Here is a 72,089-nt window from a genome sequence, read left to right as displayed (position 1 = left end):
TGTTTGAGGGTCAAGAACACCTGAGCCAATCGCTCCCTCTCCACCGGAGGAACATACTCATCTCGGAACATCGTGGTGAACCTCTCCCAGGTTACTGCAGTCAGCTCTGCAGTAGTGAAGTCTGCCGTCACAAACTTCCACCAGTCCTTCGCTCCCAAGCGAAGCTGGTTCAGCGCAAACCGAACCCTCAGATGCTCTGGACACGAGCAGGTATAGAAACAACCCTCAACATCGGTAATCCATCTCATAGCAGCAATCGGATCCTGCGTCCCATCAAACTCTGGTGGCTTCGTGTTGCTGAACTCTCTGTATAGCAACGAGTCACCCCCCTGCGGCCTGGCAGCAGCAACGGCTGCGGTGGCCGCAGCAACAGCTGCATCAGTAAGAGCGGCGTACCGCTCATCAAAAGCCTCCATCATCGTGGTCTTGATAGACCCGAACATCTCTGGAATCTCAGCACGGATGGCAGCAGCCACCTCATCATGAATCATCTGGCGGAGCTCCTCATCGCTCACAACCCCCTCGCTAGTCCCTGGCCGGTGGCGCGTCCCAACCATGATGTCTCTCTGAAATACAACACAAGATATCAGAGACTCGCTCGAGTATACTCGCACTCGATAACTCAACCCTACTTGCTCCTTAGTACCCAATGGATTCTTACTTAGGGTGTGCGCTGCTCCGGTGTCTTCAGTAGTACGGGCCCTATACTACCATCCACACCGCATCAGCATTCACTCTAAGTCCTCCTCCTTGGATCCCAGATCACAAGTAGACAATATCTCACTGGCATAGGCTACCCTTCGGTAGGCCTCTCAACAGCTCCTCACTGCTACCTATTCGCTCTCAAGCATCACATAGCAGCAAAATCATTTCTAGGCTAAGGCATCACAAATCAGGCCACTCTAGTCCTAATATGATTACCTAGCCTACTCTAGCATGCATAATATCTCATAATATCTCATAACACATAAGGTAAGGGTATTTTGGGAAATCACCGTTCGGGCGCTGGCTGATCGTACACACTGCTCTGCTCTGCTCTTTCAAAACATTCTACTCTTTAATAAAATTTTGTGAATTTTATTTTGAAATTCTCTCAAATCCTCAGTTTGAGTTCAGATACACCCGAAGGTGCACCCGAATCCCTCAAACCAAGGCTCTGATACCAACTTGTAACACCCAATTTTTCAAAACAATTTTTCATTTCAAAACATACTTTCCACCACATAAAAATCACAAAATAATAATAAATCTCTGTATCATCACAAAACATGTCCCAAGATCTCATATAAATAAATCCTCTCTCGTGTGTACGAATCATGCCGGCGCCTTCCCGCGATCCTCACTAGTACCTGAAACACATCACACAACAACTGTAAGCATAAAAGCTTAGTGAGTTCCCCAATATACCACATACAACACATACGCCACTCGAGGCTACAATACGACCCTCCGGTCCGACGTGTCTTAGCGGGACCCTCCAGTCCCGTAGCTCGTTGGACCCTTTGGTCCGGTCATAGCTCGTTGGACCCTTCGGTCCGGTCTGTATCGTTGGACCCTCCGGTCCGGTCTATATCGTTGGACCCTCCGGTCCGGTCTATATCGTTGGACCCTCCGGTCCGTTCTATATCGTTGGACCCTCCGGTCCGGTCTATACAAAACATAGCATACATATAACACAATGCACATACTCTCATACATACACATAGCATAAAAGACCCTCTGGTCTACACATAAATACCACTCCAGGTAATGTATAGTGAGAAGACTCACCTCGGATGTCTCGGATAATATCCCGCCTGTGTATATACTGATCTAGCCTCTGCCTATACACATAACATAACCATCTCAATCAACCACAGCTCTCTTGGCTAGACTAGACTCTCACATGTCCTCTAAGAAGGCTAAAAGGCTATTTTACCCTTCAAACAGTCCATAAGTTCCATTGTTGACCAAACCCTAAAAGTCAACAAAAGTCAACGGTCAACTCTTGACCAGACTCGCCGAGTGCACAAATGTGACTCGGCGAGTTCAGTCGTGAACTCGAGTCCTCTATTCCCCCTCTGACTCACTGAGTCATTCCCCCAACTCGGCAAGTCACTCACTGAGTGATTCACGGGAAACCCTAACCCTACTCGTCGAGTCTGCCCTTGGACTCGGCGAGTTCATGTCATGCACAAACTCAATTGACCTCCTGAGGTCAGATCTGTTCCTTAGAACCATAGATCTGACCTTCCCAAGCCTGATAATCACGTAAAGCTTGGATCTTGACTCTCATGTGACGTCTAGGAGGCTTTACTTGGTGATTTAGCCCCAAACACAACAACCTAAGCTCATTGCCTCCATAGCTCAACATAAAGCAAGCTGGAATAAGCTCTTTAGACCACTATGGGTCCAGATCCGAAGTCTCAAAATGAATAGGGGCCATATTCTCACAACTCCTTCCAATAAAAGACGTAAAAACTCTACATCTATGGATTCCTTCAACAAAACAGATAAAGGGGCGACATAATACCTCAAAGATGAAGTCTTTTGCTCAAAATCCCCAGATGCACAACCTCCTTGGTCCCCTCCAAGCTGGAATCACCTCCTTCTTGTAAGAATCAATCACAAAGATCAAGAAATTGCTCCTTTCCTCTCACAAACGCTCTAGCTCTTTTAGGGTTTCTCTCTGGGGTTTGGTAGCCGCAAGTGACGGCCCTAAGGGCCTTTAAATAGGTCCCAGACCCAAGAAATTAGGGTTTCATTAAACAGCGTGGACTCGCCGAGTCCACGTATGGACTCGCCGAGTCCAGTCATTAATCCAGTCCAACAATGTGCGGCTCTACTCGGCGAGTCTAAGCGCCTACTCGCCGAGTCCCTCTCCAAAACTCAAAAATAATTAGATAAATACAGTACCTAGAAATCCGGATGTTACAATTTTAGTCCATTTACTTTGTTGGGTCAAAAATATGGTTTATACTTTGCTTTTCTAGGAAAATGTATTTTTATGTCTGGGACCGTAAACAGCTCAGTGTTTACGGTCATATATGTGTTTACGGTCACGTTTACGGCCAGGTAGTGTTTACGACCGTAAACCCATTTACGGCCGTAAACCCAGTTTGCGGCCCAGTCGAGTATATATAGGGGTGAGGGTGTAAGGAATAGATTGATGAACAGAATAGAGGAGCTTAAGTGTGTGCATTTGAAGGTGTTCTAGAGAGAGAGAAAATAGAGTGTGTGTTAGTGTGTGTGAATCTTGTATCTGGATCTTCATTCATATCGATACATACAAGATTCATCATCTTCTTCTTCTCCTTCTCTTCTATTTGATCTGACATCATCCGTTTGATTGGGAAAAAACGCTGCTTTTGGTCGTAACCAGCGACGGGGTGGCGGCGTTTACGGTCAGCAGCTAGGGTTTCCGAGGTTTACGGTCCGAGTTTACGGCCGGAAAATGTTTACGGTCTGAGGCCTCGGAGTTTATGGCTCACACGTGTACGGCTCGGGTTTACGGTCAGCAGCAGTTTCCGGTTTGCACCAGGACCTCGCATCGCTTCGCACCTCACCTCGTTCAGGAGCCTCGGTCTCGCGCCTCACACCTCGTCCTCGCAAGCAGCAGCCTCCCCTTCGCATCTAAAAAATAGGAAGCGGACTTGGAGGTGCCGGGGTACGAACTTGGGACCTCTGATTCATCGACCAGCGCCTTAACCAACTCCTGTAGCATCACCTTTGTTCCTTTCCTTCGCATTATTTATTCAAAAACACTCCTTTCCGGTTCCAAATTTTGCAAATTGACACTTTTAGCCCAAAAATTCAATTTCTTTTCATTTTAAATTCCAATTTCAACCAAAAATTTTAGTGTTTAATTTTTGACTTTTATTTTTGACTTTTTATTTAAAATTTTGACTTTGACTTTTAAAACTTGACCTTTGACTTTAAACTTTGACTTTAAACTTTGACTTTTTCGTTTAACTTTTAAATTTTCAAATTTAGCTTTTCGGTTTGACTTTTAAGTTTGACTTTTGAGTTTTTAGTCAAAGGGCATATTTTAAATAAATATATATATATATATATATATATAAAATAAAAAAAATAAAAAAAATGAGTTCTTCAAACGTTCCTGTAAATGAAGTTTCATGTAATCCATCTTGTAAAACTACGATTAAGTTTCTTCGGGAACAAATTGATTTATTAAAAAGAGAAGTTGAGGACCTGAGATATGAAGGTTATCAACTCAGGAAAGGACAGAAACCTCTAAAGGCCCAATTAGAAACAAAAATAAAGGACTTTAAGAGAATTCAGCAGGACTACAGTGAAAAATGTGAAAATTATGATTACATCAAAAGACAGAATGATGAGTTAATTACTGAGCTTGATACATTAAAGAGACAATATGAAACTGCAAATTTTGATTTTAGAAAATTTGATGGATCAAGCGAGGTAGTTGCCAACATGATTGATCATTGCATGCAGTTCAAACGAAACGAGCAGAAGGTTTTAGGATACGATAGTGTACCTCCTCCTTATAATCACACATATCAGTATCAACCATTGTCTAAAGAGGAGATTGCCAACGAACCATTCATGGTTTATGGCAAGCCATCTGGTTTTGTTTCCGGAGGATTTATTAATGTTGAAAGTACTAACGTTTCTACTTCCCCTGCAGAGCAATCCTTAGATCAGTCAAAGCACGAAGTTGAAGGATCTGTTTCTGATAACAAAACTGAGTCTGAACCTGATGTTTCTGTTTCGAATGAAAACTCTATTGTTTCTGATGTTAAAATTCATGATACATCTTGTGATGCTTCTGCATCGGATCATGTTGAGTTAAATTTTTTTGACATATTTGATTATTTGTTTGAAAATACTGATGTTCCTGTTTCTAGCACATCTACTTCATGTGCAGGTAAAGTAGCAGAGGATGAGAACAAGGAGAACACCATTGAACAAACCAACATCTCCTTGAGCTCTTAATCTGTTGCTTCGAACTCAGTTGCTTCTGATCAACCTGTTGTTGAGAAGTACAGGCCACCAAATCAAGTTAAACAGAATGCATGTTGCAACTGTGCGTGTGGGAAAAGCAAGAAACAAGGCAAGGATACGCCACCAGGTGCAGGAAGAAACAACTTCACAGTGAAGAAAAAGACATGTTTTCACTGTGGAACACCTGGACACATTGCCAAAAATTGTCCTAATCGCGCATACGTTCCTTACTACGCACAAGGCTGGCAGAACGCGCCAAGAGGGAGATACTCCAAAAGAAACCCCTCAAGGTCACGTTCAGACCATGATGACTGGAACGCGCAGAAGGCTAAGAATCAAACCCACAAGGCCAAGAATCCGAATCACAAGAACAAGAAGGGAATGTCGGCCAAGAAGCCCAATCCAAGAGATGCTCCAGTGAAACAAAGACCGGTTAGGTCAAAGTCATCTCAACGGCCGACATCAAGATCAAAAGCAAGTACTGAGCCACCCATAGGATCGAAAAAGAAATGGGCCAAACCCAACTACAAATGGGTTCCGAAAGCTCAATCTCCCAAATCAACTAATGACTCTAATATTTCTACATCTTCTGTTTGTGATAAACAGGACATGTCATTGGAGAATGTATCTTGCGTAGATGACAAAGGTCGACCCAGTTTCAAAATGGACTGGGTTCCAAAGACCAACTGATCCCGCTCTGTGTTGGAGCAGCTATGGAGGCATATCATCAGACTTCGGTTTGTTGGTAGTGGCTGTTCCTAGCACATGATAGGAGGCATCTCTCAACTGTACAACTCTCATAACATTATTTGAGAGTATGTGTCCTTTGCGGGAAGGGAAGAAAGGAAGGGATCACTCATGGGGTTAGTGCTTAACGATGTGAAGAATTTTTGGATCTGTTCTGAGATTACGCGTGCTGTTCTCAGACCTTCTGGATGCAAATTCAATCGGTGACTTACGGTTTGAATTTTCTTCTCTATACTCCTGTTTTTTTTAAGCTGATTCGCTTTAAAGACTAATTTTTGTTTTAGGATAGTTTAAATTTGCGCATTTACTTTCGTTTCTCTCCTATGCACAAATTTAGGGGGAGAAATAAAAACAAAACAAAAATTAGAAAATTTTAAAAAATACAAAAACATTAGAAAATCAGAAAATCCAAAAATATGTTGCTGATAGTTTTTGTCTGTAGATGATGTTTTAGGAAGTGATATAATCATGTGATAACAGGCAATCTGAATCTGTGTAAGGGACTGAATCTGAATTGTCTAGGCTCTGTGTTCGATGCGCTGGTAGGCACGAGAGATTAAAATGGACTTGACTAGGCATTAATGAACTTAAGGAATCTAGAGACTTGAAAAATCTTGACCTAGATAAATCCATTTAGCCTGACAATACGACGCTTAGATAGGTTGAGCAGGGAGATATACATGATAATCCACCGGTCACATTAAAGTAATCCGTATCTAGAACTGTGGTTTAACTCTTCCTCGATGTACGAACTTTGTCCTTAATTCCGGTATTGATGGGGCGACTGGGGAATTCTGATAAAGTAGGTATGTAGGAAATTATTTTGTTGCTTTCTTTCTGTTAGTCATATGTTGCCTCCTCTGCGTGATTGAAATACATCCGACCTAGACTGCAACATATGTAATTCTATTTCTCTGCATCTTCTATCTATGCAATTCTTCCTGTCTGTTAGTCATATGTTGTCTCCTTTGCGTGATTAACCATCCGACCTGGTACACAGCATATGCACCATTCTACTTCTCAATCCCTCTAAATCTGGTTAGTCATATGTTTCACCCTCTGCGAGATTGGAAGAGATCCGACCTGGGTGTATAGCATATGCACTCTAAATCCGACTTCTCTCATAATAATTGTCTGCTCACCTAAAGTAAGGAGTATTTTGGAAGTTCCTAATTATTGGGGTATGTCAGGAAGCGGGAAACATGTTCTAGTACATTTAAAATTGAACAATCACTAGGTTGTCTGTAGATCTCGCTGCTCAATTTAGGTGGACAACAATATCTTTGGTCGTCGTCAGCTGAATGGTCCTTTAGGAATATTATCTAGGAACATAGGATCACATTGTCTTGTCACTTGTAGTATGTCCTAATCTTGTCACAATCTCTCGTGTTTAAGTGGACCACAATACCGGCGATTGACCAGATCTGTTCATGAAGGGAGAGGTACTGATAAACGGATAAAGGCTGTCTAAAAACTTTGATCCCAAATCACTCTTAAAGTTAGATATCATTTTATTTTTGTTAAATTTGTTCATAGTTTCTTCTAATTTAAATATTAGGGGAGAATTAAAATTTTAAAAAACCAAACAAAAATCAGAAAATTAAAAATACAAAAATAGTGTTATTTCAGTTTTATTTCTTTTTCAGAAAATATGAAAAATCCAAAAATATTGTGTGCTAAAATTTTCTTTTAGTTTTGTTTTGTCTTGAAAAGTGAATTCAGGTGAAGATGAAACTCATAGAGTTTGTGTCGAAGATTTCTGAGCCAAGGCTTCATGCGTGATCATCGAAGAATTCTCATTCGAAGGAGCAAGAAATGAAGATTATTCTTTCGACATTCAATCTTTCAACCCCAGAAGCAAGGTGAAGCTGAAATTGAAGATTATGTGACAGATTGCATTAATACTCCTCAATCAGTCTGCTGCTATCTTGAACCTGCTGAAGTGATCCAAAAGATTAGTTCTCTCTGATATTCTCTCTGAAGATTCTCAAGCTGAAAGCGCTATCTTTCAAGAATCAGTACAAGAAGCCTCCTCACCCAATGTGCGTTCAGTGTCAAATCTTGAAGAAAAGCCCAACTGCTCAAGATGAAGTCATTCATTGAAGATTCATATGTTCATCTTGAAGTCATGAAGATATCGAAGATTAAAGCTGAAGCCAAAGCTCCCAATGAAGATTAACAAGAAGAGCCAGCTACTTTTTAGGGGGAGCTTGTTAGGTCAATTAAGAAAAGAAAGCTATAAACCAAGGGGGAGATTGTTGGGTCAAAAATATGGTTTATACTTTGCTTTTCTAGGAAAATGTATTTTTATGTCTAGGACCGTAAACAGCTCAGTGTTTACGGTCATATATGTGTTTACGGTCAGGTTTACGGCCAGGTAGTGTTTACGGCCGTAAACAGGCTTACGACCGTAAACCCTGTTTACGGCCCAATGGGTGTTTACGACCTTAAACCCAATTTGCGGCCCAGTCGAGTATATATAGGGGTGAGGGGTGTGAGGAATAGATTGATGAACAGAATAGAGGAGCTTAAGTGTGTGCATTTGAAGGTGTTCTAGAGAGAGAGAAAAGAGAGTGTGTGTTAGTGTGTGTGAATCTTGTATCCGGATCTTCATTCATATCAATACATACAAGATTCATCATCTTCTTCTTCTCCTTCTCTTCTATTTGATCTTACATCATCCGTTTGATTGGGATTCCGCACCATCAAACGGATCTGATTGATACACAAGCAGATTAGGGACTTACATACTTATTCTTGGAAAGTCCATAATAGTCCAATCACCAAAGCCCAATAGAAAGGCCCAAATCAAGGCCCAAGTGAAATTAGGGTTTTCACATGAAATGACGATTAGGGTTAAGTGTTTCTTACTTAACCCATTAAGGACTTAATTCATTAAGTCCAATATTGCCTTAGGTTAAATTGCCAATGATTATTAATTATTATTTTCGGTTTATTAAATAATTCCCGTGTGTGTCCCGATCAATTCCCAAAATTTAGGGTTTCATGACATTAGGGTTTTCCAAACCCTAATTAGGATTTCCAACCCAATATGTCACACCCCGACCGTCGGCGGAAACACCGGGTGGTGTAACGTCATTTCTCGTATCATAGTTATCAACTTCCTGAAAACACATGCATTTTAAAATACGTCAACATAAAGTTGGTGAGTTCATAGGTTTTGACTCCATATAAAATAACACTTTTTCTCAATTCAAAAGTTTAGTTTTGAAAGTATCATTTTGACTCTCAAACATTTAGTATATATATCCTAGGTATAATGGTTTACTTACCAAATAAGTATATACCTATAAGTCTTATATGTTATAAATATAAATATTTGTAAGTCCATACAAACTAAGTTGCTACGTATAAATCTTATTTCAATTCTATACGAGTAAAACCGCTACGTATAAATCTATTTCAATTCTATACGAGTAAGTAGAATAGGTATAGTGGTCTACTTAATATACAAGTAATATACCTACCCGACTTTTATACTTAGAGTATAAGTCCTTAGGAAACTTATACATAACATTTATACTTGTATATCGACAAAGTATAATGCTTCTAAAATTTGCTACCATGAGCCTGTAACCGCTGCTTTGACATAATACCTCTGATAAAACCCACTCATGATTTCCATGAGGACAACCCACTCATGATTTCCATGAGGAACACCGCATGCTTCATCGACGCCGGAACAAATAACAATTAAAAGGATAGTTCGTCGCTTGCTTAAATTTGATTGTAGCTAGCAATCACAAGTGGGGTGGTCAACCCGTATACTAATTATACACGACTTCCTCGCTCACACGGGATTAACGGTTACAGTTCATAGGATTTCCGCTAAGATCCCCAATCTTAGTTGATGAATACAATTACTCATGTAGACTTCGACGGCTTCCTATAGCTCTAACAACAAAAGCATTTTCATGTCTAAAACCCTAAGTTACTAGACTATGCTTTTAAACATTACTCCTAACTTCATGACATTTAGGCAGTATAACAGCTATAACTTGAAGTAAAACTTGGTTTTATCTTGACATAAAACCAATAACAACAACAACATATAACATACCAAGTTTTATCTTGTCATAAAACTAACAATAACAAAATACTTTATAAATTAACATATAGAACTTCCGAATATAACTTCGGAACTATATCGCACACAACATATATATAGAATCCTAAGTATAACTCAAGATCTACATTAGTACAAGAACATGCTAACAAGTTGATAATAGTTGTATATATTCAAAATATTATATTTAGAACAACTATATCCTGTTTATTATAACTATCTACGTTGATACTGATATATTATCATATAGACATAATAATAACGTATATACAATATTTAGCATGTGTTTTCCCCCGAAATATTAGAAAGTGGGGCCGTGAAACTCACCTTAATATCGTGCTTCGATAGAATCTAACTGAAAACAGTCAGCGGTTCGCGATCATCGGGCTCGGGAAGCGAAACGGCTTCAGCAAACGAGAGAGAGAGAGAAAAGAAATGGTGTATGGAATGAAAGGGTTGAACTTGCTATTTATAGGGTGATTTTTGGCCCCTAACGCCGTGAGAATTCATTGCTCACGTCGTGAGCCATGCCTGATCACCTCGTAGCTTCGCCACCTGCGTTCTAGGCTTGCATAGTGTCCGTTTGACTCCTCACGTCGTGAGAATTGATGCTCACATCGTGATCCCGTTCCGTAGACTTGCCATCTGCATTCTAGCCTTGAAAAGTGGCGTTTTGACTCCTCACGTCGTGAGAACTAGTGCTCACGTCGTGAGTTCAGTCAAATTAGGGTTTCTGACAGCGAATTTTCGGAAGGCCGTAACTTTCACGTACGAACTCCGTTTTTGACGTTCTTTATATGCACGCGTAGGTATTTACGAGTACTACAACTCTATTTTAGACTCCAATAGCTAATTCTAAGTCTATTTGAAATTCCTCTTATTATAGAGATTTATAGTGTTCGTTTTATCATAACTTCTTCGTGCGAAGTCAGATTCAGACGTTCTCTATATTTTTGGAATCGTATTGACGTATACTTTGAGTTGAATCATAAAGAAAGTTCATATTTATATTAGAATTTATCATGAACTACATAGCACTTGTATTACATTACTAGTTTAACAAAATCACAATACATGATTGACATAATCACATGTGATTGTCTATTGACCTATTTTGACTGGTGTTACATGATGGGTTTTGAGCATTCTAACACTTCCTAAGTGTACATGCAACCCTAATAACCTTGGATCTATGTTTGTCTAATAATCATGCAAAGTTGAATTCCAAGGTTATATTCCTATCTAGCATACATGGGGAACATTTTTAACTTGAATGAAAGATAGAATAACTTACCTTGTTGTTGATTATGATCCTTGAAACCTTATGAGCCTAGCACCCCAAGTGTGATGCCTCAAATGCTTCACACAACACCAAATGCAAAGGAGTAAACTTTGAGAGAATCTTACACTTGCAAAATCGGCTCTAGCCCTCTTGTTTCTTATGTATTGCCGATTTGGTGGAGAATGGGTTTCTTATATAGTGTTGATACATCTAGGGTTACACCATGTAAACCCTAATGTGTCATGACTCTTCATTTCCATGACCCATGGGTTTGTAACTCCCATGGAGCATCCATGGAGCATCCTATGGGTGGAACCCAACTTGATAATCCATGGAGCCTCTTAGCCCACTATATAAGATATGGAAGATTTACATAATCTACCCATATATTTAATTAGTTATCTTTTGATCACTTAATTAATTCTAAATTAATTCTTGATCAAACTAATTAAATAATATTATTAATATATTAGAACTTATAATATATTAATAAACCATAAGTGTTATTTCTCTCATTTTAGTTTATCCAATTGCATGGTGCCATGCAACCCAAATGGACCATGCCGGGTCGGGTCAAGTACATACCAGAAATAGTTATGGACTTAGACACCTTATCTAACAGTCTCCCACTTGGATAAGTCTAATAACTATAACTGCAATACTTCAGGAACCGATCGGCAATCGTAGCTCTTTCAAGGTCTCTCGGAACTGAGAAGATGATGATACGCCATTTAAGATAAGTGATCATATAATCCTCTGTTCTAGATATCAGCCGGACAAATACATGGAACAATGTCTTACTTATTGTCCATCAGTTTGTTTCCCGATTTCCGATTTGTTTGACAAAGAACTTAATTGAACACATCAACTTAGTTCTGACCGGGCCCGGTACATAGGTCAAAACAAAATCATCGAGGGGCCCAGATATCAGCTTCTAATCCAAGAAGGAACAGATAAACTTCGACTCATATGTTTGTTCTACCACTCATTGAATTATACACAAAAGCACGTTTTATAACATCGAGTTACCAATGCGTTAACGTACAATCAATGCATAACCAACTCATAAGTAACAAATCATATCTCTAGGTTTAAAGACTTATATGATATTACTGTCTCACGATCACTCGAGATAAATTCCATGAAGTGATTCCAGTGAGCGTGGGTTGAGTCCAATGCTCAGAACTTATGAGCACTCATGAGTGTTGTAGCCATGTCCAACAACTTAGACCTCTGCAACCAATCATGACAGTCTTGATTCATACCTACTTCCGACATATGACCGACTGTGGAGGTTCAAATAATATGATATACCAAACATAATTATTCTGGAAGTCAAAACATGCAAAAGAAATATAGTAAACGATCGACAAGAGATAGAAACACTTTACTCATAAATAAAACACCTTTTATTCATCATCTAATGTCAATTACACTTTACAAATTTCAAGGTTATCTAACTACTAAATCTAATATCATCCTTCAGCCCTATGCTCCGAGCATGCTGGAGATGCTTAACCCGAGTCAGTCCCTTCGTGAGGGGATCTGCTGGATTCTCATCCGATGATACCCTCTTTGCCACGAGGAGTCCTTCTTCTATTCGATGTCTGATGAAATGGTATTTTCTGTCGATGTATCTGGATCTCCCGTGATCCCTTGGTTCCTTGGCTAAGGCAACTATACTTTCACTATCACAGAAAATTTCCATTGGCTCTTTAATAGCTGGTACAACTCCAAGGTCTCCAATGAAGTTCTTCAGCCATATCGCCTCCTTTGCTGCCTCGCTAGCTGCTATATACTCTGATTCGCAAGTTGAATCAGCCACTGTCTCTTGCTTGGAACTCTTCCAAGAAATTGCTCCTCCATTTAAGGTAAATACCCAGCCTGACTGAGAGCGGAAATTATTCCTATCATTCTGAAAGCTAGCATCACTATACCCTACAACTCTCAAGTCTTCACTCCCACCGAGGGTAAGGACCCAGTCCTTAGTCCTCCGTAGGTACTTGAGGATATTCTTTACCGCAGTCCAGTGTGCCTTGCCAGGGTTCCCTTGATACCTGCTAACCATGCTCAAAGCAAAGGCTACATCAGGTCGAGTACACGTCATAGCATACATGATCGATCCTACAGCCGAAGCATAAGGTCTTCGACTCATTTCTGCTATCTCAGCCTCAGTACTAGGGCTTTGTATCTTACTCAATCTGGCATTACTCTGGATGGGTAACTCTCCTTTCTTGGAGTCCTGCATGACGAATCTCTTCAACACCTTATCCAAGTAAGTACACTGACTAAGTCCAATTAGTCTTTTACTCCGGTCTCTCAAGATCCTTATCCCTAGAATATAGGCAGCTTCTCCTAGGTCCTTCATAGAGAAACACTTCCCAAGCCAGGACTTAACTTCCTGCAGAGTTGGGATGTCATTTCCTATGAGTAGTATGTCATCCACATACAATACCAAAAAGCTAACTATACTCCCACTAGCCTTGACATATACACAAGATTCATCTTCACTCCTAGAAAAGCCAAATTCCTTGACTTTCTCATCAAAGCAAAGATTCCATCTGCGAGGTGCTTGCTTTAACCCATAAATGGATTTCTCAAGCTTACACACTCTATTAGGGTACTCTGTGTTGACAAAACCCTCTGGCTGACTCATGTAAACATCCTCAGCCAACTTTCCATTAAGGAAAGCGGTTTTGACATCCATTTGCCATATTTCATAGTCATGAAATGCGGCTATGGCTAACAGAACCCTAATAGACTTAATCTTGGCCAATGGAGAAAAGGTCTCATCATAATCAACTCCCGGAGTTTGTGAGAAACCCTTTGCATCCAGTCGTGCCTTATAAGTGTGTACATTACCATCCATGTCGGTCTTCTTCTTGAAGATCCATTTGCACCCTACAGTCTTACGACCTGGTACATTCTCAACCAAGTTCCAAACTTGATTGTCATACATGGACTGTATCTCGCTGTCCATTGCCTCTTTCCACTTGGCTGACTCAGGGCCTGCCATGGCTTCCGCGTAACTGTTAGGTTCATCCAGACCTATCAGTGTCTCATCACTGATAAGTGTATCACCTTCCGCAGTAATATGGAATCCATAGTAATGCTCAGGTGCATTCCTAACCCATTGTGGAACGCCTCAGAGGTACAGACTTGTCAATTGGCTCAACAGAAGTTTCCTCCTCAAGTTGAGTGCTAGGGTTTGAAGTTCCTTCACCACTTGACTCTTGAATTTCTTCAAGGTCAACTTGCCTCCCACTGTCTCCTTGGCTTATGAACTCTCTCTCTCTCTCGAAAGAAAGCCCTCCTAGCTACAAAGACCACATTCTCACTAGGTCTGTAGAAGAGGTAACCAAAGGATTTCTGTGGGTAGCCGATGAAAATACACCTCTCACTTCGAGGTTCGAGCTTATCATGAGTCTCGCGTCTCACGAAAGCCTCGCAACCCCAAATCTTAATGTGGTCTAGTTTGGGTACTTTACCAGTCCACATCTCATGAGGAGTTTTGGCAACTTTCTTTGTGGGAACTAGATTAAGGATATGGGCGGCAGTCTCTAAGGCATACCCCCAAAATGAGATTGGTAGCGAAGCTCGACTCATCATGGAACGAACCATATCCAATAAGGTTCGATTACGCCTCTCAGCTACACCATTCAACTGCGGTGTCCTGGGAGGTGTCAATTGTGAGACAATCCCACATTCCCTAAGATAGTCGAGGAACTCTGAACTAAGATACTCACCACCTCGATCGGATCGAAGCATATTAATGTTCCTGCCCAATTGATTCTCGACTTCCTGTTTAAACTCTTTAAACCTCTCAAAAGTCTCTGACTTATGCTTGATTAAGTAGACATATCCATATCTACTGTAATCATCAGTAAAAGTTAAATAATAACGATTAGCATCCCTTGTGGCATGTTTGATGGGCCCACACACATCCGTGTGTATAAGATCCAACAAACCTTCACCCCTCTCACAAGAACCTGTGAAGGGTGACTTTGTCATTTTTCCAAGTAAGCATGATTCGCAACTATCATCTGACTTTAGGTCAAATGACTCCAATACTCCATCCTTTTGGAGTTGGCCTATGCGTTTCTTGCTTATATGTCCAAGACGACAATGCCATAATGATGCTTTATCCAAGTTATTATCATTAACAGAATCAATACACAATACATTATTTCCTAAGTTATCAACCACATATACAGTTTCATACACACCATCACAAGGTAATGCTTTAAAATAAAGAACATTATTAAAGAAAGCTTTAATCTAACCAACTTCATTATCAAATGAAAAAGTGAAACCTTGTTTATACAATGCATGAAAGGAAATAATATTTCTTGCCATTTCTGGCGAATAACAACATTTATTCAAATCTAAACTAAACCCACTACTTAGCGATAAAGTATAAACTCCAATCTTGGTGACAGGTAAAGCTTTCCTATTCCCCATGATTAAGTTTATTCTTCCATGCTCCACATTCTCACTTCTTCTTAGTCCCTGCAAATCAGAACAGATATGAATACCACAACCGGTATCAAGGACCCAAGAGTTAGAATGGGGTGAGTTATTAGATAAGATAGTGTAAATACCTGCATGGTTGGGTTTAACTTTCCCATCCTTCACATCTTGCTGGTACTTTGGGCAGTTCCGCTTCCAATATGACTTTTCATGGCAATAGAAGCATTCAGCCTCTTTAGGGTTAGAAGAAGGAGTGACAAAACCTTTCTTGGTTCCACTTGAAGAAGAGCCATCAAGGGTCCTAGCCTTGGTACCCTTCGAAGAGCTCTTCCTCTTCTTCCCTCTACCTTTCCCGATTGCCAAAACTGGGGCGGAGTTTGGAGTAGGAGTGTTAACAACCGACTTACCCTTAAGACCTGTTTCTGCGGTCTTGAGGAGTCCCTGAAGTTTGCTGAGTGTGACCTCCTCCTTATTCATGTGATATGTCATGCGGAATTGATCATAGCACGATGGTAAGGAGTGCAAAATGATATCTATTGCAAGCTCTTCAGGGAAGTTCACATTAAGCTTCAGCAACCGATCCACATACCTTTGCATTTTCTGCATATGGCTCGTGACGGATTCCCCGTCCTTCGTCATGGTTGTTAAGATAGAGCATATGATTTCATACCTCTCTTGTCGTGCACTTTGATGGTATCTTTCCATCAGATCTTGGTGCATTTCAAAAGGGTAGAAGTCCTCGTAGGACTTTTGGAGTTCCGCTGTCATGGTGGCCAACATGATGCTTGCCACTTTTGTAGCATCCCTTTCATGTGCCCGGAAGTCAGCGATCTCCTGGGGAGTTGCAGTGGTCTCATCAATCTCCTTAAGCTCCTTGTCAAGGACATATTCTTTGTCCTCGTAGCGGGTAATCATCCTGATGTTTCTGATCCATTCATTGAAGTTGGATCCATCAAAAGTGACTTTCCCACACAAGTTCATAAGGGTAAATGAGCCATTAGGATTAGAGCCAGAAGCAGCATTGTTTGAAGACATCTGAAAGAAGAGAACAAGATTAGTTTAGATATTAAGAGAGTCCTTAATAAAACACCCAAATATAATATTAAGGCTAGGATCCAATCACAATATATTATAACTTGGAAGAGGTATGTCGTAATCCAAGCTATAACATATTTGAAAGGTAGGTGAATGACGATTCACCAATTTCCACCATGAAAAACGAAATATAAATATTAGGTTTTTAATTGGTTCTTAGAAATTCCTAGATTCTTTTGAGATTCAATGAACTTTTCAAAGGCATGTTTCAATCTCGAGTGTGCCCTCCAAGTTTTGTGACTGGGATACCGAGGATCACAAAACGAGGTGTGAAGTAACCATGCAAATCACTTGGTACCCTCAAGGTTTATCACTCAATCGATGTGCCGGTAAACCACACACGCTCCACCGATGCTATGGTAAACCTTAAGTCACCCTTTACCTACCTTGTTAAATCCATGTTAGTGTGGCGGTTAACCACACACGCTCCACCAACGACTTAAACAAAGTGTAAAGTGTAATTTCATGGATTAGCACCTCATTCACATTTTCCTAAAGTAACTAAGATTGGGAATTTAATAAAAGCATTTAGTTACTTTATAATATTCATCATAATTTTAATGAGAATTTATAAGTCCTTGTCTTACCCGTTCGGCTAACGACCCTCCACCGATCAAGGAAGCGGTGGGTGAGAGTGGACACCCATTAAGTTGCCATTTTATAGGCAACAACCTTATACCCCCCTTATAGACCGGCTTCGTGAATGAGGCGTACTAGCGGTAAGACGACTTGTTGTTATACATATATATATTAGTAACTTATAATATTATAAAGTATAAGGGTTGAATTTTAACTTTTAAAATTCTAAGGGTTGGAACTAAAGTTTTAATCAAGACTTTACATGTTCCAAAACTTGAGGGCAAGTTTTGTAAACTTCCAAAACTTTTCATTTCTTATAACTTATGAATTAATTGAGTAATAAAAATGAAGACTCTTCATTTTTATAACTCTTGTGTTCTTTTAATGGCTTTAATAAAAGTGAGACTTTTGGTTTTCCATAACTTGAGGACAAGTTATGGACTCCATTAAAACACATTATGATCATGAATTAAACTACCATGAAGGTTACAAACAATTCGTATGATCATCTAATCTTCATAAGTTCAAGAACATGAATATGAACACTTTCAAGAATCAAAAATTACACTTAAAAAAAACTTGTAATTTAACGATTTTTTTTCAAGCTGTTTACACACAAAAAAAAAACAACAAACAAACCTAGGCTCTGATACCACTGATGGGTTTTGAGCATTCTAACACTTCCTAAGTGTACATGCAACCCTAATAACCTTGGATCTATGTTTGTCTAATAATCATGCAAAGTTGAATTTCAAGGTTATATTCCTATCTAGCATACATGGGGAACATTTTTAACTTGAATGAAAGATAGAATAACTTACCTTGTTGTTGATTATGATCCTTGAAACCTTGTGAGCCTAGCACCCCAAGTGTGATGCCTCAAATGCTTCACACAACACCAAATGCTTTTGGAATGACTTTAGAGAGAATACCCACTTCTAAAATCGGCCTAGCCCTCTTGTTTCTTATGTGTAGCCAATTTTGGTGGAGAATGGGTTTCTTATATAGTGTTGACACATCTAGGGTTACACCATGTAAACCCTAATGTGTCATGACTCTTCATTTCCATGACCCATGGGTTTGTAACTCCCATGGAGCATCCATGGAGCATTCTATGGGTGGAACCCAACTTGATAATCCATGGAGCCTCTTAGCCCACTATATAAGATATGGAAGATTTACATAATCTACCCATATATTTAATTAGTTATCTTTTGATCACTTAATTAATTCTAAATTAATTATTGATCAAACTAATTAAATAATATTATTAATATATTAGAACTTATAATATATTAATAAACCATAAGTGTTATTTCTCTCATTTTAGTTTATCCAATTGCATGGTGCCATGCAACCCAAATGGACCATGCCGGGTCGGGTCAAGTACATACCAGAAATAGTTATGGAATTAGACACCTTATCCAACATTACATTCTCCCCCCGCTAGAATAATTTCGTCCCAAAATTTATCTTATGGATGGGGTTTTGTTAAATAGTTGGGGGTATTTTTGTTTCATCTTATATTCACATTCCCAAGTAAATTCAGGTCCTCGTAAAGAGTTCCATCGAACTTTCACTATGGGAATACGACTTTGCTTTAATCGTTTGACTTCTCGATCCATGATCTCAACAGGTTCTTCTACAAAGTTGAGTTTCGTATTCACTTGTATCTCTTTGAGAGGTATAACAAGAGTGTCATCGGATAGACATCTTTTGAGGTTTGATACGTGAAAAACATCGTGCACATTACTTAGTTCTTGAGGCAACTTGAGTTGGTATGCGACAGAACCAATTCTTGCTAGAATTTCAAAAGGTCCTATATATCATGGGTTTAGTTTGCCTCGTTTCCCGAATCAAATTACGCCTTTCCAAGGAGAGACCTTCAACATTACTTTATCTCCAACTTGGAATTCTAAAGGCTTACGTCTTACGTTAGCATAACTCTTTTGACGATTACGTGCAGCCTTTAATCGATCCTTAATTTGCACGATCTTTTCAGTTGTCTCATGAATTATTTCTGGTCCAGTTCGTAAGGTATCACCTGTACGTTCTCTGGCCATCTGCGTATCTCCAAATTCTGCCCAACATACTGGGGAACGACATTTTCGTCCATAAAGAGCCTCAAACGGTGCAACCTTGATGCTGGTGTGATGACTATTGTTGTAGGAAAACTCAATTAACGGTAAATGAGTATCCCATGCATTTCCAAAGTCTATTACACAGGCTCGGAGCATATCTTCTAAAGTCTGAATGGTTCTCTCACTCTGACCATCAGTCTATAGATGGTAAGTTGTACTCATATCTAGACGTGTTCCTAAGGATTTTTGTAGAGATTGCCAAAATCGTGAAGTGAATCTACTATCTCGGTCAGAAAAAATAGAATTTGGAACGCCATGCAATCTGACAATTTCCTTAAGATAAACTCTAGTCAGCTTCTCCATCTTGTCGTTCTCCTTAATTGGTAAGAAATGGGCGGACTTAGTCAATCTATCAACTATTACCCAAATAGTGTCGAACCCACTAGGAGTTTTAGGTAACTTAGTGATGAAGTCCATTGATATCTGCTCCCATTTCCATTCAGGTATTTCCGGTTGTTGAAGTAAACCTGAAGGCTTTTGATGTTCTGCCTTTACTCTAGAACAAGTCAAGCATTTGCTCACATAAGTAACAATTTATGCCTTCATGTTTGGCCACCAATAATGTACTTTTAAATCTAAGTACATTTTTTCAGAGCCTGGATGCACGGAATATCTGGACTTGTGGGCTTCTTCTAAGACCAAGTCCCTGACTCCACCGAACTTAGGCGTCCAAATTCGGTTCATAAAGTGTCGCGTTCCGTCATCTTTTTGTATAAGTTGCTTTTCCATTCCTTGCAAAGCTTCGTTCTTGATGTTTTCTTCTTTTAGAGCCTCAAGTTGAGCTTCTCTAGTTTGTGCGGTAAAGTTAGAATGGATAGTTATAGTTAATGCTCATACCCTACGGGGTTTAATATATTCTTTCCGACTCAAGGCATCTGCTACCACGTTTGCCTTTCCAGGATGATAACGAATCTCACATTCGTAATCATTCAACAATTAGACCCATCTTTGTTGTCTCATATTAAGATCTTTTTGGTTGAAGATGTGCTGGAGACTCTTGTGGTCGGTAAAAATAGTACACTTAGTATCGTATAAGTAATGTCTCCAAATTTTTAGTGCAAAAACTACAGCTCCCAATTCAAGATCATGGGTAGTGTAATTATTCTCATGCACCTTAAGTTGTCGTGATGCATAGGCGATAAATTTTCCTCTTTGCATCAACACACATCCCAATCCTTGATTTGATGCGTCGCAGTATACGATGAAATCTTCTGTCCCATCTGGAATGGATAGGATTGGTGCACTACACAACATTTGCTTCAGTTTCTGAAAAGCAGCTTCTTGTTTGTCTTCCCAGTTGAACTTCGTATCCATATGGGTTAGTGTTGTAAGGGGCTTGGCTATTTTAGAGAAATTCTCTCTGAATCTGCGGTAATAGCTAGCAAGTCCTAGGAATTGATGCACTTCTGTTGGCGTCTTTGGTGCTTCCCAATTCCTGATTGCTTCAACTTTGGATGGGTCAACATGAATTCCTTCGTTGCTAACTACATGACCTAAAAATTGTACTTCTCTAATCCAAAACTCACATTTGGAGAATTTGGCGTACAACTTTTCTTTTCTTAGTAGTTCCAAGATTATTTTCAAGTGTTGACCGTGTTCTTCCTTGGTTTGTGAATATATCAATATATCATCGATAACTACTATCACGAATTTATCCAATTACGGTTTGCAAACACTATTCATGAGGTCCATGAACATTTTTGGAGCATTGGTCAATCCAAAGGCTTAACTAGGAACTCATAGTGACCATACCGAGTCCTAAATGTTGTTTTCGGAACATCGTCTTCTTGTACTCCGAGTTGATGGTATCCTGATCTGAGATCTATCTTGAATCTTCTAGAATCTTCAGGTGTTTTAGTCTATTCAAACACCGTATCCAATTTTAGTCGTGCATTGGTCTAACCATAATTAAACATAGGTGATTAGTCTACGTTTAGCTGTGGTTCGGCCCATGTACAATAAAACTCGACTAAGGAGTTTGACCTAAAACCTTGTGTTGAATTCTTATCGAGGGTTTGGGTTTTCTATATTTTTGGGTTATACATGTGTTCTCATCGCGAGACTGAGTTCATACATAACTCTATATCTTTGTGTTTGTTGTATTCACGGGTATTATTAATTATTGTTTGTTACTTCAGGTCTAGCTGATAAGGCACAGGCCAGTCAGGACAGTCGGTGGGCAGGAGCATTTTAGCATATAGCCGTTTTGAAATCCAGCAACCCAAATCGACATGTCTATCCTTGTCACCGTTCCCGTAAGTAGTCCTTCAGTAGTATAATTTAATAATACTTTTTATTTGTAGGTTAAGGGATATACCTAAACCTAACAGAGTAAGCCCTAAACTATAGTCGTGCTTTTCTAAGAAAGTACTAATTCACTATAGTTAATAGCTCTGATACCAATCTGTCACACCCCGGCCATCGGCGGAAACACCGGGTGGTGTAACGTCATTTCTCGTATCATAGTTATCAACTTCCTGAAAACACATGCATTTTAAAATACGTCAACATAAAGTTGGTGAGTTCACAGGTTTTGACTCCATATAAAATAACACTTTTTCTCAATTCAAAAGTTTAGTTTTGAAAGTATCATTTTGACTCTCAAACATTTAGTATATATATACTAGGTATAATGGTTTACTTACCAAATAAGTATATACCTATAAGTCTTATATGTTATAAATATAAATATTTGTAATTCCATACAAACTAAGTTGCTACGTATAAATCTTATTTCAATTCTATACGAGTAAAACGGCTACGTATAAATCTATTTCAATTCTATACGAGTAAGTAGAATAGGTATAGTGGTCTACTTAATATACAAGTAATATACCTACCCGACTTTTATACTTAGAGTATAAGTCCTTGGGAAACTTATACTTAACATTTATACTTGTATATCGACAAAGTATAATGCTTCTAAAATTTGCTACCATGAGCCTGTAACCGCTGCTTTGACATAATACCTCTGATAAAACCCACTCATGATTTCCATGAGGACAAACCACTCATGATTTCCATGAGGACAACCCACTCATGATTTCCATGAGTAACACCGCACGCTTCATCGACGCCGGAACAAATAACAATTAAAAGGATAGTTCGTCACTCGCTTAAATTTGATTGTAGCTAGCAATCACAAGTGGGGTGGTCAACCCGTATACTAATTATACACGACTTCCTCGCTCACACGGGATTAACGGTTACAGTTCAGAGGATTTCCGCTAAGATCCCCAATCTTAGTTGATTAATACAATTACTCATGTAGACTTTGACGGCTTCCTATAGCTCTAACAACAAAAGCATTTTCATGTCTAAAACCCTAAGTTATTAGACTATGCTTTTAAACATTACTCCTAACTTCATAACATTTAGGCAGTATAACAGCTATAACTTGAAGTAAAACCAGGTTTTATCTTGACATAAAACCAATAACAACAACAACATATAACATACCAAGTTTTATCTTGTCATAAAACTAACAATAACAACATACTTTATAAATTAACATATAGAACTTCCGAATATAACTTCGGAACTATATCGCACACAACATATATATAGAATCCTAAGTATAACTCAAGATCTACATTAGTACAAGAACATGCTAACAAGTTGATAATAGTTGTATATATTCAAAATATTATATTTAGAACAACTATATCCCGTTTATTATAACTATCTACGTTGATACTGATATATTATCATATAGACATAATAATAACGTATATACAATATTTAGCATGTGTTTTCCCCCGAAATATTAGAAAGTGGGGCCGTGAAACTCACCTTAATATCGTGCTTCGATAGAATCTAACTGAAAACAGTCAGCGGTTCGCGATCACTGGGCTCGGGAAGCGAAACGGCTTCAACAAACGAGAGAGAGAGAAAAGAAATGGTCTATGGAATGAAAGGGCTGAACTTGCTATTTATAGGGTGATTTTTGGCCCCTAACGCCGTGAGAATTCATTGCTCACGTCGTGAGCCATGCCTGATCACCTCGTAGCTTCGCCACCTGCGTTCTAGGCTTGCATAGTGTTCGTTTGACTCCTCACGTCGTGAGAATTGATGCTCACGTCGTGATCCCGTTCCGTAGACTTGCCATATGCATTCTAGCCTTGAAAAGTGGCGTTTTGACTCCTCACGTCGTGAGAACTAGTGCTCACGTCGTGAGTTCAGTCAAATTAGGGTTTCTGACAGCAAATTTTCGGAAGGTCGTAACTTTCACATACGAACTCCATTTTTGACGTTCTTTATATGCAAGCGTAGGTATTTACGAGTACTACAACTCTATTTTAGACTCCAATAGCTAATTCTAAGTCTATTTGAAATTCCTCTTATTATAGAGATTTATAGTGTTCGTTTTATCATAACTTCTTCATGCGAAGTCAGATTCAGACGTTCTCTATATTTTTGGAATCGTATTGACGTATACTTTGAGTTGCATCATAAAGAAAGTTCATATTTGTATTAGAATTTATCATGAACTACATAGCACTTTTATCAGATTACTAGTTTAACAAAATCACAATACATGATTGACATAATCACATGTGATTGTCTATTGACCTATTTTGACTGGTGTTACACAATACTAGCCCATTAGCCAATTGGTTGGGCTTTTAGGTTAATTTGGGCTTCATTGGGCCCACTAGGGTTCTATTGGGCCCACTAAGGTTTCATTGGTCCCATTCTTCTCTAAGCATCCCAAACGAGTCCAAAACACAAACAAGGCACACCGCCACCCAACACGGCGACTGGTGGCGGCAGCCACCACCTTACGGTGGTGGTTACAAATTTTTCTTTTGATTATTCCCACATTATTACAACTTTACAATGCAATCTCAAATAACACACGATGGCTGGTGGTGGCAGAAGAGCAGCATACGGCCAACAACCACCATGGTTAGTTGCCATGGTGGTTCCAACCGTTTTCCGGCCAGCCCAAAACCCATACACACGTGCAAAACACCCACCGCAGCTCTTCATCGATCTTAAAGGAGGTCGACGACGGCAGCACTTGCGGCGGCGATGACGTGTACCCAAAATGGCGGACAGCAGTGGCAGCTATCGACGACTGTGGCTTGCGCTCATCAAAAAAGACGCACCTGCTTCGTTCGACCCTGTTACAGCAACCCTCACGCATCCTCTTTGCAATTCCACGAACCCAACGACCAACCTACGGTGGCATGTAGCAGACGGAGGGGGTCAGCCTCCAGACGATAGTGGTGATGCAGCCATCGGGAAGGAAATGGAGATGGAAGAAGGTGGTTCGAACCCACCGAGCACAGTAGCAGCAGCAACGAACATGCGACAACTCTTGTCCTCGTCGACAGCTCCGTCTTCAGCAGCATCGGCGCAGCGGCGGCTGTGGGTAAGAACTCGACAGCGTTGGAGGATTTCCCGCTAGCCCCCAATGGTCTTTCGTTTCTCCGATCATGGAGGAGGTCGACGTTGGTCTTGGTTGATTGGAACAGGCGAAGGGGTTAAAGGTGGTGGCGGCCGGACGATGGAGGAAGGAGGGGTGGTGGATGCAACATAAAGTGGGAGTTAGGTTTAGGGTTGCAAGGCGACGGGGATAGCACAGGTTATATACCCGGTTCTCAAACATAATCCCATAATAGCATAAATAGTCCCTCCTTGTATTATTCCTTTCAAAACAAACCCTTAATTTATAATCTAAACCCTCCATTCTGAAAATCCTTACATATTAAGTCCAAGTAATTACCATATGGCCCCTCCATGACCAATTATTTTCAACTTAGGTACGTAATTTACCCTTTTAGCCCCAGCCATTCAAGATCCTTTCAAATTAAGTCCAATATTATTCTTTAACCCCCCGAACTAACATTTCGATAATTATTAATTGATTTTGGACTATAATAATATAAAATAATAATAAAATTACATTTCGGGGTTCCAGATTTATTATTTAATTATTCTAATTTAAACGGGATGTTACAACTCTCCCCCAATTAGATTTGATTTCGTCCTCTAAATCGTTTCTTATCATCCCTTACACGCCAAACAACTTGAACTACATGGCTACAATCCCGAGCATAAGCCTAACCTTTCCGAGGCAACCGTAGCCAACCCTCTCAAGGTTCTAAAACCTGAAGATAACGAATTCCTTGCAATATAATCACATTCACTCAATCCGAAATCTGAAGTCTCGAGATGGTCTAGCCCCATGACAGACCGCCCACACTGGATCATTATTGTTGAATTCTTTGCACTTATCTACCAACTGGCTACTCAACTGCTAAAACCCTGGGGTTCCCACCGGAAAACAGAATCACAATTCCACACTGCTACCTGTAATTCTCTTCTTGTCAAGAGATTAGGTACTCCTTCAAGAGAAACTCGTTTTGATAACCAATTTCTAGTGATATAATGAACAACGGGATGTAAACTGGGAGATGAACCCTTTTAGGATCAACAACTTGGAAGACATGGTAGGCCCTTGTGCTGCCAAGTGGCAAGAAATTAAGATTGAGTAAGTTCAGTCCATATGAGGTAGATTTTGTCACTAACCTTGTCTTGTGATTATGGTTATGACAAATTCATATGGATAAGAACACATACTCCATAAAATCTAGGTGTCATAAGGTTTCTCTCCAACTCATGAAAATGATTGTGAGGAAACGCTTTCACTAAGAAGATTTTTAAGAGTTAGCAGTTGTGATATTTGCATTCTCAAATTCGATTATGATTACGGCATCCCTCTTCATAGTTCAAATTGTGAGAAATGGCAAATAAAGTTTGGACATTCGGAACTTATTGTTGTGAGTTCTGAAATAGCTTAGACACACATATGAGCTTTCTAATAAAAGGTGTATGAGCTAATATAAAGGCTTATCGAAGCATCTCGTATCAGAAATCTGAACTTTAGTAAGAAAGTCAATAAGTATTGATTTGTAGAAGTCCAGCTGATTTTGGATACATGTCAAGGCTAGTGGGAGCATAAAAGTTATGCTAGTAACAAAAAATAATTGTTATGCTAGTGGGAGCATAATTAATTATGGTAAGTGTTGCAAGTTAGAAATGTTAATTATAGAAAACAAAGGTTTCAATTAGCAAAGTTGCAGGGTTTGAAAAGTTGTTTTGCTATAATTGAGGGAGAGGAACTTATACTTCATTTCAATTCTAAAAATTTAGATTGAGAATTTTAATCAAATTTAGTCAAAGACATATATGAATTTTATGTTGAAAAAATTCGACATAAGGAAATTCTATAGATGGAAATGTTAATTGCGTTCTCAAAATTTGATTATGATTACAACATCCCTCTTCATAGTTCGAATTGTGAGAACATGGCAAATAGAAGTATTATAGCAAAAGACTAGTCAAATATCACGTCTTTATGTAAGATATTATGAATCGTGTCCCATATGCTTCAGATATAGGATCGATTGTATATGCTATAATATTCATGTTTCTAATTTTATAAATGCCTAGGGCATTAAGAGGGAAAAAGGACTAGAACCAGATATGACTAAAGTGGTTGAACAACTGTTAAGGACAATCTAAGGTGCGCTAAGGATTGGTCGCTTAAGGACAGTTGGAAGTATAGTAATGGTTGGACCATGTTGACATTATTATGACTAGACAGGATTTTATTCATAATGAGTTGTCATATGGCAAATATGGAAGTGTTTTCCATAATGGGAGTTGGATATTAAGAATCCATGTGTATGTTAGAAACCTTTATGCAAGAAGGATGTTCAAAGGAATGTACTTTGAATTTGAGACTTCACTTCCTTGGAATTGTCTTGTAACAATTTCCAGTGGAAAGTTTTGTAATATCGTTGGTCAAGTCTCTATGACTTTTTGACCCTATACATTACAAAGGAACCTTTGCATAATAGTTTAGAACTAACACATTCTAATAGTGGCAAGAATTTGGTGTTCTTACAATTAAAGATTTGGATTTGTGAAATATGTTTATTTGGAAATCAAATTGATTTATTTCACAAAGTAAGGACCATAGGTAAACATAGTATGCATGCTTGGAGCATGGGATAAAAATTGTTTTAATTCAAGTATCAAGTTGATCATTCGAAACATTATACAATGAATAATAAGTAATCAATATGGGGGCTAAATAAAAGGTGTTTTATTTACGTTCAAAAGTTTTGGGGCCATATAGGATTAGTATTATTCTTGTGTTTCACTTTGCATGTTTTGATTTCCAGAATAATAAGATTATTCAAACTATCCACAGTCGATCATACTTTGGAAGTAGGTATGAAAGAAGACTGTCATGAGTTGGCTTGTAAGATTGTCTAAGGCGTTAGGCATAACAACAGGTTGTTGGGTTTTGAGCATTCTAACACTCCTAAGGTGTACATGCAACCCTAAATACCTTGGATCTATGTTTTCTCTATTATACATGCAAACTTGAACTTTCCAAGGTATTACCCTAACTAGCATACAAACAATGATACTTGGGTACTAAAACAAGTTAGATAACATACCTTTTTCCTTGTAGTTGGAAACCTTGGGCCTTTAAGAACTTAGTGCCCCAAGTGTTGCACCTCAAATGGAATCACACACCACCACCAACAATTGGAATAACTTGAGAGAAGAAAACTTGCTTCACAAATCGGCTAGCCTTCACTTCTTATCACTTAAAGGTACCATTTCATGAACTATGAGGCTTCTTATATAGTGTGCACATTAGGGTTACACCATGTAACTCATGACTTTCCACATTCCTCATGATCCATGGATTTTAACCTCCATGGAGTATCCATGGGTCACCACATGGGTTTAGCTCAACATGAAGAACTATGGATCATAAGCCCACTTTATAAGAATGAATGATTTACCAAATCAATCCCCATTTATTTAATTAGTCTCTTTTGATCACAAAATTAATTCCAAACTAATTCTGGATTAATACTAATTAAATAATATGATATCATATTAATATATTAGAACTTATAATATATTAATAAATCATAAATATCCTCTTCTCACAAAAGTCTATCCAAATTGTTCTGATGCCATGCAACCCAAATGGACCATGCTACTCTCGGGTTAAGTACATACCAATAATAGTTATGGGCTTAGACACCTAATCCAACACAGGCTTGCTACACCATTCATGAGTACTTCTGAAATAAGATTTGAGTATTGGATCAAACCGCGCTCACTTGAATCACTTCATGGAATTTATCACGAGTGATCGTGAGACGATAATATCATATAAGTCTTCAAACCTAGATATATGAGTTGTTGAATATGAATTAGTTATGCATTGATGATACGAAAATGCATAAGTAACTTGATGTTATAAAACGTATCGTTGTGCATGATTTAATGAGTAGTTAGTACAAGCATATAATGTCGAAGTTTATCTGTTCCCTTTTATCCTAAGAGGATTAAAAGCGATATCTTGGGCCCCTCGATGATTCTGTTTTGACTTATGTGTCGGGCCCGGTCAGAACTAAATTAATGTGTTCAATTATGTTCTATGTCAAACAAATCGGAAATCGGGAAACAAACTATTGGACAATAAGTATGACATTGTTCCATGTATTTGTCCAGATGATATCTTGAGAACATAGGATTATATGATCCCTTATCTAAAGGATGTGTCACTGAGTGGGTCAGAGTTGACATAGGTTTTTGAAAGCTTACGATTGCTAAGTCGGATCGTAGAGGTACATTGGCAGTTATAGTTATTAGACTTATCCAAGTGGGAGACTGTTGGATTTACTGTCTAAGCCCATAACTATAACTGGGATGTACTTGACCCGATTGTAGCATGGTCCCTTTTTGGGTTGCCTTCACAAGTGCAATTTGATAGGATGGACTTTTGAGAATAAGGTTATTTATGATTTATTAATATATTACAAGTATAATATATTAATATCATATTATTTAATTAGTATTGATCAAGAATTAATTTGGAATTAATTTTGTGATCAAAAGAGACTAATTAAATATGTGGGGATTGATTATGTAAATAAATGATTCTTGTAGTGTGGGCTAATGATCCATGATTATGTAGATGGGCTAAACCAATGAAATAATCCATGGATAGTCCATGGAGGTTAAACCCATGGAGAGTAAGAATGTGAACGGTCATTAGGGTTTACAAATATGTAACCCTAGCACTATAAATAGAACCCCTCATGGCCAAAATCGTTTGCCCCCATCATTCCAAGAGAGTGATACACGATTTTGAGCTTGCTAACCTATTCTCTCAAGCTTCCTCTTGCATATGGTGTTTGTGAACCAATAGAGGCATCACACTTGAGGTGCTCAAGATTTCAAAGGTCAAGAACTCTACCCTACATAAGAGGTAAGCATCGAAACTATGTTTCATATTATATAGCTTCAATTGTATGCTAGCTAGGGTGAATGCTGTGGAAAAACAAAATGCATGTATAATTATAGAAAACATAGATCCAAAGCATTTATGGTTGCATGTGCACCATGAGAGTGTTATAGTGCTCAAAACACAACATGTGGACCATTTAGAACTGCCACAAGGGATGCTAATCGCTTCTATGTGACTTTTACTAATGATTATAGTAGATATGGGTATATTTACTTAATCAAGCATAAGTCAGAAACTTTTGAAAAGTTCAAAGAGTTTAAGCAATAAGTGGAGAATCAATTGGGCGGGAAGATAAAGATGTTGCGATCCGATCGTGGAGGAGAGTATCTTATTATCGAGTTCCTTGACTATCTTAAGGAATGTGGAATTGTTTCACAATTGACGCCACCTAGGACACCACAGCTTAATTGTGTGGCTGAGAGTCACAATAGAACCTTGCTAGACATGGTTCGTTCCATGATGAGTCGAGTTTCGTTACCCATCTCATTCTGGGGGTATGCCTTAGAGACTGCCGCCCATATCCTTAATCTAGTCCCTACCAAAAAGGTTCCCAAAACACCTCACGAGATGTGAACAGGGAAAGTTCCCACATTAGACCACATCAAAGTTTAGGGTTGCGAGGCTTTTGTGAGAAAAGAAACTCACGACAAGCTTGAACCTCAGAGTGAGCGATGTACTTTCATCGGCTACCCACAGAAATCCTTTGGATATCTCTTCTACAGACCGAGTAACAATGTTGTTTTTGTTGCTGCGAGGAGAGGAGTCTTTCATGAGAGAGAACTCATAGGCCAAGGAAACAGTGGGAGGCAAATTGACCTTGAAGAGATTCAAGAGTCAAGCGGTGAAGGAACCTCAAACACTCGCAATCAACCTGAGGAGGAAACTCCAGTTGATCCAATTGATGAGTACTTACCTTTGAGGCGTTCCAGTAGAGTTAGAAATACACCTGAGTTTTATGGTTTCCATATCAGTACTAAAGGTGATACATTTATCAGTGATAGCACACTGGTAAATTTGGATGAACCTAACAACTACAAGGAAGTCATGGCAGGCCCCGAGTCTGCAAAATGGAAAGAGGCTATGGACAGCGAGATTCAGTCCATGTATGACAATCAAGTTTGGAACTTGGTTGATAATGTATCGGGTCGTAAGACAGTTGGGTGCAAATGGATCTTCAAGAAGAAGACCGACATGGATGGGAAAGTACACACATATAAGGCACGACTGGTTGCGAAGGGCTTTACTCAAACTCCGGGAGTTGACTATGATGAGACCTTCTCACCAGTAGCGAAGATTAAATCTATAAGGGTTATGCTAGCCATAGCTGCATTTCATGACTATGAAATTGTTGGATTAATGTCTAAGTCCATAACTATAATTGGTAAGACTTGACCCGACCCGGCATGGTCCATTTGGGTTGCATGGCATCATGCATTTGGATAGACTATAATGAGAGAAATAACACTTAAGGTTGGTTAATATATTATAAGTTCTAATATATTAATAAGGTTATTTAATTAGTATTGATCAAGAATTAATTTGGAATTAATTAAGTGATCAAAAGGAGACTAATTAAATATATGGGTTGATTGTGTAAATCATTCATTCTTATATATGTGGGCTTGTGATCCAAGATTCCTTATGTTGGACTAAGTCCATGGGGTGACCCATGGATACTCCATGGAGGTTAAAATCCATGGAGCATAAGGAATGGGTAAAGTTATGAGTTACATGGTGTAACCCTAGTAGCCACCATATAAAAGAATCCCATGGCTCAAGAAATCGTGCACTAATGTGTGAGTGTGAGGGCTAGACGATTTCAAGGAGTGTTCAAGTTTCTCTCAAGTTATTCCAAGTGTATTTGGTGTTGTGTGAACCATTTGAGGTGTCACACTTGGGGCACTAGGCACTCAAGCTTCATGAATACATTCTACATCAAAGAGGTATGTATTCTATCTTGTTATATTTATTATTTTATATGCTAGATTAGGATAATACCTTGGATGTTCATAATTGTATGTATAATAGAGAAAACATAGATCCAAGGTATTTAAGGTTGCATGTACACTTAGGAGTGTTAGAATGCTCATAACCCAACAGTGGTATCAGAGCCTAGGCTTGTTTTCTTGTTATACTTGCAAAATTAGCTGAAAAATCGAGTTGGATGCATATATTCGATTGTTTTGGCTGGAATTGGACTAGGAACATTACCCTAAGATGTTTTTGGACTTATAAACTTGTTTTTGATGTAGTAATGTTCATGCTAATCCAATTTCTAAGATAATTGTCATAATTTCAAGATTTGTATTAGTTTGTATGTTCATGCTAATTTCTTGAAGATTGATGATTTGAATTATCTTGTTCTTATGAGGTTCTTAGATTAATAGAAAAGTTGTGTGAAATAGTTGTTTTCAATCCATTTTAATCTAAGAGTTGATTCCAAAGTGTGTTTTTGTAACTTGTCCTCAAGTTATATGAAAAGTCACATTTAAGAATCATAAAACTCATAAAAGTTGGCAAAGGTTACAAAATGAAGAGTCTAGTTCTAATTAAATGGTTTTATGACTCCATAACTTGTCCTCAAGTTATGGAGGTTCAAGAGTCTCTTCATTAAATTAAAAAAAAGGTGTAACCTTAATTAGTTCCATAAGTTACAATAAAAAAAAGTTATTTTTTTTTATTAATTAGTTTAAAGTCTTCCATAACTTGTCCTCAAGTTATGGAACTTGAAGAGTTTTTTTTTTTAATTAAAACTACTTTAAACTCATAAGTTATGGAATTAATTAGTTTTGAATAGTTTCAAAACTTGCCCTCAAGTTTTGGAATTTGAAAAGTTTTCACTTATGAATACTTTAATTTCAAGTTAGCCCTTAGAATTTTAAAAGTTAAAATTCAACCCTTATACTTTATAATATTATAAGTTAATAATATTTATATATATGTATAAGAGTAAAGTCAGTCTTACCGTTAGTAGGCCTCATTCACGAAGCCGGTCTATAAGGGGGGTATAAGGTTACTGCCTATAAAATGGCAGTTTAATGGGTGTCCACTCTCACCCACCGCTTCCTTGACTGGTGGAGGGTCGTTAGCCGAACGGGTAGGACAAGGACTATAATTCTCCTTTAATTAAAAGTATTAATGATAAATACTAAGTAACTAAACTCTTATTAATACCCAATCTTAGTTACTTAGGAAAATGTGAATTTGGTGCTAACCCATGAAATTACACTTTGCACTTTGCTTAAGTCGTTAGTGGAGCGTGTGTGGTTAACCAGCACACTAACCTGGACTTAACAAGGTAGGCAAAGGGTAACTTAATATTTATCATAGTATCGGTGGAGCGTGTGTGGTTAACCGGCACACTGATTAAGGGGTAAATATTAAGGGTACCAAGTATATTTGCATGGTTATTCACACCTTGTTTTGTGATCCTCGGCATCCCAGTCACAAAACCTGAAGGGCACACTCGAGATTGAAACATGCCTTTGAACAGTTCAATGAATCTCAAAGATCTAGGACTTTCAAATCCAATTAAAACCTAATAAATTATTTCGTTTTTCATGGTGGAAATTGGTGAATCGTCATTCACCTACCTTCAAATATTTTATAGCTTGGATTACGGCATCCCTCTTCTAAGTTATAAAATAGTTTGTTGGGTCCTAGCCTTAATATTTCATATTGGGTGTCATATTAAGGACTTTAAATCAACTATCTTGAATATCTCCCAAAAAGATGTCTGGTCTAGACATTTATGATCTTCCCAAATCTCTTGAAACAAGCTTTCCTAAATGAAGATGATGTCCCATGGATATCATACTTCTTTCACCTCCTCCAATTATTCTCCCTAACCCACAAGTTCCTAAAAAGTTTAAGGTCACTCAAGCCCTATTGGCAAGGCAAGGTTTAGGTGTGATCACATCTTGGAGATGTAGTCACATATTGACAAGCCGGGAGAGTTGGGTGTCAAAGTCTTGAGAAAGTTGGTGGCTCAACTACTTTCTAAGTCACATAGTGAGTTCTTTTGGGAATCCTATGAAACAGACTAAGACAAGCCCTTAATGATCTTATCTATTTGCTAAGATCAACTTCCTAAAACGCTATGGACATTGACAATGATGACATTGGATATCCAGTAAAGCTCTCTCTTCCCAATGGAAAGGGATCGGCTATAGTCAACTCGGTTGACCCAATGGTAAAGAGAGAGGCGAAGTCTGAGATAGTCCCATTATCAAGGGTCCATAGGTAACTATTGCCAAAGGAAGGGGCATTGGTTACGAAGCTGCCAAATTTACCTAAGGATGTTAAAGTCAATAAGTTTGGCTCTACTTCAGGTAAAGTCCATTGTCTAACTCTATTAAGTACATGCTGATTCTGATCGCGAAGATGGATTTCAATCGCATGGTTTGGTGATCAGAATTTTGGGCTATTACTTAAGAGTTATGATATTTATATTGCTTAGGAATAGATAACAACAAGGTTTTCATATGGATTGTAAGGATAAGTTTTTCTGCAAAGTTTTAAAATAAAAGAAAAAGGTTTTGATTTTATTTATTTTAAGTATCCTTACAATGGCATTTGTGAAAAGTTGTTGCTTATAAGATTCCATTGATAGCAATATTGGAAAAATGGATTTGATTCTTTCGGTTGTGGTAGTGTCTAATATTACCAAATAAGGAAAGATTCTCATCACCTAAGGTTCAATTGGACCGAAACTTGGAATCATGCAAGTTGTATAGTATGATGAATGAGAACTTTCAGCTTGGAAAATTAAGACTAATTCCTTATGTGAATAAGGAAAGGACTAAGGGATCGAGTACACATTCTTGTGCACTGGTCAAGTCCACCACAAAAGATCAAGAAGACTATTCGTCATGATTTACTAAAGTTCAGTAAATATGGTTATACTTATAAGTTTAAGTATAAGTCTGTAGCATTGGAGAAGTTTCAATGTGAGACAGAACGAATAAGAAGAATCAAAGTATGGCAGAAAGATAAAAGTTTCTCAAATCTGAAAAGATGGGAGAGTACTTTAGTATCATGTTTATGATCATCTTAATGATTAAGATACCATATCACAATTGGTCCTCTAAAGTCATCTTAGTGCATTCTTATGACTAAGAAGAGGAGTCATGAATTGTTGAAATGGTTAAATCAAAAAGATGAGTCATACTTCGTTCCAAAACAATTCTTAGAGTCATACTCCAAGATTGTAACTTGAGTGACATATCTTAAAGAGGGTTTGTTAACACTAGTCAAATGTAAGAGTAAAAGGTTATCTACTCTTGTACATTTGAAATTGGTAAGTTGTGATGTTTTGGATAAAACAGAGACCAACTTAGGCCAATTGTGTAAAGTGTTAGTCTTGATAAAGAATCCGCACTATCTCTTGAATATTTGACAAGAGAGTCTTATATGTCAAGAGGACAGTGGGAGTCTTAAAGCTCTTGAAAGTTTCAAGACTTAATCAAGAATAAAACCTAAAGTCCTTCACTAGCACACGACTTGAGGTTTATAACCTATCGTGTTGAAATTTTTGTGCCTATTCAAGTTGGCTTTGCATAGGAGTTCTGAGAGTTCTCAATTGGTTGCACAACTACTTGGAAGCAATAGCAGGCACCTGAGCTGCCAAATGGCAAGAATTTAAGATTGCACAAGTTTAATCAATATGAGTTTGGATTTCACATGGATAAGAACACATACACTATTAAATCTAAGTGTCATAAGGTTTCTCTCCGATTCATGAAAATGATGGTGAGGAAACACTTTCACTAAGTAGATTTTAGCTAGATAGCAATTGTGATATTTGCATTCTCAAAGTCGTTAGTGGAGCGTGTGTGGTTTACCGGCACACTAACATGGACTTGTGAGAAGTGGCAAAGGTCTAAACAATTGAGACTATGATTACGGAATCCCTTTTCATAGTTCTAAAATTGTTTAGGCACACATGTGAGCTATCTAAGAGAGGTGTATGATTTTGATAAAGTTTTATCAAAACAATCTAGTATCAGAAATCTGAACTTTGGTAAGAAAGCCAGCTGATTTCTGAGTACATGTCAAAGCTAGTGGGAGCATAAGTTTTATGCTAATAATCATCATGTTAGTGGGAGCATGATAATTATGACAAAGGTTGCAAGTTAGCAATGTTAATTATAGAAAACAAAAGTTTCAATTCGTGAGGTTGCAGGGGTTGAAAAAGTTGTTTTGCTATAATTAAGGGAGAGGAAATTATACTTCATTTCAATTCTAAAAGCTTAGATTGAGATTTTAATCGTAGTTAATCAAGGATATATATATGAATTTCATGTTGGAATGGCTCAACATAAGGAAATTCTATATATGGGTCCATTATTTGCGTTCTAAAATTCGATTATGATTACGGCATCCCTTTTCATAATCTGAATTTTGAGAACTTGGCAAATTGAAATGGAAATATTATAGCAAAAGACTGGTTTAGTCTTTATGTGAGACATCATGAATCGGTCCCATATGCTTCGGATATAGGATCGATTACATGTGCTATATTCATCCTTTCAAAAATTTTCCAAATGCCTGGGGCATTATGAAGGGAAAATGTCTAGAATTGGATATGACTAAAATGATTAAGCAATTGTCGAGGACAATCTAAGGTTTACCAAAGATTGGTTGCTCAAGGACAGTTGGAAGTATAATGTTAATTCTGGAAGGACCATATTGACATAATCTGTAAGGAGGCAACTCTTGTTCAGAAGTGATAGTCAAAATGGAATATGGAAATGTTTCAAAGTTAGAAATTATTCAATCTGTGTAAGATTAGGAAACTTAATGAAAGAAGGATGTTTCCAAGGAGCTGATCTCCTTTGGAATGCTCTGTAATGATTGTTGTCAAGTCTTTCTGATTTCGTGCATAATCATTAAGAGGATCAATGCATATAAGTTTAGAATCTAACAGATTTCAGTAAATGGCATGAATTTGGAATTCTTGCATTTGCAGTAAGGATTTGGGACTGTGAAAAGAGGATCATTGGAGTGATGTTCAATTGATTTATTTTACAAAGTAAAGATCATAGACAAACATAGTATGCATACTTGGTGTATGGCATGACTAGTGTTTAGAAAACATAGTGTACATGCTTGGAGCATGGGACAACTATTGTTTTAAATTCAAGTATAAAGTTGATAAAACCGAAACAATGAATAATGAGTAATCAGTATGGTGATAAATAAAAGTGTTTATTTATATTCATAGGGTTTGATACCATATTTGATTCATTTATTCTTGTGTTTCACTTTGCATGTTTTGACTTCCAGAATAATTAAGTCTCTCTTCCTGAATGATTAAGTTATTCAAACCATCCACAGTCGGTCATATGTTGGAAGTAGATATGAATCAAGACTGTCATGGGTTGGTTTGTAGAGGTCCAAGTTGGTGGACAAAAGTGGTGCTACAACACTCATGAGTGCTCATAAGTTCTGAGTATTGGATTCAACCTGCGCTCATTTGAACCACTTCATGGATTTTATCACGAGTGATCATGAGACGATAATATCTTATATTCTTCAAACCTAGAGATATGAGTTGTTACTATGAGTTGGTTATACATTGATTGCACGAAAACGCATTGGTAACTCGATGTTATAAAACGTGCCTTTGTGTATGATTCAACAAGTAGTAGAACAAGCCATATGAGTCGAAGTTTATCCATTCCTTTTACATTCGGGATAAAAGCGATATCTGTGGGCCCCTCGATGATTTAAAGATGATACATGTGAGTGCTTGGCCAAGCCAGGACTGATTTGATTTGTTCAATCAGTCAGTCATCATGAATCGGAAATCGGGAAACAACAAATGGACAGAGAGAATGATTGATAATCCATGTCTCAGTCCATATGATATCTAGAATGGAGGAATATATGATCCCTTATCTAATGGACAAGTCATTGACAAAGGTTAGAGTTCATCGACAAGGTCAGAGTTCGACAGAAGCTTTTGAGAGCTACGATTGATGATCGGTTCCTGAAGTCATACACAATAATAGTTTTAGACTTATCCAAGTGGGAGACTGTTGGATTAATGTCTAAGTCCATAACTATAATTGGTAAGACTTGACCCGACCCGACATGGTCCATTTGGGTTGCATGGCATCATGCATTTGGATAGACTATAATGAGAGAAATAACACTTAAGGTTGGTTAATATATTATAAGTTCTAATATATTAATAAGGTTGTTTAATTAGTATTGATCAAGAATTAATTTGGAATTAATTAAGTGATCAAAAGGAGACTAATTAAATATATGGGTTGATTGTGTAAATCATTCATTCTTATATATGTGGGCTTGTGATCCAAGATTCCTTATGTTGGACTAAGTCCATGGGGTGACCCATGGATACTCCATGGAGGTTAAAATCCATGGAGCATAAGGAATGGGTAAAGTTATGAGTTACATGGTGTAACCCTAATAGCCACCATATAAAAGAATCCCATGGCTCAAGAAATCGTGCACTAATGTGTGAGTGTGAGGGCTAGACGATTTCAAGGAGTGTTCAAGTTTCTCTCAAGTTATTCCAAGTGTATTTGGTGTTGTGTGAACCATTTGAGGTGTCACACTTGGGGCACTAGGCACTCAAGCTTCATGAAGACAGTCTACATCAAAGAGGTATGTATTCTATCTTGTTATATTTATTATTTTGTATGCTAGATTAGGATAATACCTTGGATGTTCTTAATTGTATGTATAATAGAGAAAACATAGATCCAAGGTATTTAGGGTTGCATGTACACTTAGGAGTGTTAGAATGCTCATAACCCAACAGTGGTATCAGAGCCTAGGCTTGTTTTCTTGTTATACTTGCAAAAGTAGCTGAAAAATCGAGTTGGATGCATATATTCGATTGTTTTGGCTGGAATTGGACTAGGAACATTACCCTAAGATGTTTTTGGACTTATAAACTTGTTTTTGATGTGGTAATGTTCATGCTAATCCAATTTCTAAGATAATTGTCATAATTTCAAGATTTGTATTAGTTTGTATGTTCATGCTAATTTATTGAAGATTGATGATTTGAATTATCTTGTTCTTATGAGGTTCTTAGATTAATAGAAAATTTGTGTGAAATAGTTGTTTTCAATCCATTTTAATCTAAGAGTTGATTCCAAAGTGTGTTTTTGTAACTTGTCCTCAAGTTATATGAAAAGTCACATTTAAGAATCATAAAACTCATAAAAGTTGGCAAAGGTTACAAAATGAAGAGTCTCTTCATTAAATTAAAAAAAAGTGTAACCTTAATTAGTTCCATAAGTTACAATAAAAAAAAGGTTATTTTTTTATTAATTAGTTTAAAGTCTTCCATAACTTGTCCTCAAGTTATGAAACTTGAAGAGTTTTTTTTTTTTTTTTTTTAATTAAAACTACTTTAAACTCATAAGTTATGGAATTAATTAGTTTTGAATAGTTTCAAAACTTGCCCTCAAGTTTTGGAATTTGAAAAGTTTTCACTTATGAATACTTTAATTCCAAGTTAGCCCTTAGAATTTTAAAAGTTAAAATTCAACCCTTATACTTTATAATATTATAAGTTAATAATATTTATATATATGTATAAGAGTAAAGTCAGTCTTACCGTTAGTAGGCCTCATTCACGAAGCCGATCTATAAGGGGGGTATAAGGTTACTGCCTATAAAATGGCAGTTTAATGGGTGTCCACTCTCACCCACCGCTTCCTTGACTGGTGGAGGGTCGTTAGTCGAACGGGTAGGACAAGGACTATAATTCTCCTTTCATTAAAAGTATTAATGATAAATACTAAGTAACTAAACTCTTATTAATACCCAATCTTAGTTACTTAGGAAAATGTGAATTTGGTGCTAACCCATGAAATTACACTTTGCACTTTGCTTAAGTCGTTAGTGGAGCGTGTGTGGTTAACCGGCACACTAACCTGGACTTAACAAGGTAGGCAAAGGGTAACTTAATATTTATCATAGTATCGGTGGAGCGTGTGTGGTTAACCGGCACACTGATTAAGGGGTAAATATTAAGGGTACCAAGTATATTTGCATGGTTATTCACACCTCGAGATTGAAACATGCCTTTGAACAGTTCAATGAATCTCAAAGATCTAGGACTTTCAAATCCAATTAAAACCTAATAAATTATTTCGTTTTTCATGGTGGAAATTGGTGAATCGTCATTCACCTACCTTCAAATATTTTATAGTTTGGATTACGGCATCCCTCTTCTAAGTTATAAAATAGTTTGTTGGGTCCTAGCCTTAATATTTCATATTGGGTGTCATATTAAGGACTTTAAATCAACTATCTTGAATATCTCCCAAAAAGATGTCTGGTCTAGACATTTATGATCTTCCCAAATCTCTTGAAACAAGCTTTCCTAAATGAAGATGATGTCCCATGGATATCATACTTCTTTCACCTCCTCCAATTATTCTCCCTAACCCACAAGTTCCTAAAAAGTTTAAGGTCACTCAAGCCCTATTGGCAAGGCAGGGTCTAGGTGTGATCACATCTTGGAGATGTAGTCACATATTGACAAGCCGGGAGAGTTGGGTGTCAAAGTCTTGAGAAAGTTGGTGGCTCAACTACTTTCTAAGTCACATAGTGAGTTCTTTTGGGAATCCTATGAAACAGACTAAGACAACACCCTTAATGATCTTATCTATTTGCTAAGATCAACTTCCTAAAACGCTATGGACATTGACAATGATGACATTGGATATCCAGTAAAGCTCTCTCTTCCCAATGGAAAGGGATCGGCCATAGTCAACTCGGTTGACCCAATGGTAAAGAGAGAGGCGAAGTCTGAGATAGTCCCATTATCAAGGGTCCATAGGTAACTATTGCCAAAGGAAGGGGCATTGGTTACGAAGCTGCCAAATTTACCTAAGGATGTTAAAGTCAATAAGTTTGGCTCAACTTCAGGTAAAGTCCATTGTCTAACTCTATTAAGTACATGCTGATTCTGATCGCGAAGATGGATTTCAATCGCATGGTTCGGTGATCAGAATTTTGGGCTATTACTTAAGAGTTATGATATTTATATTGCTTAGGAATAGATAACAACAAGGTTTTCATATGGATTGTAAGGATAAGTTTTTCCGCAAAGTTTTAAAATAAAAGAAAAAGGTTTTGATTTTATTTATTTTAAGTATCCTTACAATGGCATTTGTGAAAAGTTGTTGCTTATAAGATTCCATTGATAGCAATATTGGAAAAATGGATTTGATTCTTTCGGTTGTGGTAGTGTCTAATATTACCAAATAAGGAAAGATTCTCATCACCCAAGGTTCAATTGGACCGAAACTTGGAATCATGCAAGTTGTATATTATGATGAATGAGAACTTTCAGCTTGGAAAATTAAGACTAATTCCTTATGTGAATAAGGAAAGGACTAAGGGATCGAGTACACATTCTTGTGCACTGGTCAAGTCCACCACAAAAGATCAAGAAGACTATTCGTCATGATTTACTTAAGTTCAGTAAATATGATTATACTTATAAGTTTAAGTATAAGTCTGTAGCATTGGAGAAGTTTCAATGTGAGACAGAACGAATAAGAAGAATCAAAGTATGGCAGAAAGATAAAAGTTTCTCAAATCTGAAAAGATGGGAGAGTACTTTAGTATCATGTTTATGATCATCTTAATGATTAAGATACCATATCACAATTGGTCCTCTAAGAAGAGGAGTCATGAATTGTTGAAATGGTTAAATCAAAAAGATGAGTCATACTTCGTTCCAAAACAATTCTTAGAGTCATACTCCAAGATTGTAACTTGAGTGACATATCTTAAAGAGGGTTTGTTAACACTAGTCAAATGTAAGAGTAAAAGATTATCTACTATTGTACATTTGAAATTGGTAAGTTGTGATGTTTTGGATAAAACAGAGACCAACTTAGGCCAATTGTGTAAAGTGTTAGTCTTGATAAAGAATCTGCACTATCTCTTGAATATTTGACAAGGGAGTATTATATGTCAAGAGGACAGTGGGAGTCTTAAAGCTCTTGAAAGTTTCAAGACTTAATCAAGAATAAAACCTAAAGTCCTTCACTAGCACACGACTTGAGGTTTATAACCTATCGTGTTGAAATTTTTGTGTCTATTCAAGTTGGCTTTGCATAGGAGTTCTGAGAGTTCTCAATTGGTTGCACAACTACTTAGAAGCAATGGCAGGCACCTGAGCTGCCAAATGGCAAGAATTTAAGATTGCACAAGTTTAATCAATATGAGTTTGGATTTGTCACTAACCTTGTCTTGTGATTATGGTTTTGACAAATTCACATGGATAAGAACACATACACTATTAAATCTAAGTGTCATAAGGTTTCTCTCCGATTCATGAAAATGATGGTGAGGAAACACTTTCACTAAGTAGATTTTAGCTAGATAGCAATTGTGATATTTGCATTCTTAAAGTCGTTAGTGGAGCGTGTGTGGTTTACCGGCACACTAACATGGACTTGTGAGAAGTGGCAAAGGTCTAAACAATTGAAACTATGATTACGGCATCCCTTTTCATAGTTCTAAAATTATTTAGACACACATGTGAGCTATCTAAGAGAGGTGTATGATTTTGATAAAGTTTTATCAAAACAATCTAGTATCAGAAATCTGAACTTTGGTAAGAAAGTCAGCTGATTTCTGAGTACATGTCAAAGCCAGTGGGAGCATAAGTGTTATGCTAATAATCATCATGTTAGTGGGAGCATGATAATTATGACAAAGGTTGCAAGTTAGCAATGTTAATTATAGAAAACAAAAGTTTCAATTCGTGAGGTTGCAGGGGTTGAAAAAGTTGTTTTGCTATAATTAAGGGAGAGGAAATTATACTTCATTTCAATTCTAAAAGCTTAGATTGAGATTTTAATCGTATTTAATCAAGGATATATATATATATGAATTTCATGTTGGAATGGCTCAACATAAGGAAATTCTATATATGGGTCCATTATTTGCGTTCTAAAATTCGATTATGATTACGGCATCCCTTTTCATAATCTGAATTTTGAGAACTTGGCAAATTGAAATGGAAATATTATAGCAAAAGACTGGTTTAGTCTTTATGTGAGACATCATGAATCGTGTCCCATATGCTTCGGATATAGGATCGATTACATGTGTTATATTCATCCTTTCTAAAATTTTCCAAATGCCTGGGGCATTATGAAGGGAAAAGGTCTAGAATTGGATATGACTAAAATGATTAAGCAATTGTCGAGGACAATCTAAGGTTTACCAAAGATTGGTTGCTCAAGGACAGTTGGAAGTATAATGTTAATTCTAGAAGGACCATATTGACATAATCTGTAAGGAGGCAACTCTTGTTCAGAAGTGATAGTCAAAATGGAATATGGAAATGTTTCAAAGTTAGAAATTATTCAATCTGTGTAAGATTAGGAAACTTAATAAAAGAAGGATGTTTCCAAGGAGCTGATCTCCTTTGGAATGCTCTGTAATGATTGTTGTCAAGTCTTTCTGACTTTGTGCATAATCATTAAGAGGATCAATGCATATAAGTTTAGAATCTAACAGATTTCAGTAAATGGCATGAATTTGGAATTCTTGCATTTGCAGTAAGGATTTGGGACTGTGAAAAGAGGATCATTGGAGTGATGTTCAATTGATCTATATTACAAAGTAAAGATCATAGACAAACATAGTATGCATACTTGGTGTATGGCATGACTAGTGTTTAGAAAACATAGTGTACATGCTTGGAGCATGGGACAACTATTGTTTTAAATTCAAGTATAAAGTTGATAAAACCGAAACAATGAATAATGAGTAATCAGTATGGTGATAAATAAAAGTGTTTATTTATATTCATAGGGTTTGATACCATATTTGATTCATTTATTCTTGTGTTTCACTTTGCATGTTTTGACTTCCAGAATAACTAAGTCGCTCTTCCTGAATGATTAAGTTATTCAAACCATCTACAGTCGGTCATATGTTGGAAGTAGATATGAATCAATACTGTCATGGGTTGGTTTGTAGAGGTCCAAGTTGGTGGACAAAGTGGTGCTACAACACTCATGAGTGCTCATAAGTTCTGAGTATTGGATTCAACCCGCGCTCATTTGAATCACTTCATGGATTTTATCACGAGCGATCATGAGACGATAATATCTTATATTCTTCAAACCTAGAGATATGAGTTGTTACTATGAGTTGGTTATACATTGATTGCACGAAAACGCATTGGTAACTCGATGTTATAAAACGTGCCTTTGTGTATGATTCAACAAGTAGTAGAACAAGCCATATGAGTCGAAGTTTATCCATTCCTTTTACCTTCGGGATAAAAGCGATATTTGTGGGCCCCTCGATGATTTAAAGATGATACATGTGAGTGCTTGGCCAAGCCAGGACTGATTTGATTTGTTCAATCAGTCAGTCATCATGAATCGGAAATCGGGAAACAAAAAATGGACAGAGAGAATGATTGATAATCCATGTCTCCGTCCATATGATATCTAGAATGGAGGAATATATGATCCCTTATCTAATGGACAAGTCATTGACAAAGGTCAGAGTTCATCGACAAGGTCAGAGTTCGACAGAAGCTTTTGAGAGCTACGATTGTTGATCGGTTCCTGAAGTCATACGCAATAATAGTTTTAGACTTATCCAAGTGGGAGACTGTTGGATTAATGTCTAAGTCCATAACTATAATTGGTAAGACTTGACCCGACCCGGCATGGTCCATTTGGGTTGCATGGCATCATGCATTTGGATAGACTATAATGAGAGAAATAACACTTAAGGTTGGTTAATATATTATAAGTTCTAATATATTAATAAGGTTATTTAATTAGTATTGATCAAGAATTAATTTGGAATTAATTAAGTGATCAAAAGGAGACTAATTAAATATATGGGTTGATTGTGTAAATCATTCATTCTTATATATGTGGGCTTGTGATCCAAGATTCCTTATGTTGGACTAAGTCCATGGGGTGACCCATGGATACTCCATGGAGGTTAAAATCCATGGAGCATAAGGAATGGGTAAAGTTATGAGTTACATGGTGTAACCCTAATAGCCACCATATAAAAGAATCCCATGGCTCAAGAAATCGTGCACTAATGTGTGAGTGTGAGGGCTAGACGATTTCAAGGAGTGTTCAAGTTTCTCTCAAGTTATTCCAAGTGTATTTGGTGTTGTGTGAACCATTTGAGGTGTCACACTTGGGGCACTAGGCACTCAAGCTTCATGAAGACAGTCTACATCAAAGAGGTATGTATTCTATCTTGTTATATTTATTATTTTGTATGCTAGATTAGGATAATACCTTGGATGTTCTTAATTGTATGTATAATAGAGAAAACATAGATCCAAGGTATTTAGGGTTGCATGTACACTTAGGAGTGTTAGAATGCTCATAACTCAACAGAAATATGGCAAATGGATGTCAAAACCGCTTTCCTTAATGGAAAGTTGGCTGAAGATGTTTACATGAGTTAGCCGGAGGGTTTTGTCGATGCAAAGAACCCTAATAGAGTGTGTAAGCTTGAGAAATCCATTTATGGATTGAAACAAGCATCTTATAGATAGAATCTTTGTCTTGATGAGAAAGTCAAAGAGTTTGGATTTTTGAGAAGCGAGGATGAGTCCTGTGTATATGTCAAAGCTAGTGGGAGTATAGTGAGCTTTCTGGTATTGTATGTAGATGACATACTACTCATAGGAAACGACATCCCAACCTTGCAGGAGGTCAATTCCTGGCTTGGGAAGTGTTTCGCTATGAAGGATCTCGGAGAAGCTGCTTATATCCTAGGGATAAGGATATTGAGAGACAGGAGTAAAAGACTAATAGGTCTTAGTCAAAGTACCTACTTGGACAAGGTTTTGAAACGTTTCAGCATGGAGAACTCCAAGAAAGGTGACTTACCTATCCAAGGCAATGCCAAACTGAGTAAGACTCAGAGTCTGAGTACAGAGGCTGAAATAGCATAAATGAGTCATATACCATATGCTTCCGCAGTTGGTTCGATCATGTATGCTATGACTTGTACTCACCCTGATGTGGCCTTTGCTTTGAGCATGGTTAGTAAATATCAAGGGAATCCTGGTAAAGCTCATTGGACTGCGGTTAAGAACATTCATAAGAACCTACGGAGGACTAAGGACTGGATCCTTACCCTCGGTCGGAGTGATGACTTGAGAGTGACAGGGTATAGTGACGCCAGCTTCCAAACCGACAGAGATAATTTCCGCTCTCAGTCGGGCTGGGTGTTTACCCTGACTGGAGGAGCAGTAACATGGGAAAGTTCCAAGCAGGAGACTGTGGCTGATTCAACGTGCGAATCAGAGTACATAGCAGTAAGCGAAGTATCGAATGAGGTAATATGGTTGAAAAACTTCATCGGAGACCTTGGAGTAATTCCATCCATAAAGGAGCCTATGGAGATTTTCTGCGATAATGAAGGGGCGGTTGCCTTAACCAAGGAACCGAGAGATCATGGTAGATCTAGACATATCAACAGGAAATACCACTTCATAAGACATCAAGTAGAGGAAGGGCACCTCGTGGTAAATGGGATATCGTCAGAGGACAACCCAACAGATCCTCTTACAAAGGGATTGACTAGGGTTAAGCACTTGCAGCATGTGAAGTGCATTGGGCTAAATGACGATATTAGTTTCAGTAATTAGATAAATCGGAACTTGTAATAGCTATATTGTAATTGAAATTTGATGATTGAATAAAAAGAGTTTTATTTATAAGTAAAGTTACTGTCTTGTGTCAATTATTTACTATTGTTTCACTTTGCATGTTTTGACTTCCAGAATAATAAAAATTATAATTATTATTATTATTCAAACCATCCATAGTCGATCATACGTTGGAAGTAAGTATGAAACAAGACTGTCATGAGTTGGCTTGTAGATTGTCTAAGGAGTTAGACATAGCAAAAGTGTGCTACACCATTCATGAGTGCTCCTGAAATAAGATTTGAGTATTGGATTCAACCCGCGCTCACCTGAATTACTTCATGGAATTTATCACGAGTAATTATGAGACGATAATATCATATAATCTTCAAACCAGGATATATGAGTTGTTGACTACGAGTTGGTTGTGCATTGATGGCATGAACACGCATCAGTAACTTGATGTTATAAAACGTGTCGTTGTGCATGATTTGATGAGTAGTTAGTACAAGAATATAATGTCGAAGTTTATCTATTCCTTTTATACTAAGAGGATTAAAAGCGATATCTTGGGCCCCTTGATGATTCTGTTTTGACTTATGTGTCGGGCCCGGTCAGAACTAAATTGATGTGTTCAGTTATGTTCTATGTCAGACGAATAGGAAATCGGGAAACAAATTGCAGGACAATAAGTATGATTGTGTTCCATGTGTTTGTCCGCATAGATATCTTGAGAACAGAGGAGTATATGATCCCTTACCTGAAGGACGCGTCACTGACTAGGTCAGAGTTCGACAACGGCTTTTGAAAGCTTACGATTGCTAAGTCGGATCCTGGAGTACATTAGCAGTTTATTAGACTTATCCAAGTGGGAGACTGTTGGATTTGGTGTCTAAGCCCACAACTATAACTGGTATGTACTTGACACGATTGTAGCATGGTCCTTTTGGGTTGCCTTCACCAGTGCAATTTGATAGGATAGATTTTGAGAATAAGGTTATTTATGGTTTATTAATATATTACAAGTATAATATATTAATACGAAATTATTTAATTAGTACTGATCAAGAATGAATTTATTAATTTTATGATCAAAAGAGACTAATTAAATATATGGGGATTGATTATGTAAATCAATCATTCTTATAGTGTGGGCTAATGATCCATGATTATGGGCTAAACTAATCCATGGATAGTCCATGGAGGTTAAACCCATGGAGCATGAGAATGTGGAAAGTCATGGGTTATTAGGGTTTACCAAGTGTAACCCCAGCATGTGCAACACTATAAATAGAACCCTCCATAGACCAAAATCGGTTGCCTCTTCTTTTTGAGATAAATAGATTATTCTTTTAAATCATCCTCTTGCATATTGGTGTTTGTGAACCATTAGAGGCATCACACTTGAGGTGCTCAAGCTTTCAAAGGTCAAGAACTACAAGTCCTTCTAAAAGGTATTTCATCTAACTAGATGTTATTATTCATTTGGTAATTTGTATGCTAGTTAGGACAATGCTTGAAAAATTAAAAATATGCATGTATAATAGAGAAAACATAGATCCAAAGCATTTAGGTTTGCATGTGCACCATAGGAGTGTTATAGTGCTCAAAACCCAACAAGAAGAGCATCGGAAGTATGAGCGGATCGTAGGTTATGTGGCCTCATTCGATTATGACAGACGCGAGTTGTTGACCTTGCATTGGAGGGTCTGGGTTCCTTACTGGGGCGGTGTACGCCAGGTTCTGATGGGTGAGGCTCACAAGTCGAGGTTCTCCATCCATCCCGGGGCGACGAAGATGTATCAGGATCTTCCCCCTGATTATTGGTGGCCCTGCATGAAGCGCGACATAGCATGGCATGTGGAGCGATGCTTGACTTGCAGGAAAGTCAAGGCCGAAAACCAGTGACCTCACTACAAGATGCAACCGTTAAATATTCCCGTGTGGAAATGGGAAGATATCACTATGGATTTCATCACGAAGCTTCTCAGGGTCGCACGTGGAGTGGATTCGATTTGGGTCATCGTGGATCGGTTGACCAAGAGTGCACACTTCATCCCGCTCCAGGAGAGTATATCGGCTGAGAAGCTAGCCGAGATCTACGTACGTGAGGTGGTGGCACGACATGGAGTGCCGGTGTCGGTTGTTTAAGACCGAGATGTTCTCTTCACTTACAGATTTTGGAAACGGTTTCATGACGAGATTGGTACTTGTATTCACTTCAGTACCGCTTTTCACCCTCAGATGGATGGGCAAAGTGAGAGAAAGATTCAGACTCTAGAGGACATGCTGCGTGCGTGTGTATTAGATTTTGGAGGGAGTTGGGATACGTATCTTCCGTTAGCGGAATTTTCGTATAACAACAGTTACCACGCTAGCATAGATCGACCTCCCTTTGAGATGCTCTACAGGAGGAAATATAGGACCCCAATCTGTTGGGGCAAGGTCGGTCAGAGAGTCATGGGGAGTACCGAGGTGGTACTCAAGACCACTGAGAAGATTCAACTGGTCCGGAGCAGGTTTCAGACTGCTCAGAGTCGGCAGAAAAGCTATGCCGACAAGCGGCGGTCAGACTTAGAGTTTCAGGTGGGCGACATGGTCCTCCTGAAGGTGTCACCTTGGAAAGGTGTCATACGGTTCAGGAAGCGGGGTAAGCTGGGCCCCAGGTACATCGGTCCGTTCAGGGTTTTGGCTCGGGTGAGCCGGGTTGCCTATCATTTGGATCTTCTAGCAGATCTCAGCCAGACCCACAACACTTTTCATGTCTCCAAGCTGCGGAAGTGCTTAGTGGATGACTCCGCAGTTGTGCCTTTTGAGGATATTCAGGTGGATGACAGCCCGAACTACGTCGAGAGACCAGTAGCCATTCTCGACAGGAAGACGAAGGAGATGAGGAACAAGAGGGTAGAGCTGGTAAAGGTGCACTGGCTGCACCGCAAGGGGTCTGAGTGAACTTCGGAGCCCGAAGAGGAGATGAGGGAGCACTATTCGGAGTTGTTCAAGGCAGCGGACTTCGAGGACGATGTCTGATTCAAGTGGGGGAGAATTGCAACACCCGTGACTTGAGGTAATGCTAATTATTTAATATTTGTAATTAATTGTTGGACTATGAGATTAATGTTGGATAATTGAGTTGGGCCTTTAGTGAGTGGGTCGTTATAAGTGGGCTATTTGAAGACGTACGATGGGCGTAAACTTGGCGTACGAGGGGCGTAGTGCAGAATTAGATGCGGGGGATCAATACGCGTACGCGCAGCGTACCAAGGAGTACGCACATCGTACGTGAGCAGACTCAAATACCTAATTTATAGGGTTTAAGCCATATATATACCTCATTATGTCCCAAACCCTAGCCTCCTTACCATCCACCTTGACTCAGAAACCCTAGAAACCTAACCTTCTTCATCTTTGTGTGATTTTGATCTTGAGAAGCTCATTTTGGTGGTTTGAAGCTTGGAAGGAGAAAGAGGAAGTTGGTGAAGAAGAACTTGAGTAGCTTGAGCTCAAGGATTTGGGATATCATCACCATTTAGCACTCATTTGAGGTAAAAATCTCACAACTTGCCTCATGTATGCTTAGATTTATGATAAAGGTGTTTTGGACCTTTTTGGTCCCAAGAATGGATTTTTATGGTCCAAATCCGTTTCTAGGCTTAGGGTTACCACCCTTAGTGCTATATGAGTCCCAAAAACAGAAAAATTCCATCTCGAAGGTCTTCTTGTGTCCATGCATGAGTTTTGGTCATTTCTATGGAAGTTAGTTGCCATATTTCAAGTTTGGGTCCATTTGGTGGGTTGCAAGCGACCAAGTAATCGACTGTATGGATTAAGACACTTTAGTGGACTCAGATTTGCGTTTGGAGCTTAAGGTCTTAAGGGATTAAGCTTTTTTGGAGATTATGGCTTAACAGGTTAGTACGCTGGGCGTACAAGCCCGTACACTGGGTGTACAAGCCATGCAAGATGTACGCTTAGCGTACAGAGGTGTACACCCCACGTACTCACTGAATATGGGTTTTCGTCATTTGGGCCTCGGTTTGGGCTGATCTTTGGACTTCTTAGCTATTGGGCCTTAGTGGGCCATCAAAAGTCAGTTATTGGGCTAAGGACATGTTTGGGCTTAAGGGAAGGCCCATTTGAGGAGTTGGGCGCAATTTAGAAAATTGGGCCATTAGTGGGCTTGGAAAGGCTTTATAGACTTGGACCATCGATGTTATGGATGTGGGCCTAGGTTATGGTCCAAATTAGACCAGGGGGTAAAATGGTCATTTTACCCTAAGAAGGATTATTGGATTTTCACTAAGTGTTATTTTGGTAATGATAGCTCGGGGAGTCGTCTAGGCAACCGTTAGAGATTCCTTACCGTGAGATTCTGCATTCAACTTTGCGAGGCGAGTTTCCTCCTGTAGGAACGGGTCGAAGGCACCAATGCCGACCCGTTTATGTATGTTAGTATGTTTCGGACTAAGGTCCGATGTCGGGTGGTGCCCGATGAATGTTTATATGCTTTCCGGATTTCGGTCCGATGTCAGGCAATGCCCGAGGAATGTTTGTATGCTTGAGGTCTTCATGATTCTTGCATGTGTCTGTATTTGTATGTTTATAGATTTCGGTCTGATGTCGGGCAATTCCCGAGGAGTGTTAGTATGTTTCCGGATTCGGTCCAATGTCGGGCGGGGTCCGAGGAATGTTTATATGTTTATGTTATGTGATTATTTATGTGTATTTGTTGAAATGTTTATATGTATACCGAGATTTGTTGGATGTTGGGCGGGGCCCGATGTCGGACTCTATCTGATGCCGGGCGGGGCCTGATGTCGGACTTTGTCCGATGCCGGGCGGGGCCCATGATATGTTATTATGTGATTATGTGATTATGTGTATGGTATGTGGTAGTTTGGGGAGACTCACTAAGCTCCGTGCTTACAATTTCATTTTTTGGTTTCAGGTACCTCCAATAGCAAAGGGAAGACCTCGAGATGACTGCATTGCACACACCAAGATGTTTAGTCTGGGATGTTTTACTCTGATATACTGACATGTGTTTTTGATATGATGTTTTGAGATACTATGACTTACATTTTGATGAAATGATTTTGATAACTATGGTTTATTTAATAAATTAAAACGAAAATTTTTGGTCATGATTTTTGGGATGTTTTAGGTATGTTGGTTAGAGTACCAATAGACTGGTTATCGTCTAGTGGAGTACCCTATGGGTTGTATGTAGTCATGTAGGATAGCCTGAGAAATCTTGATCTAAGATTTATTGCTTGTTCCTTGTTTGGTTGTGGCTTTAGAGTAGGATCGTCTGTTCAGGTGACTATCTCACCTCTGGTTACATATGGTTACGCATTCCATGGAGGTTAACTGCTAGCTGAGCAGTGTGTTGTGAGGGGTCTAGTAGGAGGTAGTGAGTTGTATGATTGATAATTGCCTATATTATGTGCCTACTTGATCTTTGATTTTTTATATGTCGATATATAGCAACGGATGAGGTTGAGGGGGTCCTGTTGTGTGCTGTTGGCCAAGATACCAGGTGCGGGATGGCTGTAAGCCATAGGCACGGAGGCTTAGGAGGAGCAGTTGGGTTGAGGCGACAAGCCAACAAACCTGGGGCAGTCCAGTCGGGAGGATGTGGGTCGGGGGTATTCCAGTCCGATGACTGAGGACCCGATATGTATGGTTGTATGTTGTTGTCGTTATATACGAACCAACCTGCGTGGCTGCGTATAAAAGGCTGTTTGAAAGATGGGAATTAGAAAGAACTCTAAGGCCTCGATGGTAGCAGGGGGAAAAGCATGACAACCCCAATCATACGTCACCGAGTGCTGGGAAAGGAGAGACTCCTGGGTTATCCCCCATCCAGGCTCATATATGGTCGGTGCCGTCGGGGGGGGGGGGGTAGAAGCAGAACCCCCAACAGTGTCGTCCCCAGTCAAGAACGGGATCTTGGGGGTCTGGAACACCTTCATGGACAGGGCTTGAGTCAACACCAAGAACATCTTCACCAAGAGCAGAAGTTTCCGTCGGCTCTTCCTTTGGTTCACGGGGCAGTTCAGTCGCCCCTTCCTTCATCCCCTTCGACTGTTTCAGAGTGTCATCATCGGGGATGTCAACCACCATTGCGGCCTCCCCCAGAAGGAAGTCGACGTTCCGCCTCTTTAGCAGACGCCGACCTGAGGAGCTGGCATCAACAGACTCCATAAGCGGCGAATCCAACCAGGAAAGATGTCGTTTAGAAGCCGAGGTCTTCCCTTTGCCAAACTACTAGCCTTTGAAATTAAATAAACATATATAGTTATATATAGTTGAGGGTTTAACTTAATTCAAAGAAAAGTGAGAGGGTATAATGAGATTAAAAGACACAATCTTGACCATAGTTCTAACTTCAACAAATATGAATCGTCCTTTTTCCACCCGTTTACTTCTTGGTTTCATTCTTCACCCGTTTTTGAAAAACAGGTCATTGTTATTATCATTTTTTTTACTTCGATGAATACAAAGGAAAAAGGAAAAAAACGTCAAATATGTGACCGTTGCTGCTGCTGCTGTTTTTTTATTCGTCATCTTCGCCCTTCCTCACATCCACTCCACAACTAAGCCATCGATCCATAGGGCGGTGTTCATGCGTCCTTTGGGCTTCCACATCGAAAATCACGCATCTCTTCCACCACCGTTCCGAATAGCCTAATGTAGTTCCATAAAATGAAATTGTCGAATGTTTTGTCATAAATATAAAAAACATTTTTTAGGATCATGTATTTCTAATTATCCTTTTTCTTAATGAAAGCCATAACCTATGATTGGCCTCAATTTTGACTTAACTAAAACCTACCACGTGTCATGAAAGGACTCCATTGTAATTATACAAAAAAGCAACACATACGAGCGCCAACGGTGGTACCATGCCCATATCCAATCAGAAAATGCAGAAATATCAACTACCACCCACGTGTCACCTGGCATACCATCAGATCATAAAAAATATCTCCTATGGCCCCCACACACCCTTTTAAAATATCTAACCCAAATATCAATTTATAATTTTAGGGTTTTCACTTTATTATTTATTTCAACTTTCCCTACAAAGTTCTTTCTCCACTTTGGAAAACATAAAAATAAAATAACAATAAATGAAAAATATCTCTTGAAAATTAATATACCTTCAACTAATTAATGCTGTTAATATATATATATATATATATATATATATATATATATATATATATATATATATATATATATATATATATATGTTATTGTGCTTTTGTTTGAAAATATCTTGAAGATGAATGGTTGAAGTTTGTTTGCCACCTATAAAGAAGTAATATTTTAAAGAAAATCTGGGATCGAAACAAGTGGAGGAGACGTAGGCCGCACCAAGAGAGAGAGAGAAAGATGGGAGGCCAATGGGGTCTTGCTTTTCGACGTGGCAAATTTGAGCCATTCAGCGACATGATAGATATTTTTTTAGATTTTTTGTTCCAGATATTTTGATTCATTCATGTTTACAATAGAGGATAACTTTTCGTTCTTTCAAACGAATCCAGACATTTGGTATTCACCACAAACAAACACCCTCTCTCTCTCTCTCTCTCTCTCTCTATACAGCTTTCTCGATTGTAAGTGAATATGGGGGAAGCGTTACTGAGCAGTGACGGCGGCGGAAGGTTAGCTAACATGCCGGAATTGATGATGAGAAGTGAAGATAAGACGAATGATGGCGGTGGTGATTCACCAACCACCGCCACCACGAACAACGTTGTAAGGTGGGAGAAGTTTTTACCCAAGATGACTCTTAGAGTTATGCTGGTTGAAGCCGATGATTGCACTCGCCAGATTATTACCGCTCTCCTCAGAAAATGCAGTTATAAAGGTACGATCGTTATCACTTATCATCATCTCCCTTCAGTAATCGAAATCAAAAAGGGGCAAAGACGAAATTTGTGGTCAATCGTAGCCAAATCTCTAAAAAAGAACTTCACAAAACACATATCCCCCAAATTCAGAAAGTGAAATCTTCAAGCAGAGATTTAGGAGAATTGAGGTTTATGTTTGTTTATTATGTTGCAAACAGTTGTAGCTGTTTCCGATGGTCTAAAGGCATGGGAGGTGCTCAAAGGAAGATCTCAAAGCATCGACCTCATACTGACGGAAGTGGAGCTCCCATCGATCTCAGGGTTTGCTCTTCTCACCTTGATCATGGAGCACCAAGCCTGCAAAAACATTCCTGTCATAAGTACGATTTCCCTTAATAATACTTTCCTGTTCGAACTTTTATTCATCTAAAAAACACTTGGAATCGAATCTGATTTTAACAATTTATTTCAATCCTGCAGTGATGTCGGCACATGATTCAGTTAGCACCGTTTATAAGTGTATGCTGAGAGGCGCTGCAGATTTTCTAGTAAAGCCTGTTAGAAAGAACGAATTGAAGAACTTATGGCAACATGTTTGGAGGCGACAGGCTGTAAGCATCTTATCTTCTCTGTTCTTCAATCTTCTATAATGAATCTCTACTGATCTAGATTTTTCTTATACTGTTGACTTAGTCAACCGCCGGCGGTAATGGCAACCACGAAGAGAGCGACACCCAGCAGAAAGTCGAAGCCACTGCTGAAAACAACGCAACTAGCAACCGTTCTAGTGGTTACATGGCCTGCATTAAAAGGAATCGAGAATGCATTGAAAAAGGAAGCGATGCACAGGTAGCTATTTTGTTCCATTAAAACTAATTAGAACAGAAATTAGGGTTTTATTGGATATGAAATATGAAACAATGAAATCTCACTTTTACTGTATATTTCCTTCCTTCTCCACAGAGTTCTTGCACAAAACCAGACATGGAAGCTGATGGACCAGCCATTGAAGAACCCAATGACCTCACAAGTACTCAAGAAAAGACCATGGCTATAGATGTCAGATGGGAGAATGTTAACGCAATTGTTGACGCCAATGTTGCCATCAACAGTACTTCTCGGGAAGCCATTGATTTGATTGGATCGTTTGATAGTTACCCTAAACCCAGTTACAAAAGCTCTTTAAATCATGGCACAAACAAGATCGATCATCCTACACCATTGTTGGATCTTTCCCTAAGAAGATGTCATCCAAGTAGCTCAGTGAATCAGCTCAGTGATGACAAACACAGATTAAAGCAATCTGATGTCTCAGCTTTCTCTCGGTGAGTATCCACTATCCACTATCATATTCCAGATCTGAGATCCTTTTCTCTGTTTCTTCACCAATTACAGATCTGAGATGTTATAGCTATTTAATTATGATTCTGATTGATTTAAACATTGCATATGCAGGTACATCAATAGAACACAACCACCACTAACATCAGGATCTGCTAGCATTTCAAATCTACAGAAAGAATATGAAACCAATTCCGATAACATAATCAATCAACAAGCACAAGCGGAAAGCCAAAGCCAATTCCAGTCACCCAAGGAAAGAGTGTTTCCGGTTCCGGTTCCAGTAAAAGGTTTACGGTTTGAGAATCCGAATCCTTGCTTGTTTCAACCAAATCCCTACTACATCTGCAATCCCGAATCTGCAGATTTGGTGATGGTGGAGAGGAAAGGGAGTGATCAGGGACATCATACAACAGAAACAATGGAAGATAGAGGACATCTTTCTTCACCTACAGATCATAGTGGAAGTAGCAGTTTCTGTAACAATGGAACATTAAGCCGTCTCAATAGTATAGGTAGTGGAAGTAATGGGCATGGAAATTTAGGGTTTGATGGGAATAGCAGTCATCGATCTATACAAAGAGAAGCTGCTTTACACAAATTCAGAATGAAGAGGAAAGATAGATGTTTTGATAAAAAGGTATTATCACCATCTCCAATAAACATCTATAAATTGGTACTATAAGTAGTATAAACATAAATGGAAGTTGGAAAATGGAACTGATTAAAATTGTTTTTTTTTTCCACAGGTACGATATGAAAGCAGAAAAAAACTAGCAGAGCAGAGACCTAGGGTGAAAGGACAGTTTGTTCGTCAGGGGCAAATTAGTAATTCTTCACCCATGGAAGCTGATACAGAATTAGCTACCACAAAAGTATAGGTATTGATAGTTGCTGGATATGATTGGTGATGGCAGAGTTCAGATCTCATATCTAGGGTTTTTAAAGAGTGAGAGGATGAAGAAGGCTGAGGAATCTAAACTAACACAAGGACTTTTCACCTAATACTATTAGTTTTGGATTGTAAATATTTGTAATATAGAAGTCGTAATATTGTTGTATTATTCTTTGATCTTAATTACAAACGTAAGAGTTCTGTGAGAGAAAGGTTGGTTTGTAACATTTTCTTTTGTTGTGACTGAAAGGAAAAGATTGATTTATAGCTCAATGACCTTTTGTCAATTGTCCCTTCATCTTTGTGTTTGAGCATCAGAAGCGTGTTTGGTTCACGGATTTCAAAGGAATTTTGGAGAATTGGAATGTAAATTTGACCGAAAATCGCATTTGGTTGAAGTATTACAGAGTTTGTAAATTGCGAAACTCACTGGTTTTGTCATATTTTTTAAGTATTGAACAACATTAATTATACTTGAGAGTGACAACATATTCGTAATTATTGCTTCTTATAAAAAAAAATTCAAGTATAAAATAAAATTACACTTAAGCATCAAACAAAGATTTGTTTAACTATTTAGAAAATTCCATAACCCAGGTATTAAGAGCACAAGCAGCCTTGCGAAACCCTTTGAAACCCGCCCCTTTAGCTAAAGCCTCAAAATCTTTCTCAGTCCTCTCTTTGCCTCCAGGGTTGTGAGCCAACATAATGACATCGATGTGCACCACATTTTGGGTCGCTGCAGTCGAGTCAGGAGCTTCTGGAAGCATACATTCAGCCACAATAACTTTCCCATTATCCGGAAGTGCTTCATAGCAATTCTTCAAAATTTTCAAGCAGTGTGCATCACTCCAATCATGAAGTATCCACTGTTTAAATCAAATTAACACCAACATTCAGAAACAAAGCAAAAACAAAGGGGAGTGTTTATGGTAAAAATTTAAGAAACTCAACTCACCTTCATAAAAATGGCATCTCCTTTTGGCACACTTTGAAACATATCGCCTCCAACATGCTCAATACCTGGATAAGTTGTAGCGTCTTCAATAACATGAGGCAAGTCAAAATTGATACCCTTGAGCGAAGTGTGTTTGGAGATGATCTTGTTAAGACTCGCACCAATGCCACCACCAACATCAACTAGGGTTTTCAGACCACTGAAACCATCGTACAAATCTACAATCTTTTCCATGGTCATGGTGGAATGATTAAACATTCCACTGTTGAAAACCTTATTGAATCTCTGATCTTTACCATGGTACTCAAAAGCCGACATACCATACGCTTTATTGAACGGAATTCCACCATCCAACACCGCATCTTTCAAATGGTACCAGCTCTCCATCAGAATCTTATCCTGGTTCATCAGCAAGAGGGGCGCCAAAGAAACACCACCTTCGTTCTTGATCAAGAATTTGCACACGGGGGCTAAACCGTAGAACCGCTCAACACCACCATCGCGGGAATCCTTGAGGGTACAAGTGAGCACGGAATGGCTAGCGAGGAGACTGCAGATCCTGTCAAGCATCGCCGGAGCTTCTGGGTTGTTCACGTTGGGAAGCTGAGAAGCTATGTCGGAAGACGAGAGTGAAGCTCCGGGGCCAGCTTTAGCAATGGTCTCGAGTAAATCAAGCTCGATGGCGGTTTTCACGACCATTGGTAAGACGGATGCAGTTGCTAATTGCATGGCGAATAGGAAAGATTCGTCGTCGTGGGGGACATTCACAGATGCATCACTGGTTGAACCCATCTTGATCTTGTTGGAAAATGAATTGGTATGTGTTTTGTGGGTTTGTGTTGGTATGAAAAGTAGTATCACCGAAGCATTGTATATATACACTCTAGATTCACCTACTACTTTATATGTTACTTGTTTGCATCCCCATCCTCATATTGAGAAGAATGAACTTTGTTTGACCAATGTCGAAAGTCGAAGCTAACAGATTTATTGTTTTGACTTTAATTTGTGCAAATGGTGGGACCAAGATTCCACCTACCGCGATGAAATGAAGACAAAAGAGAGAGGGTTTCGCAGCAATCCGTGACTCAAAGTTATGACTTCATCTCTCTACCACCAACTCTTCGGCCATCCAATTGAGAACACACATTGACACACACGTTTTTACTTATTTTGAGTATAATTAAAACAAGTTGATCACAAAATAAGCAAAATGGATTTATATCTTTTTTTCATAAAAAACAAAATAATCATTAAAATTTATAAAATGCATGTTACAAAATTTATTTAATTTGAAAAATTATTTTGCTAAATGATCTGTACTACCTAGTCTTTTCAATGTTGTTTTGTGTCATGGTTTCGTTAAAATTCACGAAATTCTCTCGACTGCAAAACTTCTTCGCATGTGGTCGGGTAGCAAAATGATATTTAATAGCCTTTAAATACTTGTAATTAGCAAAATATATCAAAACTATAAATTGCACCTCCCCGCTTTGCGGGGGACGCAGACAAGATTTTGTTTAAATACGAAAGTAAATTTGTGTGTACGGTTTTCGTGGGGGACAAAACTTGCCGATATACAAAAGTCTAAAGATCAAACTTGCAAACATGACAATATACAAAAGTTGAAGGGGTGAAAATTGTTGTTGTTCGAATTTGAGGGGGTAAAAGTGATATTTTACAAAGTAAAATGGCGAAAAGTATCATTCTACAAGGTAAGGGAGACGAAAAGTGACATTCTACAAAGTAAAGGTGAAAATTGACAATGTACGAAAGTGTAAGGATGACATCTGCCAACATAAGAAAATTTTGTGGCCAAAATATAAAATAAGAAAGTAAATTTGTAGCTAAAGTGTAAAATAAGAAACTTTTATGGTCAAATTATGAAGACACAAAACTATACTATTAATAAGGGAGTTGGTTTTTATTATATACAATAATTTTGTGACCAAACTATAAAATAATACAGTAAATTTGTGGTCAAGGTATAAAATAATAAATTTTTATGGCTAGATTATGAAACATAAAACTATATTATTTATAAGGGAGTTGGTTTTTATTATATATAATACTCCCTCCGTCACAAAATTATTGTCCATAGACAATGTAGCGTCCGAATCGTCAAGTAAACCTCTCTTGCAATTATTCCATTTAATCTTGGATTAAGCAAGAATACGTTGGGCGTACACAAGGTACGCACGGCGTACTCCCTTTGCATGCGCGAATCGGGATAACCCCTACGTACGTTGGGCGTACCCATGCGTACGCAGGGCATACTCAATCCAGAGGCAAACCCTAATTTTTAGGGTTTGCACCCTATTTAAGCTCATTAAATCCTTCAAGTTCATCACCTTATCAGTCTCCTTTGCCTCTTAAGCCATATCTCGAAACCCTAATCCATTTTCCCTAAAGTTTGAGCTTGTGTAGGTGTTTTGTGTATGTGTTGCTTAGAGAAGAAGAAGAAGATTTGTGAAGAAGCATTGGACCAGAAAGAGCTTGTGGGTCCAGAGGTTTCTCATCATTTCTAGTTTATTGGAGGTAAAAAGCTTCTACCTTGATAACTCTATATGTTAGTTTGTAGTTTAGGGATTATTTCATCATAAAATGGTCCTTAAGGTATTTCTTGAGAGTATGAGCTATTCCAGAAGGTTATAATGTTAGATCCTAGTATTTCTAACGTCCCTTGAGCATAAAAATGGAGTCTTGATGGATTAAGTTCAACCATGCAAGGGTTAAAGTTGGGTTCATGAAGTTAGTTCAAGATTTGACCCATTTAAGACATGCAAAAGCATAACGTTTGCAACTTTATGGCTTAAGACACTCTAATAAGCTTAGATCTAAAATTGGACGTTAGGTCTTAATTGATTAAGACCTTGAAGGTGGACTTTGGCCAGCTGCAGCATACGTCGGGCGTACCTAGACGTACGTCGTGCGTACGCTCAAGAAGTCTCGTGGATGCGAGTACTGAAAGTATGCTGATCGTACTCACCAGATGGGGGCTTGGGCTTTATTTAGGGTCGTTTTGGGGTTAAGGACTTTTGGCCCTTGTTGTGTCACACCCCCAAACCAGAACGGCGGAAACGTTCGGGGGCGGAGGACGTCATGTTTAGTATCACAAGACATGCATCATAGTAATCAAAGTAATAAACAACCATTTCATTAGAAGAAAGTGTTTACAAAGTATGTCTTTCACAAAAGATAGATTACACAAGTAAATGACAAAATAAGACATGAAGCTACTATGCTCCATCTTCTGAATCCAACACATGTACCTGTCTACTAGTTACCTGAGAATACAAGTTATTTTGAAAGAGTAAATCAGCATTTAAGCTGGTGAGTTCATAAGTATTTAAGTGATGTATTAATAAGTTGAAAGCTCTTTTAGAAAAGTTTGCCTGTTCCTCAGAAGATCCTATATCTTCTGATATGATGAAAGATAAGTATAAATGACTCTACAATCCTTTCTATGAGTACTAAATGAATATAAATTATATAAAATACAAATCAAACAAACAATCGATTGTGTGAATCTGCCCTAAGCCCACAACCAAACAAGGAACAGGAAATGAGGCGGAAATCATACATCCCATTGTTTGTTAGATCTTCATTGTTTATAACTCTGGTGCATTCATTTGGTACTCACGGAGTTAACTGTAATAGTTCCTTTAGTAAAATAAGCAACCACAATAGTTCCTTCTATGATCACTTAGTTTACACTAGTTATATATGAGCTAATATCGAACGGATAGTTAATTGTATGAATCTGTCTTAAGCCCACAACCAAACAAGGAACAGGAAGTAAGGCAAAAAGCACACATTTAACTATCTGTCGGATATTACATATATATAACCCTGATGTATAAACTAAGGTATTCTAGAATTAACCACTTAAGGTCCTTTAAGTTGTACTGGTTTAATAAAATGGATTAAACCTTTCACTGTTAAGTTTCTAGTTTAGTTTACTCAGTGTTCTATCTAAAAGTATGTTTTTCTACTAGAAAACGATGTATTGAATTTGTATACTATGACCTGACCTAAACTTGGTACTCCTTATGATTACTTGGTGCATACGAAATATATATTTAGTCAAGATTGAATAGATAGTAGATTGAGTGTATCTGCTCTAAACCCACAACCAAACAAGGAACAGGGAATGAAGCGGAAAGCACACATTCTACTATCTGTTAGACTAAATTTATATATATCCCTAATGTATCTACCAAGAAATAATAAAGTTAGCATTATAAGACACCTTCTAACTGAATGTTTATGTTACACATTTTACTTATATTTAATGTTTTTCTTGTATCATACTTCGTGTTTGCTAACCCTGGTACGTTGTATTTGTACCTTTGTTATTGAAACACGGTATGATGTAAGTGTCATTCTTCAAGTTTGCTAACCCTGGTACATTGTATTTGTACCTTTGTTATTGAAACCCGGTATGATGTTGTACCTCGTGTTTGCTAACCCTGGTACGTTGTATTTGTATCGTTGTTTGTGCAAACCCGGAATAATATGTTATTACTTCATGTTTGTTAACCTGAGTTTTACATATGTTTATGTGTTTCTTGTATCATACTATGTGTTTGCTAACCCTGGTACGTGGTATTCGTACCTTTGTTATTGAAACGCGGTATGATGTATGTGTCATTCTTCAAGTTTGCTAATCCCGGTACGTTGTATTTGTACCTTTGTTATTGAAACCCGGTATGACGTTGTACCTCGTGTTATAGTTATAGTATGTTCCTTCTGTTATAGTTGTAGTATGTTCCTTCTGTTATAGTATGTTCCTTCTGTTATAGTTGTAGTATGTTCCTTCTGTTATAGTATGTTCCTTCTGTTATAGTTATTGTATGTTCCTTCTGTTATAGTATGTTCCTTCTGTTATAGTATGTTCCTTCATTATAGTTGTAGTATGAACTGAATTCCTAAACTATACCTATTATAGTTTACTAGTATGTTTGTTTGAATTGTTACTACCTTGAAATAATAACTCATTTACCTAGTAAGTTATGATTTCACTTTAAAAACGGAGTTTTATAAACCATAAAGTAACATAACTTTTTAAAAGAGTTTTTGCAATGAATTGATCACTTAATAACACATAAGCAATCCTTATAGTGATGTTTATCACAAAACATGTACACAATTAACACTGTGTTCACCTTGTATTCCCCCCCTTAAAAGCATTTAAAACATTTAAAGATTGATTATAGGGGTATGAACTCACCTTATGTGGGTGATTCAAACGAATATGCGCGTAAGGATGAGAAGTTCCACGAATGAAGTCCCGAGACTTAACGAGTCCTAAATGACATATAATGGCATATATTGACATAAATATAGTGTTTAGAAGCAACCAAATGCAAGGAAACACCTTATGGGACTAAGAAACACTTTGACTAAGTGTTGGAATCACATGTGATTCATCTAAGGGGAGTGTATGGCCACTTTGAGGAGTGTGCGGCCATGGGTGTGCGGCCAGGGAGTGTGTGGCCGCACACTCATGGTAAAGAGTGCACAAAAACGTTTTCCAAGGGTAGGGAGGCTTGTAGGACTAATGCTCATCAAGTGTTGAAGCTAGAATGACACTTTGGAGGCCCTTAAGCACTAAACAAAGGGGTGTACGGCCACATGGAGTGTGTGCGGCCGCACACTCCTAGATGAACATGGTTTCGACGTTTTCTAAGGCTCATATCTAGTAAGTAACAAGCTTAGGGGATGGTACTTACAATATGGAAGCCTTTAGGGGTGTTTTGAGGGTGTTTTGAGGGTTTTTGAGGGGTGTACGGCCACACTCGTGTGTGCGGCCGCACACACCTTGTGTTCTTGAGTTCTGGGCATTTTCAAGGACTTCAAATAGTGTTCTAAACAAGATTCAAGCATTGGGAAAGAGTACTTACGATCTGGAGGCTCGAGAAGGCTCAAAATCGCCAAGAACAAGTGTGTGTTCTTGGTGTTCTTGGTGAAATGGATGAAGATTTGAAGATCTAGCCAAAACATGATTTCAAATGGATGAAATCAAAGGATGTTACTAGTTTATGAAGATTAACAACAAATCTAAGGAAGAACACTTACAAATTCGAAGATCTAGGCTGCAAAACGGATGATAGTTGAGAGAGAAATCGTGTTCTAGGCTTGGGAGGGTGAAAAGGGATGAAAGGAGGCTAAGTTCTAAACTTATACACGTGAGTGTGCTGCCAGGAGAGGGGTGTGCGGCCGCACACCCAAGTGTACGGCCGTACACTCCTTTAGTTGGAGTGTAAGGCTCGATTTTGGTGCTAGAAGTGTACGCGATCTAATCCTATACTCAATGCTTGAATGTACTGAGCTTTGAACCTTTAAACAGACTCTAAACAAGGCTAAATGATAGCAGAAACGAGTCTGACACTCAGTTGAGTTGACTGGCTGGACTTTACAAGGCAAAAATTTTCGGGTTGTCACATGTTGGGTCGTGAGTTTTTCTGTGATGGGTTTTAGACTTGGGCCCATTTTGACATGGCATATCTTTTGGGCCTTGGGACTATTTGTATGCGGGCCTTGGTGGGTTAGTCCTAATAAGACAAGGATTAAATAACTTTTTCCCTTAAAGATAGGATTTAGGGTTTGGACCCTCATGGTGGGCTATTGACATAATTTCTAATTAGGGTTTATTTTACTTGTTATTTAGAGTTAGAGGATTTTGCGAGTCAGCAACTCGAGTGCGATTTGATACCTTCAGACTGAGGTGAGTTTCCTTCACTATATTCGTGGGTCGAAGACACCAATGTCGGCCCACTCGTTATTGCTCGTAGTATGATGATTGTCATTGTGACAATTGTCCGTTATGCTTGTATTTGCTTGATGTCTCTGTGATTCTTTTGTTATGATATTATGTGGTAGTGGTAGGGGTGAAATAAACCCGATGTCGGTTGAAAGAGACTGAAGGGTTGAAATATACCCAATACTGGTTGAAAGAGACTGAAGGGGTTCAAATATACTCAGTACCGGTTGAAAGAGACCGAAGGGGTTGAAATACACTCAGTACCGATTGAAAGAGACTGAAGGGGTTGCAAGCACCCTTATATCCTTGTCTATTATGTATGTATGGTATGAGGTATTTTGAGGGAACTCACTAAGCTTTGTGCTTATGGTTTTCAGTTTATGTTTTAGGTACTTCCAGCTTGAAAGAGAAGGGCCCGACCTGATCGCACTGCATCTACCTATGATTTTTCCGCATCATGTGATTTTGGGATTTTGTACTCTGATAATATGTTGTTATGATATACTCTTGACTGTTTTAGTATGATTATCATATGATTGAAATGAACTTAAAAATAAAAAATTTATCTGAATTTTTGGGACGTTACAGACAAAAAACATACAGATTAAGAAAACATTAATTACCACGAACTTTATTAAATAAAATTACAATTGTACCCTTTTGTTGCATTTAAGTCCATCCTTTTGGTGCATTTAATTACATGATACGTTAACTAATAATGAAGAGTATATTGGTAAAAAATTATATTTATTTTTAGAAGTAACTATTATTTTGAGACAAACCAAAAAGGGAACATAGACTATTAATATAGGACAGAGAGAATAATTATTATAATATTGTCTTTCTAGGGTTAAAATGAAAATTGATAAGTTAAAAACGTTAGTTGGATGTTAAATTGGAACTAAGTGTAAAATAAACAAATTTAGGGGCTAATTATACCAATAAGTGAAAGATTAGAACATTGAGGTGTAATATATTGTTGTACTTTAGACATTAAAGATCCATTATCTTTTAAGGAAAATTCACAAAACTTATTTGTTACTAGATAACAATATTATAAGTTCTGTCAAGTGGATATATATATATATATATATATATATATATATATATATATATATATATATATATATATATACTAGCAGTTTACCCGCGCAAAGCGGCGGGCGTATAAGTTCTTTCGGTGATATGTTTCCTTTAAAAAATATTATATTCCAAAAGAAAGTACATGTCGAAGAAAATATAATCAAACTATGTGTTATTTGTTACATGAGTTATCAATTCATCACGTGGAGGTAATATTACGTCGGACTGACTTTGAATACCAACGTATAAACAAAAATATCTCATTAAGAGTGTAAATTATGACATGTCTCAAATAAAAGATTATGGTTAAATGTAATGTTGTACAATTTAGATTTTCATTTGATAACTCTGGATATATAGTTGGGTTGTTATTTTATACCTGGTTTCGTTATGTTTCGTTCCGTCTGGCATTGATAAGGGTTGCTATTATAAATCAACTTTCTTTGACCAAAATCCAATACACATGTAGGAGATGCATTGGTAATATCCATCAAATTTGGTTGTGGTTTATCTACCGGTGTGGTCTCAATGTTGAGGAGTCGGGCAGTAGGATGGAGATGCTCAAAATTTTGGAAGTCTCGGCTCATGGAATGAGTAAGAACAACCTCAAATTAGCTCTTGCTTTTTCGTTGCTTTGGTCGGTTTTTGAAGGACCAAAACTCACTTGTGTTCGACTCCAAAAGATGCTCTCCTTTTAAAACGACGGATGAGATTCAATTGATCTCTTTTAATTTGATCAAGCCTAGATAGGTTTTTCATTGTATTAATTGGTTGGATTGATCTATATCTCTCTTTTTGACAACTATTCTCGACTATAACATTTTAAATAATTCATAATTTTTTATATATTAAAAGTCGAACACATCATCATAATGATATTATTTTTAATTTTAAATTTTTAGTTTTAAATCCTCAAGTCTAAATTAAGCGTCTAAATTTTAAACTTTGAGTTCCACATGTAAGGTTATGTTTAAATATTAATAATTAAATTTTGTTATAAATTGTTTTTCAGACTTTGTTATTAGAAATTGTTTCTCGTATTTTAACAATATAATAACAATATCTTTTCAATTTTTTGCATATAATATTTAAAAAATCAAATAACATTCACAATAACTGCTTGAAATTTTTTTGAACGCCAAAACATATCAATAAAAGAAAAAGACCGGCTAGGAAAACGGCCAAACAAAGTTTTACATCTAGAAAGACAAAGTAATGAAAAAACACCAAAAGAATACACCATAGATTCTCCATAACAGACATTGGACCATTGAGGGCAAGCATGACAATGCCATGTACTATAAAATCAAACCATCACATGTATAAGAATTTCTCCATACAACAGTATCAAATAAAACCCAATGGAATCCACAGAAGAGAATAAAATACATATAGCTACACAAGAATTTGCAAAAATGCTTTAAATGAAATCCAACCCCGACTTAGTTAAATTCCATTATTTAATAGCATAAATGAATGCGAGACCTTACCTTTTAATTGAGACCTGATCATCAACAATACAACCACCCCTCGACAGAAGTTGTGAAGCAATAAATAAATAAATAAATCTGCAAAATGATATATATATATATATATATATATATATATATATATATATATATATATATATATATATATATATATAGAGAGAGAGAGAGAGAGAGAGAGAGAATTAGATGTGGAACTACAAGTCATCAAACTAAATGTATACATTGTAGTACTTCTTCATGCTAGATGTTGATAGATTGTTTAATGAAAGATTATTAATTTGTTTTAGCAAAATATAATAACAAAGATAGTTTAAAATGACCAATATACCCCTCCCCTCCCCTGCCACAACCACATTCCCCTTACAGATACATTCAAATATCATATAAACCATATACATAGCTACACATACATATACACATTGATACACAAACAAACACATATCTGATGATCCACACACACATTCCAAGTTGTCCAGACAAGCACCCCTCCCCTCATCAAAGCACCCACATGTCTAACAGTCCTGAAAATGAAATGCGAAATTTTTAACTATGAGAACTGAACAAATATTAAAAAAAAGTGTTTTTTCCCACCTTGGATTTTTGATGTTCAGTCAATCACCACAACATTCCATCCATATATAAAGACCCTTTTACCTTTAAAAAAAATATAAACCAAGAAAGAGACATCAAACTCATAAATTATAAAATTATGGACAATTTGCCATCTAAAATGATCGTGAAAAGAGTAAATTAGAGAAACTAATGAATACATTCATACCCTATTAATGTTGCCAACATGATCCTCAAACTGAAATCTAATTCCTGAACATGATTAATTCAAAAGAGACTGCAAACGATACATCAGGATACTCTATTAATGTTGCCAACATGATTATTTAAAAGTAAACAAACGATAAAGATCAAAGAGGCAAAGGAAAGTCCTGAGTCTAAAATGATAAGACTGCACCCTTGATGTATGTTTGTCTCATTTGAATTGAAAAATGTAAAAGGGAAATAACAAAAACCATTGAGGATTTTCATCAATCACCTGATCTGCAACAACAACATGAAAATAGCTTTGAGGTACCAGTCAAGAGATGGACTTCACATTCTTTTCAAAAACCTTTAGCAACCTTTTAAAACAAATTATGAGTCAAATATTATTAAAAAAAACGTCAATGTTCAACAGAAAGGCATGGAAAACAGCAAAACAGGAACCCTAATCGGAACTATGATTCCTCATCATTAGCTGTTGGGAAATCACCAAATTTTCGTTATTGTTGATGTTCAATTTCATACCTCTGATTGTTTTCCTATGCCTCCTTTCACTCATGCTTCTGTTTATCTTTATCCCAGATTCGAAAACAATGTGATTTTTAAGAGTCTCTCTCCAACAAGAAAAACAAAGGAAATCATAACAGGGGTAGCAATCTTCCTCTATCTGCAAGTAGTATTTATATTAATGTTTCAAGTATCAAATAATAGTATAAGCTTATTTAACATATCAATATGCAAGCAAGCCATCACATAAAACTATCACTCAATTGCTTTTAGAGAGAGACCATCAGATACACACACACAGGGGGAGAGAGACAGAGAATGGGTGTAAGCTATCAGATTCTTCTTATCAGAGCTATGATTAACGAAATTAAGCACAAGTTTACCTTTGCCTTCATCTTTAAGTGTGAGATTATCTTCTTCATCTTACTACTTTTCTTTTTTTAGTGAGGGAAAGGGTTCTTTTATGGATGAAACAAAGAGGAAATGTCAGTACTATAGAAAAGCTTATATCCTCGAAAGGTCAACCCTTAAGCTACCAAGGTTGTGATAAACATATCAAGCCAATAGTTTCGTTGCCAAAAAATAGACATATGACATGAATCTTACATAGAAAGTGTGTTAATACCAGCTAAGAACGAAAATGACAAACAAAAACCAAAAATCATTCAAGTAAATTGGCAAAAAAAGAACAAATAGAAAAATCGAAGAAAATAAAAAAAATCATAGGAAACAGATCCATCTAAAATCGACCATGTTACAAACCCTAAACTACAATCACTAGTACCAACAGTAAACAGGTTGAGAAAAAAGTTATAATTTTGTATTTCACCTAATATGTACATAGAATCATCGTTTCTTTGTTCACTTTGCATTTTCTTCAAGTTAGGTAGCCCCTTTGATTTTCCATGTATGAGAAAAATCTAACCTGACATCGATCAAAACAAAAGAGTTAGCCTGAGTGACCGCGGTCAGTATTTATGCGTGGTGGTCGTCGTCTACATCTTCTGCAGGTGGGAGTTGGTCACCGATTAAGAGAATTTAGAATTTTAGGGTTTTAATTGGCTGGGAGAGGATATTCGTTTATATAACATGTATCTCGTATGTATGAACGAATCAATTGCTGGAAATGAGAGGATACGATTAGATTGTTGAAAATGAGGGGATACTAATTCAAATTTCAAACGTGTTGTTGTGATATAGAGTACTTGTACCCATGAGCAGTGAAGAAAGAGAAACACAGTGGTGGTACGCAGGACGTAACTGAGTGGACTTAGGGTTTTTTTTTTACTAAGAGAGGAAGAAAACTCGTTTAGTAGAAAGAGAAATGGGATGATTTTTGCGAAGGAGAAGAAGAACGGATATAGGGGAAGGGGGCCAAGAACCGAAAGATTTTTGTCGGGATCTTAGGCTTCTTCACAACTATCATCAGGACTAAAGAACTGGGTCAAACCCACATAAGAATATGCATTGGTTAATTGTACTTCATTCTTCATGTTTTGTACGACCTAAAAAATATTATTAATTTATTGATAGCTACTTGTACCATTAGCTTAATGATTTGAACGTCTTAAAAAAATATTATTATTATATTGAATCTATTTATAGAAATAGTGAGATTTCTTTTATAAGATAGTAAATATATATATATATATATATATATATATATATATATATATATATATATATATATACTAAAAAACATACTATTCTCCAAATATATAAAAAACATGTGAAAATTTGAAAAAATAATTATTCTTTTGTGTGAAACTCGTCTTTTTCATATTTGTTCTACTAATTGTAAGACTTGTGTACGACACGAGTTTACTAAAAAAATATTATATAATAATAACAATAATTAATAAGATAATGTATTGATTACGTGACATAAAAAATGATATGATATAAAACAATAGTTTTATAAAAGAAGTTAAATATAAAAATAAATGACAATCTAAAGAAATTTAGTTATAGATAAACAATTACCCTTTGACATGGTGGACTTAATATTGTAGATAAACAATTACCATTTGACATGGTGGATATAATATTAGATTTTCTTTTATCCAAAATTAATTTTCTATGTTTGCGGCTGCCATTTGGGTCATTTGAATCCATATCGTGTTTGTAACTTCAAAACAATAACAATTCTTGTTATAAAATTTTAAAAAGTTTAATTAGTTAAAAGGAGACATTATAAATTCAAGTATGTAGGTATATCAAAATAATGCTAATCTGTCAACATGTGTATTTTACATGAATTAAGTATACTAACGAAGATAACACGAAGTATATTACTAATGATCCCACATAAACAACTTAATAAAAAAACTGCAAATTGGCAAGCTGTCATGCCCTGATCATTCAAAATTCTTGACAATCTTTGAACAACACCGACCCCTAATGTGATATCAGCCTAAGCCGTGTATCAAGCAACAGTAAGGGCAAAACCGTCCAGAAGTTTTAAAAAAAAAAAAAAAGACTGATTCTATTATATCCTTTGTATAAATTTGTCAACAGGGAGCAAAGGATATCACATAATAGCGTTATACATTTGTTAATAAGGATGGAAAAAGGAAATATGTGTAAAAAAGAAGGAAAAAGACTGAAAAATAATGTTTTCCTGTTTTCTTATGAATCTGTCAACATGGACGAATGGGTAAATGTTGAATTGTTATTAAAAGTAGTTTTTTGAGCATGCCAATGTGATTTAAGCCTCAACCATGTATCAAGCAACAGCAAGGGAAAAACCTTCCATAAGGAAAAAAAAAGACAAAAATAACCTTTTATATTATATCCTTTATATAAATTTATCAACAAGGAGCAGGGGCTGCATGTTGTTTTATTATAAGAAGTATTATTTTGAGCATGTCATTTAAACTTCCAGTAAAATGTAACATAAGAGCATTATATGGATGCCAACAGCAAATATGTGTACAAAAAGAAGGAGAAAATAAGAAAAGAAAAACCTTTGGTTTTCTGTTTGTTTATGAATCTGTTAACATGGACCAAGGGCTAGATATTGATTTGTTATTAAAAGGACTTTTTTGAGCATGTCAATTCATATGTCGCAGCAAAATAAGGAGTGTAGTACGTGATTCAGCAGTTGGCACAAAAAACGATTTTAATCCATAAGAAAAACAATATCACATTAAATCTTAATAATAATTTAGGAAACATACAATTTTTGTAAACTCCTGGATTTGTGTTGATCGTATCAATGTTTTTAAAGATAGAGTATTATTTATGTAAATAGAGATGAATTTACGGACATATATAAGGAATGACAAAATTATGAGCTAACATTATCAATTGAAATAATTATTATAGTGTTGTGTCTTAATTATATGTTTTTCCCCATAATAGCATAATAATTTCATTTTAATCACATAATAGCATGATAATTGCGTTTTATCAGAAATAGCATCTAACTTTGCTTTTTATCCCATAATATCATCATACTTATGTTTTTATGACAAATATCATCACGTTTTCCTTTTAATCCCATAATAGTAGCGTACACTTCATTTATAAGAAACCCTATGTTGTGATGTGCTACTGATTTGGGAAGTTTTTTTTTAAGTGCTTAGTCATGGGCAGGGAATTTTAGTTTTTTGCGAGTTTATAATAATGTATATAATCCTTTAACTAAAAGAATATAATGTTTCATGTCAACCTATATGTTTAAAAACTGTATCAATGATAATTTTTGTAAATGAATCAATGATCTGATGCATTAAATCACTGCATATCAGTACCTTTAAAGCAACTAAGAGCTTTTGGTCAAGCATGGTTGATGTGTGGCTTGGAATTGTTTCTCTAGGACTGTCTGGCATGACCTTGGAGTCTTTGAATTGTAGTTAAGAAATTAGCTCCTCTCGATGAGGGTTAGATGGAATGTGTTGGTGTTGCTACTGGTGACTTAGTGGCCGATAGGTTTGGGTCGGGCATTGGTAGGATGTTGACTTGTTGAAAAGGTCACAGTTATTTACAGCAGTCCCTTGATAAGTTTCTTCTTTGAGGGTTCTTGTTCCTTTTA

General features: G+C 37.5%; 2 protein-coding genes across 2 annotated transcripts; one reads left to right on the top strand and one right to left on the bottom strand.

The window, feature by feature from the left end:
* The first annotated feature begins 53,811 nt into the window (after positions 1 to 53,811).
* LOC145133498 (two-component response regulator-like APRR5) lies at positions 53,812 to 56,762 on the top strand. Its single transcript, XM_079068434.1, has 7 exons — positions 53,812 to 54,256; positions 54,458 to 54,619; positions 54,720 to 54,850; positions 54,933 to 55,088; positions 55,203 to 55,564; positions 55,695 to 56,220; positions 56,330 to 56,762. Exons 1-7 carry the CDS (start codon positions 54,013 to 54,015, stop codon positions 56,459 to 56,461), a joined length of 1,713 nt encoding a protein of 570 aa, XP_078924560.1. The 5' UTR covers positions 53,812 to 54,012; the 3' UTR covers positions 56,462 to 56,762.
* Positions 56,763 to 56,956: 194 nt separating this feature from the next.
* On the bottom strand, positions 56,957 to 58,376 carry LOC145133499 (caffeic acid 3-O-methyltransferase). Its single transcript, XM_079068435.1, has 2 exons — positions 57,434 to 58,376; positions 56,957 to 57,344 (listed from the first exon to the last, which is right to left on the bottom strand). The coding sequence occupies exons 1-2, from the start codon at positions 58,223 to 58,225 to the stop codon at positions 57,048 to 57,050; spliced, it is 1,089 nt and encodes a 362-aa protein (XP_078924561.1). The 5' UTR covers positions 58,226 to 58,376; the 3' UTR covers positions 56,957 to 57,047.
* Between the last annotated feature and the right edge of the window lie 13,713 nt (positions 58,377 to 72,089).

Source organism: Lactuca virosa, chromosome 8, assembly GCF_052849685.1.
Source record: "Lactuca virosa cultivar CGN04683 chromosome 8, Lactuca_virosa_CGN04683_v6, whole genome shotgun sequence".
Lineage (NCBI taxonomy): Eukaryota > Viridiplantae > Streptophyta > Magnoliopsida > Asterales > Asteraceae > Lactuca > Lactuca virosa.
The sequence above is the reverse complement of the archived record's forward strand: the minus strand, read 5'-3'. Positions and strand labels throughout refer to the sequence as shown.

Coding starts and splice junctions, on each gene's coding strand:
- LOC145133498 (XM_079068434.1), top strand. CDS start 54,013: ATGGGGGAAGCGTTACTGAGCAGTGACGGCGGCGGAAGGTTAGCTAAC. Junction 54,257..54,457: donor CAGAAAATGCAGTTATAAAG/GTACGATCGTTA, acceptor TGTTGCAAACAG/TTGTAGCTGTTTCCGATGGT. Junction 55,089..55,202: donor AAAAAGGAAGCGATGCACAG/GTAGCTATTTTG, acceptor CCTTCTCCACAG/AGTTCTTGCACAAAACCAGA.
- LOC145133499 (XM_079068435.1), bottom strand. CDS start 58,225: ATGGGTTCAACCAGTGATGCATCTGTGAATGTCCCCCACGACGACGAA. Junction 57,345..57,433: donor GAGATGCCATTTTTATGAAG/GTGAGTTGAGTT, acceptor TGATTTAAACAG/TGGATACTTCATGATTGGAG.